At 36.7% G+C, this 72,089-nt stretch overlaps 2 protein-coding genes across 2 annotated transcripts; both read right to left on the bottom strand.

Annotated features, from left to right (window-relative positions):
- Nucleotides 1-8,639: 8,639 nt before the first annotated feature.
- Nucleotides 8,640-9,479, bottom strand: LOC120076258 (uncharacterized). The gene has a single exon (XM_039030027.2). It carries the CDS (start codon nt 9,477-9,479, stop codon nt 8,640-8,642), a length of 840 nt encoding a protein of 279 aa, XP_038885955.1.
- Nucleotides 9,480-16,064: 6,585 nt separating this feature from the next.
- Nucleotides 16,065-16,973, bottom strand: LOC120076259 (uncharacterized). The gene has a single exon (XM_039030028.1). It carries the CDS (start codon nt 16,971-16,973, stop codon nt 16,065-16,067), a length of 909 nt encoding a protein of 302 aa, XP_038885956.1.
- Between the last annotated feature and the right edge of the window lie 55,116 nt (nt 16,974-72,089).

Below are 72,089 nucleotides of genomic sequence, written 5' to 3' on the forward strand. Positions count from 1 at the left end.
ATATTTCTTTATTTATTTGCAATGATACTTTAGTGAGTCGGAATAAATTCTACCGAGGGGCAGTCAAATACTCCTTCACTAAAGTAAGACGATCTTGACCAAATACTATCTCCAAAATAACTCTTATTCCTACAGTCATTTAGTTACCATTTTCAGTCAAGGACTTACTAACACTTAGTAACTCTTGTAAGTAACTCTATTTTCATATGTCATAGAATGGTATGAATATGCCCCCTAAGTGGAAGACAATGTTCAATACGGAACTATGAAACCCTATTCATTTCTAAAGTTTGGATTGCTCTAAATCCTATGTTACAACCCTCCGAGGGGATCGCCATGGTTAACGACTAGCTAGTGTCACCTAAAAACGGCAGCAAGCACAACATAAGAATCTCACGGTTTAAACTAATGGAAGAGACCATAGGATATGTTGACACAATTCCTTCACCCATTTACTATGAACTACTTCCCCTGTTCACGTTGTTATTGACCGATGCAAATGAAAGGAAATTCAACATGAGGAGCTCCTTGAACGGAAGTGGATCGTCCAAATTCCATTGTGATTAAACGCATACATTTACAGTCATACAAAAAGATTATGCAATCAAAGTAAATTATAACATGCTTTTCAAATAAAATATAAAGGTTGAGAGATTATACCTTTGGAGAACTATTTTTCAAGTAATCCCTCGATCCAACTTGTTCACAAACGCTTCGAACAAGTCATGAACACTCCATTCGAACAAGCAGCAAACAACAACTTGATCCTCGAACCAACAGGGACACTACCATTCGGATTCCTCAATATGCTTAGGGTGAGAACCCAGGAGTGATGGGCTCTGACTATTTTAGTTAAGAGGATATTTATGAGTTTGGAGGAGGAAGACGATCGAAAAAGAAGCACTATCGCATAGAAAACTTCTCGATCGTTTAGGCTATCGCATAGCAAAACTTCCCATCACATAGGCTATCGCATAGACAAAAAGAGCCTATCGTATATGTTCTATGTTTGTCGTGTAGCTATCGTATAGTCTCTACTTTGTGATCTTGCTATTCTCTTTTGTGTATTAGCCTTCGAAATAAAATGAAAAAAAAAAAAACTTTTTCATTTTATTCCAATTGCCATAAAATTTCCATAACCACCCACTAAGGTAGTTTTGGAGATAAAAGGATTATTATTCAAAATAATAAATAATATAAATAAATATGATAACCAACTTATCATATTATATTTATAACCTATAGCTTTAATATTGCATCATATACAATATAAACTATAGTTCTTTTTCTTTATTTTATAGAATTTAATATAAATCATATTTATATTAAATTAACAACGACTTGAATCTCATTCAAATATTTATTCCTCCAATTAATGTATCAAATACATTATATCAATTATATCATATATAATTTAAATAATTTAATTATATCATATATAAATAAATTCCCTCTTATTAATTAGAATAATTCAAATTGACCAAAAATTGATTTTTAACATAATCCTTTTGAGCTACCAAGGGGACCTTATGGACCTGTAGCTTGTGTTGGGATTGATGTCCTAAAGTTTCGTGTCCTGTAGTTTGTAAACAGTTTGTACGAATGCTTGTCTTATATAATATATGATATTTTACTTCACATCTTGATTTTGCTCAGTTGTTTGTTTTATTTTCTTTACCATATACCTATAAACATAAAATCCTTGGTTATCAGTATATATCTTAAGCACATATGTGGTAACATACAAGTAGATCATGTCTTGAGTGATAACCAAAATGGTCTCTAGTATATGGATATAGGAGAAAAACCTTATCCTAGTAATGCTACGGATGTGGCCTGCTTTGTGGAATGGTCAGAAGTATGGTGACTTATTACAGATGGTCTGATCCTGATCATTCGTGTAGGGGACATGTGAGCGGAGGCATCCTATACAAAGAGTTTGTATAAGAGGTGACCACAAAGTGTTAACGTCTTGTAATATAACACCGTTCATGACAGAAACTTCACTTCACTAGGATGACCATAGGTAACATGACCTTACTCCTGAGTGAGTTGAGAACTCCTACCATTGAGGACGGTCCTTTGATTTGTATGGGTGCGAGTGGCCAGGTCGCCAACTCAAACCTACCATTTTAGGGATTCGTCTGATTTGGGAGCTGGGAACTCAGCTACACAAGATGGAGGGCAAGTAGATAGATAGCTCCCTTAAGGGCTGATTCCAGGTCTTGATCGATGTTGTGCCACACACCTTCTCTTAGCCCAAGAGGTGTTCATATATAGTTGGATATGTTGTATTGTTCATTAAAGGAATCAGTGGTACTTAAGGAGTGAGATATAACTACGGTAAATTGGCTCAGTTGTACTTACGAGGATCTATGAAGGGTCATCGTACTCATGATTGGTTATATTCGATAGACACATAAATATATCTGGGTAAGAAGAGTTCAGCTGTTGGTCTTTAGTGGAATGTCTGGCAGTTAATGGATGGTGAATCTCATGGCTAAAGAGTTTAGTGAACTATTCACGTACCGCTGGAGCTTTGAGCCACAAGTCCATAAGGTCCCCTAGGTAGCTTGGATAAAGTCGAGATTCAGTTTTTGGGTCAGTTTGAAATATTCAAATTGACAAAAGGGAGTTTGATTATATATGATATAATTGAACTGGTTAATTATATATGATATAATTGACTAAATGTATGAGATATATTATTTTGGAGGAAATTAGATATAAATATGATTTATATCAAGTGGGGAAGAAATTACTATAGTAGATATATGATATCAAACTATAGGTTAAGAATATAATGTGATTATATTCATTTAATAAATAATTGGTTAATTATGTGATAATTGGCGGAAACTTTCTCCTCAATCGTGCATTAGTGGAAAAATCTCATTCGATTATTGTAACTGAAGAATAAAATAAAAATTGGTTTCATTTTGCAAAGAGTTCTAAAAAATTGCTCAAGGTGTGAAAACATATCGATTGCTTAGCTGAGAGCCTATACGATAGTGCCTTATCGCCTAAAGGATTACATGTCTCACATAGTAAACGATCGCACACATTCTCTAAACAATCGCTTAGCTTTTCTAAATGATTGCTTAGCGTGCCAAGTTTTCTAAATGATTGCTTACCATTTACTAGACGATAACTTAGTAAAACCTACACGATCGTGTAGCTTTCTCTACACGATAAGCATTCTGCTATACGATAGCCTTTTCCACTTGCTTATCATTCTACACGATCATCCCTTTCCTCCTTCCTCTGCCAAATTCAACAAAGACCACTCTTTGGATTCTCACTCGAAGAATACCAAAGGCTATAAGTAGTGGTGTCGTCCCCGCTCCTACTTGTTTGTGCGCTGCCGTTCATGTAGACGATCGTGCTACTGGTAGCCGACTGTTTGTTGGGCGATAAAGAACGTAGGGGTTTGCTTCCGCTGGGTTGAGTTCGAAGTGAAGACGTTCTTCAACTGGTATGTGAACTCAATCTCTTGTATTTTACTTATCAAAGCATACCGTTAATTAGTGTTAAATTGCATACCTGTTTGTTAGAATGTGTGCGTGGTAATTCAGTCACAATGAAATAGAAAAGATCCGAACACATTCATGTATACTCTTGTTCAAGAGTTCTTTAAGCTTGAAACTCCAATGGTACATGAATAATTAATTAAACACTTTAATTACATTATCCACCATCCGTTAACTATCGGGCACTCCACTAAAGACCCACAATTGCACTCTTCGCACTACAGATATATTTTTGTATCCATTGGATATAACAAATCAACAGTTGGATGACCCTTCACAAATTGCTCGTAAGTACAACTAGGACAAATTACTGTTTTGCCCCTATAGTTACATCTAACTCCTTAAGTACCCCTAATTCCTTTAATGAACAATAAGTCATAGTCCCACTATGACTGCATCCTCTTTGGCCAAGAGAGCATATGGCCACTATGTTCAAGACCCATATTCAACCCTTAAGGGAGCAATTTATCTACTTGCCTCTGCATCATGGAAGAAGTGAATTCCGTCTTTTGTAGCTGAGTTCCTAGCTCCCCAATCAGACGAATCCTCAATATGGTAGGCTTGTTGAGTTGGCAATCTAGCCACCCTCACCCATACAAATTAAAGAACCACCTTCATGAGCAAAAGTTCACAAGTCACTCAGGATTTAGGTCATGTCACCTATAGTCATCCTAATGAAATGTAAGTCTCTATTATCAATGGTGTTATATAAAGAGACTAATCATTTTGTGGTCCGGTCTTATAAAAACTTTTTGTATAAGATACCTCCACTCGCATGTCTCCATATGAATGATCAGGATCATATCATTTGTAGCACTTTATAACATTTGTAACACCTACAAAGCGGGCCGTATCCGTAGTGTCACTAGGATAAGGTACCCAACCTTAACCAACTATTATAGACCATTTAGATTATTATTTAAATAAAATCCATCTGTATCTCTCTACATACTTGTTTATATTTACATAAAATAACCTCAAATCTTAATTTATTGGATTGAGTATATGCTTACAAAATAACATTTATTTTGTCAATAACAATATGTTTATACAGAGTTTACAAACTACGAGATTAAAAGAAGATTTAGGACACCATTCCCAATAGCAAACACTTTCCGAATGGAGCAGTCAAAAATAAAATCTACACAAAGCCAAGCATGGATCTCACGGTGTGAACCCTTAGGGACACGAGAGCTAAAAATAATATATCGTATATATTATTAATATTCCACTGAAGTGTTCTAACATATTGGGTATCTTTTATACTTAAGTATATTTCGGGTAATAAAGACCCTAAATCTATGTGATTTTCCAAACATAAGTCTTATATTTGGATTTAACCTATGATGTCTAGGTGATAAAACTATTTTATTACCTTACACTGCTCACGCAAGCTCATAAAACCGATTAACAGTGCTCAATTATCGGCTATAATCCCCAAGTAGGAGGTGTTCTGTAAACTGTCAACTTAAATATCTCCAGCCTTAGACAAAATTATATACTAGTTGAGTTTATAACGAGACCAGAAAAGAACCAAACCGGTCGAACTGGCTTCACCCACACAAACCGGCTCACGAACGCATGTGTCTTTCTGGGCTGGGATGACCAGTGTTGCAATGCTCCACCCCAGCGTTGCAACGCCATGGGTTTCATCAAAAGTAGTGTTGCAACGCTGCCTAACAATAGCTTCGAATTCAGTTTTCTATAGCTAACCTTGCTTGCTTCAATCTTCGATTACAACCTAATTTCAACTCTATTGACTCCAAATAAATTACGGATTCTAGAGCACACATATAAGCTCATCAATCAAGAGCCAAATATAAAATAAACATCATAATCAAAGAGAAATCTAATGTCAAAATTGAATTTCAACCATATCAGTCAACCAAATATGTATCTATAGAAATTTACCCATAAACTCAAATTAACGTTAATTGAGTGCTTAAATCATACTCTGATACCAATTGACAGAGTAACATACATGTAGCAGAAGAAATCTGAATCAATAAGCATTCTAATTACACTCAATTTGAGTTTAAAAGCATGTAAGAACACTATTTTCAAAGAAGATGGTTTCAAAAACATAATCCTTTTGTAGATCTATGCAATTCCAGCTCCTCTCCACGCATTTGGCCACCAAATCAACTGTTGATCACCAAAAGGGTCTTCTCTACTATCCTCTAACTTGGATTGTGAGGTGGAAACACTGAATTGAAGTCAATTTGGTAAAAGAAAGGAGAGGGTTTTGATAGAGGGTATGAAATTCTGAATTTCAAGTTGCATGAACCAATCTCACTCTAAAATTTAGAGTATTTATTCAAGTTCATCATGCAGGCACTTCAACATTCAGTACACATCAAAGAACAAAATAAAGTGGGCTTAGGTGTTCCTTTGTGGATAATTCCACTAATTAAGGTGAATTTGGGATAATCCCACTTTCACATTTAAAAACAATTTTTTTTTTTTAATTTTGTTTTCATTTTCAATTTAACTTAATTTTCACTAAAATTAAATTTAATCAAAATTTAAATCTAAATTTGAATTTCAAAGTTGAAAATGTTTTGTTTAAATAATTAACTAAAAAAAATTAAATAAATAAATAATTTAATATCAAATATCGAATTAATTAAACACCTAACTAATACATGAATCTAATTCATATTAATCAATATTTAAATATGTTAATCTCTCCGATTACGTTTAATTTCGATAAATTAAATATTTAATTATATCAAACATAATTAATCAAACCCTAAATTGAATTTGAACACTTCATATTCAAAACCCTAATATTGATTTTGAACATTTCAAAACCGCTCAATTCACTAATCCAAGATATAGTTTTACGAGCTAGTAGAGGGATCTTATAGACCTACATACAATAAGCTACATGTTGGAATTGATGTCCTAACTCTCCCGGAGTCTCGTAGTTTGTAAAATGTACACATTGTTATGAATAAAAGAAGAGTTATTTTATTTTTCATTTATAATTAATCAAACCCTAAATTAAATTTGAACACTTCAAATTCAAAACCCTAATATTGATTTTGAACATTTCAAAACCGCTCAATTCACTAATCCAAGATATAATTTTACGAGCTAGTAGAGGGATCTTATAGACCTACATATAATAAGCTCCATGTTGGGATTGGTGTCCTAATTCTCCCGGAGTCTCATAGTTTGTAAACTATACACATTGTTATGAATAAAATAAGAGTTATTTTATTTTGCATTTACTCATATCCAATAAACAAAGCTCCATGGTTATTGTATGAAAACTTAAGCATGTATATGAGATATACAAGTGGATCATGCCTTAAGTGATAACCTAAATAGGTCTATAGTATAAGGATTAAGGAGGGATACCTGATCCTGGTGATACAACGGATATGGCCCGCTTTGTAGAGGTTTGCAAGTGTTGTGAACTACTACAGATGGTAGATCCTGACCATTCATGTGGAGACATGCGAGCGGGGGTGTCCTATATAAAGAGTTTATATAAGACTGGACAACGAGGTGATTCGTCTCTTTATTTTCATTAATACTTGAGAATTACATCTCACCTAAATAACCATAGGTGACATAACTTCAATCCTGAGTGTTTTGGGAACTCCTGCCTTTGAGGGCGGTCCTATGTTTAGTATAGGTGAGAGTGACCAGATTGCTAACTCAACAAGCCTACCTTTTTGGGGATTTATCTGATTTGGGAGCTGAAAACTCAGTCATAGTAGGACTATGACTTATGTTCATTAGAGGAATTAGTGATACTTAAGGAGTGAGATGTAACTACAAGAGAAAAACGGTAAATTGACCCAGTTGTACTTACAAACGATATGTGAAGAGTTATCGCATTATTGATTGGTTGATATGGAAACAAAATATATTTGTAGACGGAGAGTGCAACTATCGATCTTTAGTGGAGTTTCCAGCAATAAACAGATGGTCGATCCCGTGACTAAAGGGTTTAGTTAGTTATTCAAGTATTATTGGAGCTTCAAGCTACATGTCCATAAGGTCCCCTTGGTAGCTCAATGGATTCAAGTTGAAAATCAATTCTTAGCATTGATTTGAAATGTTTAAATTGACAAGAGAAAATTCGATTATATATGATATAATCGGTGTGATGTATGAGATACATCAAGTGGAGGATTAATATAAATATGATTTATATTATATATCATAAAATAGAAAAAGAACTATGGTTTATATGTTTCACGAGATGAAATATTATAACTATATGTTATAAATATAGTATGGTAAGTTGGTTATCATATATATTTATAATAATATTAATTATTGGATAATTATCTCTTTTTCTCTAATAACCAATTGAGTGACATATTATTGGTGGTTTTATGGTAACCGTGAGATAAACTTCTACTATTACACAATAGACCATGATAGACTTTTATCACTAAGTGATAGAAGTTTATCGTGGTTTATCACGATCTCTGCTGATAGACAGTGATATTTTGCTATATTTATAAATAAGTTTGCTCATTTTCCTTTATTTGAGACAACCCTATATAAACTTAAATATTGAAAACTTTTAAAATTTAAAACTGTAAAATATAAATATAGTAAAAAAAATTAATCGAAAAATTAATAAAGAAAAGAAATAAAATATAAAATAAATATACAATTTTTTAAAAAATAAAAGTAATATAATATACCAATTTAAAAAAATAAAAGTGACATACTTGGGACAAACACGGCACTATGAAGAAGAATGCTTTGACTACACATGCCCAACAACAAGCCAAAGATAGAAGAAATAGAAGAAAAATAGAAGAGAAATAGAAGAAGGTTTCTCAAATTTGGTCCTATTTTTAAAAATGCAAGAAACATGATGGGTACAAGATGTTTCTCAAAAAATGAGAAATAAGAATAAGAAATAAAATGAGAACGCTATCAAACGGATCCTAAATTTAGGATTTATTGAGAGTGTAAGGATGAAAACTTAAAAATTAAAAATACAAGAACTAAAATCAAACAAACTTAAAAATACAAAGACCATAATGGTATTTAAACAAACCAATCGGAGATTAAGAAACGATTTGGAAGAGCTTTCAAAGTATGTAAAAAAAGTATTCTTAAGTACTTGAACTCTCAAACAATTTGTAATTTCTCAGCACGAACATCATCGTCAACCTTCAACGGGTCATAATCTGCGAGCAGATACCTTTGAAGATGAAGGTCCAAGAGAGACGACTTGTCAACATTCTCATGGTGGTATGATGTGCAGACGAAATATAGCACAGTTTGAGCCACGAGGGTGACCAAAAGGAAGAGTGAAAACAACAACATCCAAATAATTATCAGAACAACCTTCCCCACAATTCCAATGATTGTTGATTGAATGACCAAATGAGAAAACACAAGCTGAACCACTTCTATAGGAAAAGACAACACAATGAATAGTTTTATGACCATTCTCATCTTCCCCTTAACCAAAGCCTTACTTTTGGCCATTGCTTTAAACCCACAAAGCTCTTCCAAAACAGCCACAACCTTGGATAGTTGCCATATTAATAGCAAGTACGAAGTTCCCACAAAGAAAATTATCATGAATATGATAGCGATTGTCATGGTGTAGTTTCCAAAGCTCAAGCCATTTCTTGGTCCATTTATTGAAAAAAACATAAGAAAGAAGACCAAGAAGGCAACAAAGGTGAGGCCAAGCAAAGATATGGAAACACTTAGAGTGGTGAGGAGAAGCCGCTTCCAAACCTTAGGCACGATGCCGATCACGTATTTGAATGAAACGTCACGTCCTGCATAGACACATGCGACGGTGTAGACGATGGTGGCGGTGGATAGGAGAATAAGGACGGTGCAGAAGAGAGAAGAAACGATGTTGAAGACGAGATAGTAAATTGATGATTCTGAGAAGATGATGGTATTATTGAAAGGTTTGTTTTTATTAAGGAAGAAAATGGAGATTGCCATGTTGGCAAAGGTTAAGGTATAGGAAGGAAGAATGAAGGCAAGAGTGATTTGGGTGAAGATTTTTCTCCATTGGTATATCAATTTGATGGTTTCTTGAATTATCCCAAAGGTTCCCAAAAATTGAAGATTTTTGGGTTTTGAAGCCATGGTTGTGTTTTGGGGGTTGAGGATGAAGAGAAGAAAGAAAATAGAGGAAGAATATATAAGAAATGAAGAATGAAGTGATGGTTGAATATTTCTAAGTTCATTTAATGGTATTGTTGAACAATGAATTGATTTGAGGGAAAAAAAAAAGATAAAAGAAATAAATAATATTAGTAAAATCCAATTTAATATTGACCAGTAAACTACTAAATTCAAAGTTGATTATTATAACGTTTATTGATATTAGGAAACATCTTTGAAGACCCAAATAAGAGAGACCCAAAAGTCTTTTAAATTGTGTTTTCATGTCTCAATCCTCAGTGGGTCTTGGCAAACCATTTTTCTTTCTTGTAAAACAAGTTTATGAGAGGTTGTTGATTTCTTTTAAAGGGAGTACTGGTTCATGGGTGTGACAGCTAGAACGGTTCTACCTCTAGTGAAAGATAAGATAGACTGAGCATACTGTTTGGAGTAATCGATGAAAATTTTTTAATGCCTTGTTAAATGATAGAAAGTAGACCAAAAAATGGATTCTAGAAATTAATAAGAGTTTAATTGAGTTCAGGAGAGAATGTTTGATATTTTAATACATTATTGTTGCATATTCTTAAAATCTAATTAATGAAAATTACATCTAAAGCATGAGATTGATTTTTAACTTCTTTTTTTTTTTAATATGGTCTCCATGTAATTAGGAGTATAGCCTTCTTTAAAGTTTAACTTTACAGATAATATAAGGTAAAATTAGTGTTTGTACTTAACTAAAATATGAACGGTACTCAACCTCAATCACTATATTAAAATTTGACACCATCTGCTTGTGATTTTACATGATGTAAACCTTTTCCATTTTCCCTTAATGTCAACCTTGTCCAAGTATATATCTCCCAATCCCTCACCATTAAATGGTCACTCGATTGAGAAAACTGACGTAGAAAACTTACTAGTCTCGGCTTGAGAGAGAGATGATCTATTCCTCTCTTAACACATATTAAATGGATTTATTCCACTTGTGATGTAGAACTCATGAAAATGTAGAAATATCGATGGAAATATCAATATATCAATGAAAATTTAATACTATGATTGAATCTTATTCAATCAAATCTTGCTAATTTGAATGTTATACCAAAAAAAAAATTCATAGGATGGACAGTTCGACTCTGATGTTTGATATTCCTCACTAAATAATTGTTCTAGCTCCACTTTTGCACAACAATCAAGGTGAACGAGGGCGATTGCAACCATATATGGTTATTGTGAGTCCTGTAACAATCTCAAATTAACTTTATAAACACTACCTCTACTCATAAGTTTTCATGTTTTGTTGTCCAGTTTCTATTAACAATTTCAAAAACTAAACTAAGTTTAGCAAACTAAAGAAAGTGTTTCCAAAAACTTACTTTTGTTTTACCATTTTAGTAGAAGTTTAAGTGTTTCTTAAAGAAATGTGAAAATCATAAATGAAAAATTGAGAGAAAATAAACATAAATTTTATAAATAGAAAATAAAAACTGTTGTGAAATCGACATTAAATAACACAAAAAAGGAATGTAGAGATAGAGAAGATCGACACACAAATATACGTGGTTCACTAACAGTGTGTTAGCTATGTCCACGGGCAGAGAGAGAACAATATTATTTGAGAGAATGTTTTCAGAATTTCATCAAAAAACGGCGCCTCTAGGGTTAGAGAGTTTATATAGCGCACTACTCTAAACCTTGTCAAAATCGTAAATAACTGTAAATAAATAAATATGTTGAATACAAAATCTGAATAGGTTTTGGGGGCGTTGCCCCCGAATCCCCACTAGGGCGCGTCACCCCTAGACCCCCACCAACGAAACCCCGTATTAGGATGTTCGAAACGCCAACAAATAGATTCAAGGCATTTCAACAAAAACAAAATTGTTACTATTGAGACTTAGATTCTTAATTTGATAAATCAATCTAAACTTTAAAAAAAAAAATTGTAGCAATTAAGCTGTTAAAAATTAAAATTTTTAGTCAATTAACCTAATTCACAGTTAATAATTTGTAAATTTCCTAAGATATATATATAGTGAAATATTGAAGAAAAAAGATCATATTTTTGGATTTAATGGTATTGATTTTGTTTTCTCTTTCTTTCGGTATTATTCCTAAAAATATGGAAGTTGATTAACTTCTTCACTTTCATTCTTGTCGTGACAACAATCAATCCATGTTCCGGCCAGTATTCGTCAACTTCTGTTTGTTTTTTCTATTTTTCTATTCAAGGAATTAATACCTAAGTATTTGGTTATCATATAATGTTGTTATATTCATGAGATTTTAAGTATATATCGAATATGTTACTAATATAACGGAAAATATAAATATACATCACATATATATTGTGTGATAGGATTGAAGGATTGTCTTGTCCATGCACTTATCAAATATAAATTGGTTTATTTCTAGTAAATTCAAATCTATATCAAATATATTATTTTGTTATTATTAAATATACTTTATTTTTTCCTTCAAAACTTATCTCCAATTCTTGTTCTCATTTATGAGGAACGATTGTTAGATTCTTGGAGAAACTTATATTGTTTAATATTTGATGCACTTCATATGTTACTAATATACACTTGTTATACTTAATACTTTTGATGTCCTTGATGTTGAGTTTTATATCTTAAAACTCGTGGTATGTAAACAATGAAGTTTATTCTGAAAATTCAATAAAGGTGTTATTGAATAGATCTATTGCTTGAATAAAAATCCAATAAACTTAAAAGTCCCTTGACTATTGGATGAGTACTTGAACTTTATGTGGAGACATAAAGATTGATCAAGTTCGAGTCAAAATGATTTATAGTACCTGGATAAGGTTGGGTACCTTATTCTGGTAACACTATTGGATACAGCCTGCTGTAGTTGTTACAAAAAGTTATAAAGTGTTACAAACGAAGTGATCCTAATTCGTTCATGTTGGACATGAGGAGTGGGGGTGTCCTTGTGCAAAAGAGTTTGTACAAGATCGGACCACAAAATGAGTCACTCTTACTTTATAACGTTGTTTATTGTTTAAGACCTATTATTTCAAATTGATGACCTAGGTAACTTGACCTTAATCCTGAGCTAACTATGAATTCCTGTTTATTCGGGATTGCCCTTAGATTTGCATAGGTGAGGGTTGGCTCAACAACGTCAGTCAATATGACTGGCATTTCAAGGGTAAGACTGGATAAATAGCTGGGGACATAGGGTGCAAGAGGGAATTCACTCCTACCCGCTTTAGGGATAGTAGAGAGATTGTTCCTTTAACTGCTGATTCTGGGACTTGAACAAGAGATTCCGCCCTCTCATTTGGCATGAGAGAGACTCGGTTTTGTGATTGGATCACAAAACAATTGTTCATTAGGGGATCAGTGGAGACTTAAGAAACAAGATAATTTCGGGGGTAAAACAGAGATTTGACCCAACCGTTATTGCGAACAACCTGTGAATGGTTAACTTACTTATCATGGTTATATCGAGTGGACATAATATATCTACAGTGAGAGGAGTTTAACTATGGACTTTAGTAGAGTGACCCATTAGTTAAGAAATGGGGTTTAGATCAGTCTAATGAGTTTAGCCGATTAATCTTAGATCGTTGGAGCCCATGATCTGTAGGTCCATGAGGACCCCCTACTAGCTCTCTAGAGTAGCATGATAAGTTAATTTGAAACGTTCAAATTAGAATCAAATGAATTGGAGAAAATGTATTTAAATATGATTTAAATATATGAAGATGAATTTGTATAAAAATTAATTTAATATTAGATATTAAATTAATAAGAATTATTTAAATTGTTTAAATAATTATTTATTAATTTTATTAGAAAATTAATTTTTGAAATTAATTTGTAAAATTAATAAATTTTGATTTTAGAAATAAAATATTGGATTTTTGGAAAATGGAAAAATCACACAAAATTTGAAAATGGGTTTTCAAGTTCATCTTCAAAGTAGCTTACAAGGAACCCACTTTCTCCATTTACTCCAAGCATGAGCTGCATCTCATGCAGCACATCTCTTTGCATGATAGTCTGCAATATATTGAAGAGATTGGATGAAGAAAGAAAAAGAGAACCGACTGAATTTTTGTTGAAAAATTTGGATGAAGAAGGAGTTCTTCAATGGGTTCTGTCTAGTGAGTTTTCTCCATATTCTCTTTGATTCCAACTTATTTTGAGTCCCACACAGCACCAAGAGGATAGTAAAGAAGATCTTGTGCTGATCTACACAAAGATTCGGAGGATTTTGCAACTGAAAATGGAGATTTCGTTGGTTCGGCCAAGGTATAAAATTAATGAATTAGAGTGTTTATGGATCCTAATTTTTTTCGCTGTGTGATAGTGTCCATCCAACACTTACACTACGAATATATACTTTTACATTTAATACACTTGGTATTTGCAAATGTCGCTCAATATTTGTTTCTCTCCTATTTTTGAGCCAACAAAATTACAAAGTCAACACAATTTGGTTTAAAAAATCAATTTATTTGTGAATTACATTCTCTTTCTTCTAATCTTATCATATCCTCCTTTTCAATTTATTTATGTTTCGTTTTCTCACTTCAGCCCATGAGAGAGAAAATAAGAACTCATAGGAAAACTCCTGCGCAGAGTCATAAAATGAATAGAAAATAGAGAAATTCCAGTTTTGCAAACAAATATCCAATCTATTATACGAGTTCTGCATAGTTTATAGAGAGAAACAGATTGACGAAATAAAACGTAGATCTAAAGGAAAAATTCAGTGTCCATGGCAGCAAGACGAGGAAGAAGACGTAGAAAAAAAAAAGAAAAGAAAGAAATCGGAAAAAATAAAATCAGGGAAAGAAACTCGCATAACTGGGAAAATGTTTATAAAAAGTGTCAAATCTGCAAATTGGAAAAGTGTGTGACACATCTACCATATAGGCTACCCATTACAATTTTCCTAGATTACAACAATTCTTATAAGGGTAGTTGGTCCATTTCGCATTACTGAATAATTTAGGTACTGTTTTGTAACCAATTGACCTTTTATTTTTAGTTTTAGAAAATCAAACCTATAAACGTCATCCTATCTCTTAAATTCTTGCTTTATATTAACTACTTCTTGCAAATGTTTTCAAAAACCATGTCAAGTTTTGAAAACTAAGAAAATTAGCTTTTCAAAACTTGTTTTAGTTTTTGGAATTCAAATTAGAATTAAACTCTTATTTAAGAAAGATGAAACCATTGGAAAAATCAAGAGGAGATAGGTTTAATTATATTTCATAAATTTATGCCTGCTTTTTTCTTAATTTCTTATAATGGTTTGAATCTACTAGAGTAAAAGACCGAATTCTTAGCAAATTAAACAAAAACAAAAACACGTGTTTAAAAACTATTTTTTTTTTAGTTTTTAAGTTTTGGTTTGGTTTGGTATTTAAAAACATTGACAAAAATTATAGCAAAACAAAAAATTTAGAGTTGAAAGGGATTTTTATAGAAATATTTTTCAAAAACTGAAAATTAAAAATCAAATGACTACTAAAAGAGGCCTTAAAAAGAAGATCGATCAATTTGAAAGTTTGAAGGTATGATTGAGGTGATTCAGAACTTTATCCCAACTACTTTCCAAACAATGTAAATTCTAAATTGAAGTCTTTAAGATAATAATTTATATTCATACTCAACCTCAAATCAAATGGGAGAAATATTGAAAATTAAAAGGTACAATAAATAATATAAAAATTTGAAATCAAAATTTTTGTAACTGACAATTATGATTAAAATACAATCCTAAAAGAAGTTGGCATAAACAATTAGTCACCTTAAACACAATTTTTTTAAAAAAATAAAACTAAATAAGAACCCTAAATAATTATTTAAATAGAGACTAATTAACTATCCAAACTAAACAACTTTTGACTTAATAAATTCAATGTCCCAATCTCGACTAATGGGCATCCCATGTTACAACTAAAAGGAAAGGAAGAGAAAATATCTTTTTGTACCGATGACCAAGTCTCAACAACTTTAATGTTGAATGATCCGATTTTAAAAAGTGAATGAAAACTGACATTTTGCTTCCATCATAGAGCACTCTACCACTCAATTATCAAGTGAAGGATGTCTCACCCATCACGAAATCATCGGAATCATAAAAAGATTTTCATATTAAATCATCAATTAACCACTATTCATTTAAAATAAAATGATGGTTGATTTTTTTAAAAAAAAAATATTGCAATTGAAATAAATATCGTGTGAGCTACAATTATTTTGAAGTAGGAGAGAATCCCTTTCGAGTCCCTAACTCGATAGAAATCTATAATAGATTAGTTTTCATCTCTTTTCTAGAAAGAGTCGCTACGTCATATATATAAAATAAAACTAAAAACAAAAAAGAAAAGGAAAAAATTGTTCTTTAAACAAAACATAAAGTCCACTTTTAGACTACAAGGGATTTCTCATCTTCATCATCGTCTTCAACCTTGAACGATTCAGAGTGAATCGGCAAATAACCTTGAAGATGATCAGAAAGAGCCGATTCGTCGAAGCTCTCGCCGTGAAACAATTTGCACACAAAATACAACACAGTACCACTCAACAAGAACATCATAAACGAATACATCCAAATAATCCCCAAAATTCCCACTCTCACCAACTCCGATTCAACAACAACCACGTAACGAAGCACAAACACAATCCCTCCGAAAGGGAAACCAATCAGAATCAGAAGAATCGAAGCCATCGCCATTTTCCCCTTCACCACTTCCTTACTTCTAGCAATCGCCTCGAATCCATACGAATCCGCTTCGAGAACAGAGACAACGCTCGAGATTTGCCAAATTAGGGCAAAATAGAACGCCTCAACAGAAAGAAACAGAATCAGCAACTGAGTGAGGAATTCGACCGATCCGTAGTTGAGAAGGAGAAAAATTGCGATGTCGATCAGCGTAATTGCCAAAAGAGCGAAGAAATTGAAGGCGAGGAAATCGACGATTAAACAGAGGAATGTGATGAGAAGTTGCTTACAGACTTTAGGCGCGATGAGGATCAAGTGGTAGAACGTAATTTCGCGGTCGGTGAAAGTGGAGGCAGCGGAGAAGACGGCGGTCGAAGTGGAGAGGAAGAAGAAGACGGCGGAGAAGAAGAAGAGAGTGAAATTGAAGGGCAAAGAATGGATACTCCATAGATTAGAAGTCTGAGAGAGGGCGAAGATTAGGAGAGAAAGAGGGAGAATGAAAGCGAGAGTGATTTGAGAGAAGATTGTTGTAGCTGTGAAGATTAATCTGAAGGTTTCTCTGAAAATTCCACAGACTCCCAGGAATTGCAGCTTTTTCTGATTTAGAATCATGATTGGTTTTGGTTTGGAGGAAGAAGGAGTTGAAAAGTGAAGGATTTGAATAAGGTTTTTTTATTAAATAGGAATGACGTGGGGGAAAATTGGGTCTACTAACGTGTGTTTTAAGTTTGAAAAAGCCTTTGTTTGAGAATATCTATGAAACACATATTTCATGTGACACAAAGAATCAGTATCAGACATGTATCTGTATCGGGTACTGACACTTGATTTGACGTATCTATTTTTATATGTACTTTTTTTTAAGAAAAAAATACAAGCAACTCATATAATCTTTCTCAATCTAAAATTAGATAACTTATTTAAAAAACTCATTACTTGAGTTTAAAAGATGAAACCTTAGTCTAGAATCATCTGATCTCCATCTACACATTTGAATCCCCAACTAAAATATAAACCATTTGGATATCTTCAACCATAAGTTCTTCGTTTATCTTCATACTTCTCTCTCTAATCTTCATCTTCTTTGCAATATGAATCACTTTTCTATTGCTTATTAACTATTGTACTTCAACACACTATAAGAATTTTGGGCTTTAATGTCGATTGGAAAAAGTAAAACTGGATGTATAATGTTGGTTTTGTTTTTTTTAAAAAGCGGATCTTTAATGTCGGTTTTAAACCGACATTATAGGTATACATTTAATGTCGGTTTAAAACCGACATTAAAGATTCGATTTTTTTTCTTAAAAAAAAAACCCATTCCCACACCCCCCCCGCCCCCCACTTTTTTTTCATTTCCCGCTTCTATCCTTATCTATTCTATCTATCCCTTTTCTAAACCCTATTTTTCCCACCAGCCACCTCCTCCCCAGTCCCCCCCCATTTTTGTTTCTTACGAAAATGATATTAGGTTACATTTTGTTTCTCTCCTTTCTCTCTCAGATTTCAGAAAACCTTCGTAGACGGTGAAGAGAACTGAAATCGAAAGCTATAAAAAATGGCGATCAAAAATGCCAAAAAAGCCAATCTCTTGGATCATCACTCCCTCAAACACCTACTTGATGAATCTGTTTCTGAGGTAGAGAAGCAAGAGATATGTGGAACCAACGAGAAATGGCAGAACCCGTAGATAGATCGGCAATGCCGGTCCATGTAGTACCGATTTGAAATCGATTTTGCATCTTTTCGTACTCCCGATGCCATTGATAAACAAGCAACGAGAGTCATAGTCGATGCTTTGAGAATATTCCAACGACGATTGAAAAAATAAATTGAAGAAAGAATAGAGAGATCGGTAGAGATATGAAGGATTTGAATATGTTTCTGAGGTAATTCAATCTGCAATTTCATTCCCCCTTTTTTAGATCTTTTTCGCGTTAATTTTAATCTAGGTTTGAGCTTTTTCCTTGCAGATTGTCACCAGTCGTAATGAAGGATTTGAATATGAAGGATTTGGATCTGTTTCTGAGGTAATGCTATTTGGCTACATTTTAGTGTTTCTGAATATAAACCAGCTAAAAAAACCACAAAGTTCTAAGAATTTTGGTAATGCGATACATTTTTTGTTTCGTCATTCATCTGTACTTCTTAGGGGAGAGAGGAATACAAGAGCATTAGAGATTTGGAGAAAGACTTTATTGATGTTTGATTCGTTGTTAGTTCATGTCTCTTTGGAAAGTGTTAAGCTGAAGAAAAAGAAGAAATACAAGAGAATAGAAAGGCCTAGATTGGTAATTCTTTTGACATTTTTTTCTAGCACCATTTGTTACATAAGTGTGCCATATTCAGATATTTCAATCCTGCAGATGGTAGCAAAACTGCATGGAATACTGAGACCATTTGTACTTCGGAGAATGAAATCTGATGTCGAGCTAATGCTCCCTCGAAAGAAAGAAATCATAATATATTGGTTATGATTGAAGGTAGCACTGCTTTTAATTTAATTGTTATAGATAGATTCTATAACCTGTGCATCAACTTCTCTTGTTTTCATAAATATTATTTAGATATTTAGATATATATCTCCGCCCAAATCCCTCTCGCTATCGCTCATAAAGGCCAAATCCCTCCCAAATCCCTTTTGTTCATAAAGTCCCTCGCTCTCGCTCTTGCTAATCTCCTCTCGCTAATCTCGCTCTTGCTCATACCTCCACTCTCGCTACTCTCGCTCTCGCACATAAAGTCCCCTCTCATTTTATGTTTATTGTGTGGTGGTTTAATATTTGGTGATTGATCCTTGTTAACAAGAATTATTGGTACAGGAAGTTCACTTTGGGAAATTGATAGTCTTCGACACCATTATTGTCCTCCTGTTTCAAGGTATGCAGTATATTGATCCAGAAAATTTTGTTGCTTTGGATTTCATACTGAAAACTATTCCTTATGTTCTTATAGGTTAGTTTTATGCCTAGTATCCCCATACAATCAAGGGTGTGAAGTGTTTAAGAGAGAGCTTGGCATGACATCGGATAAGGTATATTTACTTGGCTAAACCTGTTTCATATAATCAGATTATGCATTCATTCTGTTGAATGGAGATTACTTTTGCAATCTGACAGAAGCTGGTTATCTTGATTGTGTTACCGTTACATATGAGTTGGCACTTCTGTTTTTTGTATTCTGATCACATTATAGCACATTTGAATGTGCGTGACAGATTGAAGTTTCATTAACATTTGGCCTTTCATATGATAATATAAATGTAATAGATTTACAATCCATACATGAATAATATCATAGCCATAGTGTTCGATGATGATGTGTCATGTTATACTTTTTTACCGAAAAAATGGATTTGCCAAGGGAACTTTAAAAAACGGACAATAATTGATAAAACGGACAGATTCGGGCGTCGATGTCGGTTAAGAATCCAAAAAAGAAAATGCTTTAATGTCGGTTGCAACCGACAAGCTTTAATCACTAAAGACCTTCAATGTCGGTTGCAACCGACATTAAAGGCTGTGTTATTGGTATTATTGAAGCTCTTTAATGTCGGTTTAAAACTGGCATTAAAGGAAACCGACATTAAAGGACTTTAATAGTACTGTCTTTAATATCGGTTGCCAACCAACATTAAAGCCCGGATTTCTTCTAGTGACATCTTATATGTTGCTGTATTGTATTTCAGTGTTTGTATTCTATTTTGTACTATTATTATTAACTTGTATGCTATATTTATCTATATCCTAGATTTTTTTTAAGGAAAAAAAAATGTTGCGTTGTGTAGAGTTTATCACATAGTCAATAGCTAAATTATCGCATAGCTAATGTTACGCGATTGTGTAGAGTTTGTTACGTGATCATGTTGCGTTGGCTGCATGATCGCATATGCACTCGATGGGTAGACGACGTGCGGTATATGATACTCGACGCAAGACTTGCGTGTAAACGATTGTGTAGATTATCATGCTCATTGCATAGTCAATAGCTACATGATTGCATAGTATACGATACTCGATGCTTGCTGCACGATCATGTAGACTATCATGCTCATCGCATAATCAATAGCTACATGATCATATGGTATGTGATACTCGTTGCACGTTGCACGATCGCGTAGACTTTCATGCTGAGCGCATTTTTCCTTTATCTTCTTGGCCCTTTCCAGGATACCTTAATGATTAATGATTCATTCATAAAAATGGATGAAATTATTAAAGATAACCATGTCTATTGTAGACCGGATGTGATTAGTATCTATCATGATCTTCATTTCTTCTTATTTTGTTGTGTTTTTCTTAGCTATATTGTGGTAAAATGAAGAAGGTAAAGATCGTGATAGAGATGAATATTATGTTAGGGCTACTATAAACATGGTCATGTTCATGTATTTAAAAATACTTTTCAATAATTATTAACTATTGAAATGTATTTTAATTTTTACTTGAAATAAATAATTCTTAATTGATTATTAAAGTTTACAGTAAAAGTACATGTATTTGGAAAAAAAAACATAAAAATTATTGTATTTCTCCTCATGATTCTATTTAAAATTATGTTAAAATGAAACTTGAGACTTTATAACATAAATTTCCACATCCTAATACTAGTAATACTAATTACTTAAAATTAAAGTCTATATAAATTAAATTGGACGAGCACAACTCAACTAACAATAAATTATGTATTCTCGATCAAGTAGTAAGAAGTTCAAATCTCTTGCACACATTTGTTTGAACTAAAAGAAACATCTCCATGCCAGTTAAGCATAAAAAAGGCACAAAAGTTGCATGGCAAACAAAACACAATGCCAAAAAAACACAAAAATGTGATAGTAGAAGTCGTTCCAAAGCCTCGAGCATAACCGGTCACGTGCTCGAAAGAAACATCACATGTTGTGTAGATACAAGTAACGATATAGATGATAGTGACGGTAGAGTGGAGAGATAAGATAAAATGAAACAATGTAAAAGGAGAGGTAATAGAATATTTGAGAGGAGATGACAATATTATTGAAAAGTCCGATGATTGAGAAAGAGAAATTGGATCTTTCCATTTTAGAAAAATTTAAAATAGAGAGAAGAACGATAAAAGCAAGAGCGATATGGGTGAAAAATCTTCCCCATTGGTATATGAACATGAAGGTTATTTGGAGTTGCAAATCCATGTTTTTCTTTTGGGAGAAGAGAGAAAAAAATGGTTCAAAAGTGAGATGAATGACTTTAGGAATTAGTGAAGGAGGAATATATGGAAGAAATTATGGATGAATATTCCAAGACTTTTACACAAATGCACATTGAGAAAAAATATCAAGAATTTATAGTAGTTCATTTGAATAATAACTTATAATTAACTCCCCAATTCAAAAATTTCTATTTATTTATTATAAAGACTTTGACCATAATGCAAATTAGAAGTAGTCAAGTCAACGTCCCCAATATATATATATATATATGTGGGAACCATTCATTTATATTGCCAATATAATGATCATCGTTCCAATCCAATGAAGTAATATATACTTTTTTTTTTCTTTCAATATATATACCATTGACTCGGGAAAAAAATGCCTTTTTAGTTTCGGAGTATTTAACGATATGTTTGTTTGGTTTTTAAATTTTCAAAATATATTTTTTCGTTGATAGACTCTTATTAGAGATATGGTCTATTACTGAGAAGACTCCAAGAACTAAATATCTATTTTGCTATATTTGTAAATTCTTTTACATTATATTATATCGATCATTATTTTGAGCTAATTGTTATATTTTGCAACAGCTGCCTTTGAAAGGGATAATCAGTCATATAACACAAATTACATTATTATTTGGAGAAATAGTAAAATACGAGATGTTTTTGAATTATAGCAAAACCCATGAATGACACGTGAGTCCAATTTCAAGAAATCCTTAAATATCCTCATCATTCTTTTTAGTTGTATTGTAATTAATTCAACATCTTTACTAATTAGACAATAATTAATTGTTCAAATATATTTTCATGACTTTTGATTTATTGAAGTTTCTGTTATTTCAAACACATCTTTTAATCATTTTGTCTATTTAATCCAATCTAAGGTTTTTCCAACTTTTGAATATATTATTTCTTAGTTAACAATATATTGTGATGACTACAACAATCCTAACACTATTAGAATTGTGGAGGATAAAAATGTATTGTGGTTATTATCCTTTATTTCAGATTCCTCCTTTAATAATATTTGTGTTGTAGTTAACCATTTTCCATCGTGTCAACCAAATCCTCCAATTACGCTGCATATTGGGTATAGTAAGAATGAAATAGGTTCTTAGTCCAAAACCTCCCATGATACATATGATATCATTGATCTACTATATTTGGATTCTTGTGCTGTAGACTTCACCATAAAAGAAGATTCTGTTTTTAACAGCAATGATGCATTAAAGAAAGCTATGTACATGCTTACTATTAAAATTCTTCTTAACAGCTTCTTTAATTGCATTGTAATTAATCCAACAATTTCATTAATTATACTGTGATTAATTCATCAAATACACAAATCTGGTTGTTTTAGTTTGCTTTAGATATTCAACATGGATGAACTTCCTCTTTGCATGTAAATATTTTTGTATTAATTTTCGTTTTTTGTTTGAAAATCCTCCAAGTTCATATCTAAAGAATTTTGTATCCTCAAATTTTGATATGAATTTTAAAATCTCATATTATTTTACCTTTTATAAATCTCTATTCTATTATCCTTATTAAATCATATGATTTTAAGATTTTTTTTAATTAATATCTATATTATAATCTTATTTTAAACGAATTATAGATTGTTTTTATCATTATCTTCAATAAAATTTCATTTTAAACAAGATAGATCTATCTCATTTCTCAGGAATTCTTCTTATTTTTTAAATTTCGCTTTATCATTATATTTATTATAACTTTGCTTTAAACAATTTAGTATTGAGTTTTAAATTTGAAAATTCTTCAAATTTGTATCTAAAGAATTTTCAATCTTCAAATGTTGATTTGAATTTTTAAATCTCATATTATATTACTTTTTCTAAATTTAACTTTTTAATTTAACTTTGTTTGATTTGATTTAAGAAATTCTTTAAAATATTTGAATCGAGGAAGGGGAGAAGAAAACTTTGACTTTGACTACGTCAAATTTAAACTTAGCTTAAGAATTGATGTGTCTATTTATTTGAGGTAAAAAAAAAAAAATTATTATTTTAGCCTAAGAGCACCGCCCGCCCCCTCTCACATCTTCTCCTTCGTACAAACCACTTTGAACGCAAATCCCATATTTTCCTTCTTCGTGTGAGACCCATAAACTCTATAACCTACAACCAGTCGCCGTCAGCTGCTACCCATTGACGACCGTCGTTTGTGGTTAACCATTGCATATCGCAGACTACTAGCCCCGATGGGTAATTTGCTTTCCATCAATCTCTCTCACTCTACCTATCATATTTCATTGATTAACATCGCTCATTTTAATCAACCTCCGCAGGCTTGTCGCCTTTTGTCAACATCTGCAGATTGTCTCTAGAATGTCATCATTGTCGATCATGATTGTTGTCACTGGGTACTATTGTTGCTCATTTCATTTAAAGTTAGAAGTGACCGATGAAAAAATGGTTTTTACTTTTGTTGAAGATGACTTCCGGATTTCACATTTCTTAGCCCATTCAAAAGTTAGGTCGTTAATTTTGGTTGATTTTAATTAAAGTGGAATTAATAATTTTTCTTAATGAGGATTTTTAACATCTCATTTGCATGCTTGGGGTACTTTGAATTTTTACTGAATTTATTATTATGTTAATTCACTTTAACATTTTTACAAAAGAAAAGTTGGTTTGTTATTTTTTCTAATGAAAAGTTAAAATCCGTTATTTCTCTTGTTAATCTTTTTTGAAATAATACTAAATAGACACTGATCGAGACTATGACCCGTTGGGAGTGATCTTAAAATATGCTAAGTGATTTCGAAACAATTCTAACCACTCTTACCATTTAATAATACTATTAAACAAGAGTGATTTGAGAGAAGATTATTCTTGATGTGATGATTATAGATACATAGATTCCGTTAAACTTATATTTTAATTTTATATTATAATTGAAGTTTCAAGCTTTATATAACTAATGTATATACATATTTGAAATTAGTTATTTATAACAATATTTTTGTTTATTTAATTTTATTATCTTAATGTTAATTAATTTCATTTTTATGATCTTCCAAAAACCTATCTGACCTTTGCACTCTTCAAGATGATTGGGAAAATTGCCATTATAATTGTTTTTACTTTAATTATAATTTAAAATGAACAATTTAATAACAAATTACTAAAGTTAATAATTAAATAGATATATAATAAAATAAAGGACAATTTTGAAATATAGTAAAATGAGGTAACTTATTAATAAATATAACAATATGATATTGTTTTAGTGATAGATACTGATAGACATCTATCGCTGACAGACAATAATATTTGACTATATTTAAATATATTTCTAGTAGTTTTGTTATTTAAAATAATTACTCTAAACGAAGTTTTAGGTAAGTAAAAATCTCTCTCATAGCCATTTTATATATTTTAAGATTGTCATGTACTTCAATTTTAAATTATATATCTATTAATACAAATTAAACTGATTTTTTTTTTAAAAAAAAATTAAGGGACATGTATTACTTTGTTTTTGTTTTATTTTTTTTTATAATTAGAGAAAAAAAAATTCAAATCCAACAAGACTTCATGGTCAATAACACACAGTTATATGACGGTTGAACTATACTTATTTTAGTCTTGATTACTTTATTCAACAATCTATTGTATTTTGTTTTTTTTTTTTTTTTTGAGCCAACTGTTATCATGTTAGCTCTAACTAAATATATCCAATGAATATAACCTGTCATTATTGATACTAAGACTATAAAATAAGAACGTTTTCTAAAATATGTGGAATTTTTGGAACTTTAAAAAATAAATAGAAAATATTAAAATTTTGAGAAAGTTAATATTTATTATCATTGTTATTTTTCTGCATTGACCTTTTTTTTAAGAAAAAAAGAAAAAGTCAAGAGTCCATCTAATGGCAATATGTCTCTATCCCGTGGAATCCCAAGTTCGGCTGAGTCAACACGTTCATTACATTATCTCATCCAATGAAATAGACTTTTAAATTGATCAATGACGTAAAAAGTGGGATACAATAAGGAGATAAATTTCTCCTTCCCAGGGATAAGTAGATAAATTACTTCATTAAGGGTTGATTTCGGGTCTTGAGCAATGTGGTGTCACATCCTCTCCTGACCCGAGAGGAGTTTAGTCATAGTAAGACTATGATCTATTGTTCATTAGAGGGATCAGTGCTACTTAAGAAGTTAGATGTAACTACAGGGGCAAAATGATAATTTGACCCAACTGTACTTATGAGCAATTTGTGAAGGGTCATTGGTTATATCCAATAGACACAAAAATATATCTGTAGTGCGAAGAGTGCAGCTGTCGGTCTTTAGTAGAGTGCCCGACAGTTAACGGATGGTAGATAATGTAATTAAAAAGTTCAATTAATTATTCACGTACAGTTGAAGCTTCAAGCTACATGTCTATAAGATCTCCTTGGTAGCTCAAAAGGATTTAGTTGAGAATAAGTTTTTAGGTTAATTTGAATTGTTCAAATTAATAAGAGAGAATATATAATTAAATTCATTCAATTATATATGATATAATTTACATAATGTATTTGATACGTTATAGTTTAATTGGAGGAATAAATATTTAAATGTGATTCAAATATATTTTCTATGAATGAGATTCATAGTTGTTAAATTTAATATAAATATGATTTATATTAAATGCCATAGAATATAAAAAGAATTATTGTTTATATTTTATATGATACAATATTAAAACTATAGTTTATAAATATAATATGACAAGTTAGTTATCATATTTATTTATATTATTTATTATTTTGGATTATGAATCCCTTTTTCTCTCAAACCACCTTAGTGGGTAGTTAAACAGTTTTTTATGGCATATAGAATAAATAAAATATGATTTTATTTTTTCCATAACTAATATACACGAAAAAGGACAGAGCCTATACGATAGACTACACGATTGAGAATCTTGGTATGTGATAGTCATCTTCCTCAATCTTCTTCCTCCTTCAAACTCACAAGCTCTCCTAACCAATATAGTCAGAGCCCACAACTCTTGGGTTTTCACCCCGAGCATGCCGAGGAATTCGAGTGGTTGTGTCTCTTTTTTGGTTCGTGAGATTCTTGAAGAAAGTCTTCAAGATTACTGTGTTCAAGTTTGTTGTTGTTCGAAGAGTTCGTGACAGTTCGATGATTGTACAAGAAGAAGTATTCTTCAAAGGTATAATCATTTGATCTCTATTTCTTGTTTTAAAAATGCATGATGTAATCTACTTAGAATGCATAATCTATTTGTTTCACTGTAAATATATGTTTTCAATCAAAATGGGATTTGGACAATCCACTTCCGCTCATGGATCTCTTTAAAACGAGTTCCTTCAATTGGTATCAGAGCCAGGTTAGCATTCTGATTTCAACTTCCATTTTTGTATTGAAATTGTTTATAGTTTTGGTGGGTTTTAAGTTCTACTTGTATTTAATTGTTAAATGTATGTGGATGGTTGTTGATGAATGTTTTTGGAATAGTAATCTCTGTCTTAGCTTTCTGTTTAAATTACAAAAGTTAATTTATAAGGGCCCTACGTTTTTGGACATTAAACTTGCAATCGAGTCTGTATTTGTTTGGTTTTTGAGTCGTTCGTGAAGCTTTAGAAGAAAGATTGTAGTGCGTTTTGATGGAGAAGACGAAACAATGGCCGCATCATGTAGCTAGAGCTAAACGATCATTTAGATTTTGCTACACATTCGTGTAGAATTTTCTATATGATTGTGTAGCATCTGCTAAATTATCGCATAGCTAATGTTACGCGATCGTGTAAAGCTTACTACGTGATCGTGTTGCGTTGGCTGCATTGTATAGGTGCTCGATGGGTAGACGATCGCGCGGTATATGATACTCGACGTAAGGCTTGCATGCTAAACGATCGTGTAGATTATTAGCTCATCACATAGTCAGTAGCTATGCGATTGCATAATATACGATACTCGATGCTCGCTACATGATCGTGTAGACTATCATGTTCATCGCATGGTCAATAGCTACATGATTGCATGGTATGTGATACTCGTTGCACGTTGCACGATCGTGTAGACTTTCATGCTCATCGCATAGTCAAAAGCTACATGATCGCTTATATACAATCGTTTATACTCGACGCCTCATTACTCGACTATTAGGAGATTTGCTACACAATCAAGCTACAAGGGTTCTTGGTGGAGCGGTCAAAGGTGAGCTGTTCAAGACCTGGTTCACTTGTTTCGAACCGGTAGACTCAAATTTTTTAATAGTTTAGTTTTTTAATTTTCGATTTTGAGATTAACTATCTCAGTCCATCAATTTTAATTAAATATGCATGTGATGTATGTTTATTTTATTTGCTATAATGTATGTCATATAGTTTTAAAACCCACCATAGATTATGCACTTCTTTTCATGCATCATTTAATATTATAAGTGTTATAATATATTAATATGCATGATTAAATTACATAAAGCATGCTCATGCATCATATAATATAAGAGTTATAATATATGTATGCATGCATTATAACATATCCATGCACCATTTATATTATAAATGTTATAATATACGGTTGAATGTTTGTATGGAATGTATGCTATAGTTTGGTTCATTACTTGTTTATATAAAAGTTATATATTAGTAATGAATGAACATTGTATGAAGCATGACACTACTTTAGGTTAATTTATAATTGTTATAAATAACTTATGTATGTCTAGCTTGCAATGTTAGTTCATTTTTATTGTTTCATTTCTTATAAGTGTTATAATTAATGAAATTAGAATTAAAATCAATAACAAAGAGTTGCATGCAAACCTTAGGCTTTAATCATTTTTTGAAGTGTTTTAAAATTTAATTAAGATAGACCTAAGATCACGTTTCTAATAATATTAGAAATCTAAGTTTAATCTTTTAAATCGGTTTAATAGGATTAAATTGATTCATAATAAAAGATTAAATACGTAACAAATGTATCTATAAGGGACCTCTTGTCTAAGGTTGGTTCTGGCTAGGCTGGGGTACTTAAGTCGATGGAAACGTTACAACCCTACCTAGGAACCTACCTAGAAAGGTAAATTAGATAGATTTGTTACATGCATGCAAATTAGATGAAAGTCTGTTAAAAAGTTTAATAAGACTTGAATCAAAGTTGTTTAATCATCAAAAGTAAATATTTTTTTTAGCAAATTAAATAAATCACTTGGTTAAAATTAGTAGCCAATTTTCTAAGTTAATGAACCTTAGGTAGAGCATTTAGTGGGAGGAAAATGAAGTATATGATACTTCACTTTAACCTCTACACGTTTTTTCCTAATAGTTCACATCATGAGATCTATCCTCAGCCTCGAGGCTCCATGGGTGTCCCCCTACGGGTGGTATTTGAGTAGGTCAATACCAAGGTGAATGGAGAGAGTGTTCATAGTAAATAGGAGTGGAAAATGTGACAACATATCCCTCGGTCACTCTCATTAGATGAAATAAAGTTTTATGCATCGCCACGTGGCATCGTGGGTGTCCCCCTAAAGGATGGCAGTTTTGCATAACTTTTTATTTGATCTTTAGAAATGGATAGGGTTACTTTAGTCTCTTGTCCTAATCGGTTTTTCCCTAAGGTTGGCTTATTAGGGCAGGACTCTAGTTAAGGAACTCTTATTCAAGAGTACCTACGAGCGGAAGTGGATCATTCCAATTAATTGTGACAGAATTACCACATATACATTTAAACATACTAAAATGCATTCATAATGCTAAAGAGATCAAGAGATCATACCAGTTGAAGATTCTTCTTCATAGCAAATCTAAAACCCAATCGTCTACCTCAAACAATTACCACATGAACACGAACAGAAGGAAATGGAGATGACACCACCACTCAGAGCCCTTAGTATTCTTGGAGTGAGAATCCAAAGGGTGGGCTTTGTTCAGATTTGGTAGAGGAAAGAGGAAGAGAGATCGTATACAACGATCAAGCAAGTGGGAGATGAGCTTGTCTATCGTATAGACAAAATGCTCGATCATTTAGGTGAAGTATACGATCGTGTAGGAAAAAGGTAAGTGATCGACTAAATGATCGTGTAGGAAAACGGGCAAGCGATTGTCTAAACGATCAAGTAGGAAAAACTAAACGATCGTCTATATGATCGTTTAGTAAATATCGGTAGCTAAACGATCACTTAGAAAAAGGTAAACAATCATTTAGTAAATAGCGCGTGAGGGTATAATCGGTAAGCGATCGCTTAGCACTACCGTATAGGTAAGCGATCGTGCAGTCACTATCGTATATGCAAAGATTTTCTAAGCGATGACATACTGTTTAACACAATGTTCGTGCATCTCATGCATAACACACCGTGACCTATTTATGCGTCTCAAAGTGATCTTTCAACTCACTCATCCGTTATTAAAACAGAAGAGATGCCGTTCCATTTCCCTTTTAACTGTCCAATGAATATGATCACATCATATTCATAACTTACAAATTAATATCATATATTAATTATAATATTTTTTCTCCACTAGATATAAATCATATTTATATCCAATTTCCTCCAAATTAATGTATCTCATACATAAATTTAATTATATCATATACAATTAACTAGTTCAATTATATGATATACAATCGATCTCCCTCTTGTCAATTTGAACATTTCAAACTGACCCAAAAACTGACTCTCAACTTGTATCCAAGCTATCAAGGGGACCTTATGGACCTATGGCTCGAAGCTACAATGGTACATGAATAGCTGACTAAACTCTTTAGTCACGATATCGACCATCCGTTAACTGCTAGACATTCCACTAAAGACCGACAATTGAACTCTTCTTGCCATAGATATATTTCTATGTCCATTGGATATAACCAATCATTAGTATGATGACCCTTCACAGATGCTCGTAATTATAGCAGGCCAATTTATCATTATGCCCCTGTAACTACATCTTCCTCCTTAAGTACCATTGATCCCTCTGATGAAAAAGACAACATAATCCTACTATATGTGAACACCTTTCGACCCATGAGAAGATGCATGGCGCCACATTATTCAAGCCCCAGGATTAGCCCTTAAGAGAGTAATATATCTACTTATCCCTGCTCTGGGGAAGAAGTGAACTCCATCTTGTGAAGCTGAGTTCCCAACTCTCAAATCAGACGAATCCCTAAAGTGGTAGGTTTGAGTCGGCGCTCTGGCCACTCGCACCCATGCAAATCAAAGGACCTCCCTCAATGGCAAAAGTTCCCAACTCACTCAGGATTGAGGTCATGTTACCTATGGTCACCCTAGTGAAGTGAAGTCTTAGTCATGAATGGAGTTATATGACGAAACATTAACACTTCGAGATCAGGTCTTATACAAACTCTTTGTATAGGATGCCACTGCTCGTATGTTCACTATACGAATGATCAGGATTAGATCATCTGTGACAAGTCACAACACTTGTAAGAATTCCATAAAGCTGGCCACATCTGTATGGTTACCAGGATAAGGTTTCCCTTCTATATCCATATACTACAGACTATTATGGTTGTCACTTAAGATATGATCCACTTGTATGTCACTACATACATGCTTAAGTTACATAAAGACAACCAGGGATATTAAGTTTATTGGTTTGTGGTAAAATAAAAAACATCTAAATATGCAAAGTCAAGAAGTGAGGTAAATATCATATATATTATACATCACAAGTGTTCTTACAAAGTTATTTACAAACTATAGGACATAGACTTTAGGGCACAAACCCCAACAATATCCCACTTGTCCTAAAGCAAAGTGGGGAGTACAAACAAACAGGTACAAAACAATAAACTACGGATAAAAACCCAGTGCAACAAAAGCTCACATTTGCTCTAGTATAGCCGCGGGCGGTCCCGTAAACCCATGATCTGAATGTGACCCTCAAACACTGTAGCCGTGAGAGCCTTCGTAAACGGATCAACAATGTTTTGCTTCGAGGCGATCTTCGTGACAATCACGTCTCTTCGATGCACAATCTTGCAGATCAGATGATACTTTTGCTATATGTTTTTATCGTGCCTTTTGACTCTTGGGCTCCTTAGAGTTCTCCACAGCACAATAGAGGGTGATGAGCCTGGACATATCTGGAACAACTTCCAGCTCTGTCAAGAACTTTTTGAGCCAAACGGCCTATTTAGCGGCTTCACAAGCCGCTACATACTCGGCCTCCATCGTGGAGTCGACGATACACCCTGCTTAGTGCTTCGCCACACTACAGCTCCTCCGTTAAGAGTAAATACTGACCCTGAAGTGGACTTTCGAGAGTCCTTATTAGTCTGAAAGTTAGAATCCGTGTATCCAGTAAGGATCAAATCCCTAGACCCATACACGAGCATGTAGTCCCTTGTTCTTCTAAGATAATTGAGGATGTTCTTAACTGCGGTCCAATACCCTGGCCTGGGTTAGACTGATACCTACTGACTATTCCCACAACATAGTAGATGTCTGGCCTAGTGCAGAGCATTGCATACATTAAACTGGAAATGACAGATGCATATTGGACCCATCTCATGTCCTCAACCTCTTGAGGCGTCTTAGGACACATGTCCTTAGACAAAGTGACTCCATGCCTTAATGGTAGTAGGCCCCTTTTGAAGTTCTGCATCGAGTACTTAAGCAAGATTTTGTCAATATAAATCTAGCACTTTGTTGTTACGATCCCGAAAGATCTGTATACCTAGAACAAACTGAGCCTCTCTCAAATCTTTCATTTGGAACTGGGTCGCTGGCCAGTTCTTAACTGCAGTCAGTAGACCTGCATCATTCCCAATGAGTAGTATATCGTCTACATACAATACTAAGAAAGTTACTGAAAAGTTAACTATCTTCTTGTAAACACAATGTTTATCAATGGTTTAGTCAACATCCTCCATTGCCTTTCGATAGGACAACAGATCCTCAACGTCGCCATCTGCCACCATAGCTAGGATTTATGTGAAACCCAGATAGCAATCAGACGAGTTCGTAACCCTCCCACTGCATCGAGGTTCCCACAACTCTTGAGGTGGAACTGACCTACCAGATGAACTATCATCAACAACTCTAGTTAATGAAGCAGGTTCTTCAATAATTCTTGTTGAAGTTTCAGTAGTTTCTTTGGAAAGCTCACTTAACATGACTTTACTACGTGGACTGTGCTCCCTGATATGATCTTCCTCCAGGAAAGTAGCGTTCATGGAAACAAACACCTTGTTTTCAGATGGATCATAAATGTAACCTCCTCGGTACCTTTGAGGCAGCCTACAAAGAGGCACAACCTCGATCATGATTCCAACTTCTTGGGATTTTCCTCAGGCACATGTGCTGAGCAACCCCATATACGAAAGTGACGTAAACTAGCTTTACGCCCGTTCCACAACTTCAAAAGTGTTCTCGCAACATTCTTAGAAGCAACACAGTTGAGAATGTATACCACAGTTTCCACTATGAAACCCCCAAACGAGTCCGATAAGGAAGCGTATCATCGAACGAACTGTGTCTAACAAGGTTATGTTTCTCTTCTCCGCTACACCATTTTGTTGAGGTGTACCCAGTGCTGAGAGTTGGGTTCCGTGTTCCAATAAATAGTTCTGGAACTCAGATCCAAAAAATCTCCAACTCGATCTAATCGAAGTGTTTCAATTCGTCTATCCAAAGCATTCTCAACTTCGGCCTTAAACAATTTGAACTTTTCAAAAGATTCAGACTTTCGTTGCATCTGATAGACATACCCATATCTCGAGTAATCATCAGTAAAACTGATAAAGTACTCATAGCCTCCTCGAGCTCGTACATTCATAGGACCACAAAGGTCAGAATGTACTAATTCAAGAAGCTCTTTCGCTCGATAACCTTTTTCAGTAAAAGGTCTTTTAGTCATCTTACCCTCAAGGCAAGATTCGCACACTGGTAAAGAATTTTCCTCTAACTCGCTTAAAAGCTGATTCTTCACCAATCTCTCAGTCTTATTGAGATTTAGGTGCCCTAATCAAATGTGCCAAAGATGGGAATTTTCTTTTGGAGAAACTCATTGGCGTTTAGATTGAGTTACGACAGATTTAAACATCTCTATGTTATGGAGGGAACTTAAGGCTAACGGTCTTAACACATACAAGTTATTTTCTAGTTTGGCTGTACAAATTTCAACACCATTCTTATGAATAAACGCTTTATTCAATTTAAAAGAAAGAGTGTAATTGCATTGTAGCAGACACTTTACAGAAATAAGGTTCCTTTTCAGTTTCAGTGTCTACTCACAACGTCATCTCACAAGCCTCTAGCTGTCGCTAGGATCTAATCCCCTGAAAAGAAGAACATACATGATTAGTAGCGCCCGAATCTATTATCCAAGCAAAATCATCATTCTCCACTAAACAAGTTTCTAACACAAGTAAATCACATTTACCTTTGTCTGACTTGGCCTTAGCCTGTTTTGCTTTCTTTTCCTTTAGATAATGAGGACAATTCCTCTTCCAGTGTCTGTTCTGGTTACAGTGGAAACATTTTCCTTTTTCAATTGGTAGTGGACGTTTCTTCTGGGCGACATGTGGTGGGTTAGCAGACGCATTCTCTTTCCCTTTACCACCCTTCTTCTTCTTCCCCTTTCCAGAGTTAGAAGTTGAAGGTGCAGACTTTGTTCCTAAGGTCGAACCTGAAGGAACTTTTAACGAAGAGCATCCATGAGCGTGTTCGGATCTTTCTGACTTTATTGTGATCAAAATTACCACACACACATTCTATCAAACAGTTATGAAATTTAACATTAATTAACGACATGCTTTGATAAATAAAATACAAGGGATTGAGTTCACATACCAGTTGAAGACTTTCTTCACTTCGAACTTAACGTAGCGGAAAAACCTCTACATTTTCTATCGCCTAACAAAACAGTCGACTACGACAGCACGATCGTCTACACGAACGACAGCAACACGAACAAGCACAAGAAAGCAGAAGTGGGGATGACACCACCACTTGGAGCCCTTGATATTCTCGGAGTGAGAATCCAAAGTGTGATCTTTGGTGAATTTTGGCCACTAACACACGATCGAGGAGAAGATTTTGGCCAATTATCATATTTTTGGCCAGTTATCATATAATTAACCAATTTAATTAATTAATAAATATAATCATATTATATTCTTACCCTATAGTTTGATATCATATATCTACTATAGTAATTTCTCCTCAACTTGATATAAATCATATTTATATCTAATTTCCTCCATAATAATGTATCTCATACATTTAGCCAATTATATCATATATAATTAACCAGTTCAATTATATCATATATAATCGAACTCCCTCTTGTCAATTTGAACATTTCAAACTGACCCAAAAACTGATTCTCGACTTTATCCAAGCTACCTAGGGTACTTATGGACTTATGGCTCGAAGCTCCAATGGTACATGAATAGTTGACTAAACTCTTTAGCCACGAGATCCACCATCCGTTAACTGCTAGGCATTCCACTAAAGACCAACAACTAAACTCTTTTTACCACAGATATATTTCGGTCTCCATCGGATATAACCAATCATGAGTATGATGACCCTTCACAGATGTTTGTAAGTACAGTTGGGCCAATTTACCATTTTGCCCCTGTAGTTACATCTCACTCCTTAAGTACCACTGATTCCTCTAATGAACAATCAACATAGTCCAACTATATGTGAATACCTCACGGGCTAGGAGAAGGTGTGTAACATCGCATTGTTCAAGCCGTGGAATCAGCCTTTAAGGGAGCTATCTATCTACTGGCTCCTACCTCAGGAAAGAAGTGAATTTCATCTTGTACAGTTGAGTTCCCAGCTTCTAAATCAGACAAATCCCCAAAATGGTAGGTTTGAATCAGTGACCTGACCACTCGCACCCATACAAATCAAAGGACCGCCTTCAATGGCAGATATTCCCAACTCACTCAGGATTGAGGTCATGTTACCTATGGTCATCCCAGTGAAGTGAAGTCTCAATCATGAACGGTGTTATATAACGAGATGTTAACACTTCATGGTTAGGTCTTATACAAACTTTTTGTATAGGACGCCCCCGCTTGCATGTCCTCTACACGAATGATCAGAATCAGACCATCTGTGATAGGTTACAACACTTATGACCATTCCACAAAGAGGGCCGCATCCGTAGCATTACCAGGATCAGGTTTCCCTTTTATATCCATATATTACAAACCATTTTGGTTATCACTTAAGACATGATCCACTTGTATGTCACCACATAATGCTTAAGTTACATATAGATAACTAGGGATTTTATGTTTATTGGTTTGTGGTAAAGCAAATAAAACAAACTGAGCAAAATCAAGACGTGTGGTAAAATATCATATACTATACAACACAAGCGTTCGTAAAAACTGTTTACAAACTATAGGACACGAGACTTTAGGGCATCAACCCCAACAGAACCTTGATAGAACCTTTTAGAAGATGAGACAACATTTGCCTCACCTTCCTTTTTCTCATTACTTTTCAGCAAGGATTGGTAAGTCTGCAACTCGTTGAGGAGAGTTGTAAGGGAGTAGTTCACTTTGTTAAGAATCGTATTACTAATAAAGTAGAGGAAGCTCTCCGAAAATGAATGCAGGATAATGCTATCCTAACTACCCTCATCGATTTTAGACCCATTCATCTTCGCCACGTTAAAGTGGACCATCATATTCAACACATGTTCATGAACAGAGGTGCCTTCCTCCATTTTGGAGCTGAAGATGTGTTTCAGAGCCTCATGCTTGAGCTAGCCAGATGGTTGTCCGAATATTCCCCGCAGGGACTCCATAATCTCACGTGCTGAGACCATGGACTCGTGTTTCTTGGCTAACACGTCACTAAAACTGGCCAAGATATAGACTTGGGCCTTCTCGTTTGCCCGTGTCCAACGCTCGCCCAAACATTTCGAGTAGCGTCTTGAGGTGGAATAGGAGGACATTCCTTCATAAGGACAAACTTCAGATCCTCGATGATGAGTATCATCGTGAGCATATGTTTCCAACTTGAATAGTTTTGGCCATTCAGTTTTTCGGCGCTAAGTAAACTGATAGTGGTTGTAGCCTTTAAAAACCGTTGCTGAAAAAAACGAATAATTTTTTATAAGATTTTGCAAAAACCACATTTTTTTAACCAATTAGATCAAAACAAATTCCAAGTACCCTAAGTGATAAGACTTCTATTTTGTAGTGATGTCCTAGCGAGGTAAGACAAATGTCACCGGTGGGGTGATCAGATGTCCCTTCACTGGGATAAGACATTCTCAACCATTAGGCAAAACCAACTCTTGGAACTGAACCTAATAGCCACCATTTGTTTGGTCTAAAACTGTTAACCTTTAACAATTCTGCGTAAGTGTAACCCCTCGTTTTTGGCCCCATAGTCCCGCCCTAATGTGCCCACCGTAGGAAAAAAGCAGATTAGAACAAGAGACTGAGTAACCTTATCCTCTTACAAGAGATCAAATAAAGAAATGCACAAAATAGCCATCCTATAGAGGGACACACCTAGGGTGCCACGAGGCTATGTGTAAAAGCTTTATTTAATCTAACGAGAGAGACTGTGGGATATGTTGTCGCACTTCCTGCTCCCACTTACTATGAACATTCTCTCCATCCACCTTGATATTGATCTACCCAAACACCATTCTTTCGGGGGAGACTCCCATGGTGTCACGAGGCTGAGGATTGATCTCACGGTGTGGACTATGAGGGAGAAAGGTGAGAGGTGTAAATGAAGCATAAAATGCCCCAAGTACCTCCCACTAGATGTTCTACCAAGGGGTTTATTAACTAGACAATCCGACTACTGACTATAATCTAAGTCATTTATTAAATTTGCTCAAAAAACAACATTTGTCTTTGAAATAAAAAAGAAGTCCAAGTAGTCACATTAAACTCTTTAATGGACTGACCTTAACTTGCATGCATGCATCAAATCTTTCTAAATCACTTTTCTAGGTAGGTTCCCTGGTAGAGGTGTTCTGTTGCCATCACCTTAAATACCCCGATCTAGACAGAACCCGCCTTAGACAAAAGGTCTATTATAGATAGATTTGCAGCATATTAATCGTTTACTAATTATTTTAGTTCTAATTTCATTTTATAACCATTTATAAAATAAAAAACTAAAACACACATGCCACATAACGAAGTATTTATAATGCTTATAAATATTACGTTAAATAAATAATGCATACATAAATATAACCCTTATATTATATGATGCATTTGCATGCATTTACGTAAATTAAATCATGCTTCACTAAATCATAACACTTATAATAAAGAGAATATGCATGACCTAAGGTGGGATATATCTATATATGCATACCATATGACATAAAAAAACATACATCACATGTATAAAACCATGGATTAATGGACTGGGATGAACCAAAACAAAAACAGAATGAGAAAACAATCTATTTACATAATTCTGCTGAGCAAATTGGTTCGCAAGTGAACTGAGTCTTGAACCACCGGGCGAAGCTCCCGTGGTTTAGTAAATGCCTCCAGGTAAACGATCATGTAGCGCACACTAGATGATAGCGTAAAAACTAAACGATCGCATAGACAACAATAAGGCCACGAAGCCTGATCGTCTAGACGATTGCTTAGCATGTGAAAAGGTAAACGATTTACCATGCAATTACTCCACGATCATATAGTCAGTAACTAAGCGATGAGGCTTGTTGAGCTATACGATCATCTAGTGCGCGCGCGTGTTAAACAACAGCCGAGCATTCGATACACAACGATCGTCTACCTCATCATCTACACGACACAACCAACACTTGATCGTCTTCTTCCACGAAGAACGACAACCCTTGCTCCGAACTTCATCACAGACGACTCAAGACTCAAACTAACTTAAGTAATTAATTGTGCCCAAAAACGCAGGGGCCTTTACAATTAACTTAAGAATTCAACAAACCAAGGTTACATCCCAGAAAACTCCATTAATCCACACATCCATAAACGAATTAACAATTAAAACAGAGACTAGACATGCTGCACGCACCGTGAATGTAAACGCAATTCTTTTGCAGAAATCGAGTTCTCTGATACCAATTGAAGAAACTCTTATTCAAGAGTACCTATGAGTGGAAGCGGATAATTCCAATTCATTGTGACAAAATTACCACATATACATTCAAACATACGAAAATGCATTCATAATGCTAAAGAGATCAAGAGATCATACCAAAGTTGAAGACTTTTTCTTCACAGCAAATCTAAAACCCAATCGTCTACCTCAAATAGTCACCACATGAACACGAACAGAAGGAAATGGAGATCATACCACCATTCAGAGCCCTCCGTATTCTTGGAGTGAGAATCCAAAGGGTGGGCTTTGTTCGGATTTGGTAGAGGGAAAGAGGAAGAGAGATCGTATACTACAATCAAGCAAGTGGGAGATGAGCTTGTCTATCGTATTGACAAAATGCTTGATCGTTTTGGTGAAGTATAGGATCGTGTAGGAAAAAGGTAATCGATCGACTAAACGATCGTGTAGGAAAACGAGCGAGCGATCGTCTAAACAATCGTGTAGGAAAAATTAAGCGATCGTCTATACAATCATTTAGTAAATATCGGGAGCTAAACGATTGCTTAGAAAAAGGTAAACGATCATTTAATAAATAGCGCGCGAGGGTGTAATCGGTAAGTAATCGCTTAGCACTATTGTATAGGTAAGCGATCGTGCAGTCACTATCATATACGCACAGATTTTCTAAGCGATGACACATTGTTTAACACAATGTCCACGCATCTCATGCATAACACACCGTGAGCTATTTATGCATCTCAAAGTGATCTTTCAACTCACTCATTCGTTATTAAAACAGAAGAGACGCCGTCCCATTTCCCTTTTAACCGTCCAATGAATGTGATCACATCATATTCATAACTTACAAATTAATATCATATATTAATTATAATATTTTTCCTCCACTAGATATAAATCATATTTATATCCAATTTCCTCCAAATTAATGTATCTCATACATAAATTTAATTATATCATATACAATTAACTAGTTCAATTATATGATATATAATCGATCTCCCTCTTGTCAATTTGAACACAAACTGACCCAAAAACTGACTCTCAACTTGTATCCAAGCTACCATGGGGACCTTATGGACCTATGGCTCGAAGCTTCAACAGTACGTGAATAGCTAACTAAACTCTTTAGTCATGATATCCACCATCTGTTAACTGCCAGGCATTCCATTAAAGACCGTCAGTTGAACTCTTTTTGCCATAGATATATTTCTATGTCCATTAGATATAACCAATCATTAGTATGATGACCCTTCACAGATGCTCGTAATTATAGCAGGTTAATTTACCATTTTTCCCCTATAATTACATCTTCCTCCTTAAGTACCATTGATCCCTCTAATGAACAATATAACATAATCCTACTATGTGTGAACTGAAGGAAATCGATCACGAGGATTTTCCATGAGCAACGGAAAAGATCATTTGAAATTACAATCACGTATAACATTATAATTGCAGTCATAAAACGAAACAAGCAGTTATGCATTCATTACAAAAATTATGACATGAATATATAGATGATCAAGAAGAAATCTACACACTTTTGTAGACTCATCTCCATGCTTCTTGATCACGAATGCTCGAACACAACAACCTCGAACGCTCGAACAAAACGACCACTACATAGCACGAACATCGCAAACTCGAATTCAGCGATCGCCGCGGTCACGAACAACCCAATAGCATGAACGACCTCCACAGCACCTCGACGGCGTCGAATTGAGTATGACACCATCAAGAAGGCTACCTTGGTATTCTCGGTCTAAGAATCCAGAGTGTGGGCTCTGTCGGGACTTGGTATGAGGCAGAAGAAGGAAGATTCAATAATCGTGTAAACGATTGAGCAAGTGGGAGATGCATGAAACCTATTGTATAGGTCGATGCCCAATCGTTAAGAAAAAGCTAAACGATTGTTTAGCTCATCGCTTAGTTTTATGTTTGTCGCTTACACAACACTACACGATCGTTTACATTGTCAAGCTATCGCTTAGTAAATCGTATTTACTTGACAACTTCCGTGAGATTCTTTTTTTTTCGAGAAAAAATCTCAAAATCAATTTTTTCCACATCTTACTAAAATTAGGAAAATAAATTTTCTTTTATTTCACGGTTACCTTCAAACCACCAATAACCTCCCGCTCAATTGGTTATTAAAAAAAAAGAATTAATTATCCAATAATTAATATTATTATAAATATAAATGATAACCAACTTATCATACTATATTTATAACCTATAGTTTTAATATTTCATCTCATGAAACATATAAACCATAGTTCTTTTTCTATTCCATGGTACTTAATGTAAATCTCATTTACATTAATACTCCACTAGATGTATCTCATACATTATACCAATCATATCATATATAATTGAATTACCTCTTATCAATTTGAACATTTCCAACCAACACCAAGAACTGATCCTCAATTGAATCCATTGAGCTACCGAGGGGACCTTATGGACCTATAGCTCGAAGCTCCACCAGTACGTGAATAACTGACTAAACTCTTTAGTCACGGGATCCACCATCTGTTAACTGCCAGGCACTTCACTAAAAATCGATAGCTAAACTCTCTTTGCCACAGATATATTATGTGTTCATCTTAACCAATCAGAAGTGCGACAACACTTCACAAATCACTCGTAAGTATAGCTGGGCCAATAACTGCTATACCCCTGTAGTTATATATAACTCCTTAAGTATCATTGATCCCTCGAATGAACATAAGTCATAGTCCTTCTATGACTGAGTCATTTCTTCCAAAGAGAAGCTGTGGCCATTATATTCAAGCCCTAGAATCAGCCCTTAAGGGAGCAATCTCTCTACTTATCCCTGCTACGGGAAAGGAGTGAATTCCATCTTGTGGATTCAGTTCCCAACTCCCAGATTAGACAAGTCCCCAAAAAGGTAGGCATGTTGAGTTGGCAATCTTGTTACTCTCATCCATACTAATCAAAGGACCGCCCTCAAAGGCAGAAGTTCGTAAAACACTCAGGATTGAGATTGTGTCACCTATGGTCGTTTACGTGAGATGTAAGTCTCTAGTATCAACAACGTTATATACAGAGTCTTGTCATCTCTTGGTCCGATCTTATACAAACTCTTTGTATAGGACACCCTCACTCGTACGTCTCCACATGAATGGTTAGAATCTACCATCTGTAGCAGTTTACAACACTTAGAAACCTCTACAAAGTGGGTCGTATCCGTAGTGTCACCAGGATCAGGTGTCCCACTTTAATCCTTACACTACAGACCTATTTAGGTTATCACTTAAGGCATGATCCACTTGTATACCACATATACATGCTTAAGTTCATATAAGATAACCAAGGAGCTTTAGTGAAGAATGGACTTCTAAGCGAGTTAGAAGAAAATTCTTTACCTGTGTGTGAGTCATGCCTTGAAGGCAAAATGAGAAAAAGGCCTTTTACTAGAAAAAGTCATAGGGCCAAAGAGCCTCTAGAGCTAGTGCATTCATACCTTTGTGGTTTGATGAATGTAAGAGCTAGAGAAGGTTATGAATATTTCATCACTTTCATTGATGATTATTTGAGGTATGGGTATGTTTATTTAATGCAACAAAAATCTAAGTCCTTTTAAAAGTTCAAAGAATTCAAGGCTGAAGTTGAAAATGCATTAAATAGAACGATTAAACACTTCGATCTGATCGAAGTGAAGAGTTTTTGGATTCGACTTTCCAGAACTATTTGAAAGAACATGGAATAGTATCCCAACTCTCAGTACCAGGTACACCTCAGTAGAATGGTATATCAGAGAGGATAAATTGAACCTTGATGGATATGGTTCGGTCTATGATGAGTTACGCTTCCTTACCTAACTCGTTTTGGGGTTATGTAGTGGAGACTGCGACTTATATCCTGAACTGCGTTCCCTCTGAGAGTGTTGCTAAAACACCTCTAGAGTTATAGAATGGTTGTAAAGCTAGTTTACGTCATTTTAGAATTTGGGGCTACTCAACACACGTGCTTGAGGCCAACCCTAAGAATGGAATCGCGTTCAAGGTTATGCCTATTTGTAGGCTACCTCAAGGGAACAAAAGGTGGTTATTTCTATGATCCCAAAGAAAACAAAGTATTTGTATCGATAAATGCTACTTTTCTTGAGGAGGACCACATAAGGAAGCATAGACTTAGAAGTAAAATCGTGTTGAATGAGCTTTCCAAAGAAACTACTGAATCTTCAACAAGAGTTGTTGAAAAGCCTATTACCTCAACAAGAGTTGTTGAAGTAGGTTCATCTAATATGTCAAATCCACCTCAAGTATTGAGGGAACCTTGACATAATGGGAGGGTTGAGAACCCACATATTCGCTATATGGGTTTAACTGAAATCCTAGCTATGGTAGCTGATGGTGAGGTTGAGGATCCATTGTCTTATAAGAAGGTAATGGAGGATGTTGAAGAGATGAATAGATCAAAGCCATGGATCTCGAAATGGAGGCTATGTACGTCAATTCAGTTTGGGTTATTGTAGATCAACTTGATGGGATTAAACCTATAGGTTGTAAATGGGATTAAACCTACAAGAGGAAATAGGGTACTGATGGGAAGGTGTTAACCTTCAAGGCTAGACTGGTGGCAAAGGGTTATACTAAGGTAGAGGGAGTCGACTATGAGGAGACTTTCTCGCCTGTTGCCATGCTGAAGTCTATCCGGATCCTCCTATCCATTGCCTCATATTATGACTATGAAATATGACAAATGGATGTCAAGATTGCCTTTCTGAATGGCAATCTTGAGGAGACCATTTATATGGTGCAATTCGAGGGATTCATAGTCCACAGTCAAGAGCAAAAGGTTTGCAGGCTTAATCGATTCATTTATAGACTGAAACAAGCATCTCGATCTTGGAATATAAGGTTTGATATTGCAAACAAATCTTATGGCTTTGATCAAAATGTTGATGAGCCTTGTGTTTACAAGAAGATCATCAATAGTTCAGTGGTTTTCCTAGTGTTGTATGTAGATGATATCCTACTCATTGAGAATGATGTAGGTTTACTGACTACAGTTAAGAACTGGCTAGCGAGCCAATTCCAAATAAAAGATTTGGGAGAGACTCAGTTTGTTCTTGGTATTCAGATCTTGCGAGATCGAAGGAACAAAATGCTAGCACTATCTCAGACATCGTATATTGACAAGATGTTGATCAAGTATTCGATGCAGAACTTCAAGAAGGGCCTATTGCCTTTCAGACACGGAGTTACTTTGTCTAAGGAATAGTGTCCTAAGACACCTTAAGATGTTGAGGATATGAGATGGGTCCCCTATGCATCTTCCTTGGGCAGTTTGATACATGCGACGTTATGTACTAGACTTGACATCTGCTATGCAGTGGGGATAGTAAGTAGATATCAATCTTGAAGGAACTCTTATCAAAGAGTACCTATGACCGGAAGTAAGATCATTGCAAACTCATTGTGACAGAATTGTCGCATTAACAATCAAACAGGCTAGATATGCATTAACAACAAATTACAGGCATGCTTTGAAACTTCAACAAGAAAGAGATAAGATACATACCAGTTGAAGAACCCTTCTTCACTGAAATCTCCCTCTCGTCAAATAGACTGTTCTTCTTGCTCTCGCTGAGATCGTCCAAGCAATCATCCGCTAAATCACGGTCGTCTACCTACGAACGGACTCCACATGAACTCGACAGCAAGGAAGGCATCACCACTTGAAACCCTCAGTATTCTCGATGTTAGAATCCAGAAGGTGTGGGCTCTGTTGGATTTGGTAGAGGGAAGGAGGAAAGCACAATCGTATACCACGACCAAGCAAGTGGGAGAAGTTGGGTGTCTATCGTATAGAGATGCTTGATCGTTAAGGTAGAGGTACACGATCATTTAGTAAAAGGGCCGCGATCGTATAGACGATCGTTTAGTAAACACTCGGACGCGCGATCGTTTAGAAACAGTTAGACGATCGTTTAGCAAATCCTATGCGATTGTTTAGTAAACCGCGTGCGTGTATACGATTGTTTAGAATCTTTGAGTTATTGTGTAGGCTCTCGGTTTACTATACGATAATCAGTATACTCCACTTGTAAGCGAATGTCTGATCTCTTTGCAAAATGAAAACAATTTTCATTTTATCCTTTAGTTACGAAAACTGAATGCAACCTCCCACTATCATTCAGTTATGGAGAAAAAACCGGCACAATTATTAAATAATAAATATAATCATATTATATTCATTAAGCTATGGTTGAATATCAAATCAAATGCAACATATGAACCATAGTCTTTTCTCCTCCACTGGATATAAATCATATTTATATCAATTTCCTCTAAATAATGTATCTCATATATAATGTCAATCATATCATATATAATTGAACTCCTTTTTGTCAAATTGAACACTTCAAACTAACCCAAAAACTGATTCTCAACTTAAATCTATTGAGCTACCAAGGGGACCTTATGGACCTATGGCTCGAAACTCCAATGGTATGTGAATAGCTGACTAAACTCTTTAGCCACGAGATCCACCATCTGTTAACTACTAGGCATTCCACTAAAGACCGGCAGCTGCACTCTTCTCACTAGAGATATATTTATGTGTCCATCGGATATAACCAATCATCAGTATGATAACCCTTCACAGATGCTCGTAAGTACAGCTGGGCAAATTTACCGTTTTTCCCTTGTAGTTATATTTGACTCCTTATGTATCATTGATCCTTCTAATGAACAATACAACATAGTTCTACTATGTGTTGACACCTCTCGGGCCATGAGAAGATGTGTGGCACAACATCGTTCAAGTCCCAGAATTAGCCCTTAAGGGAGCAATCTATCTACTTACCCTTGCTTCAGGATTGAGGTCATGTTACCTATGGTCATCTTAGTGAAGTGAAGTCTCTGTCATGAATGGCATTCTATAACGAGACTATAACACTTCGTGGTCCGGTCTTATACAAACTCTTTATATAGGATGCCTCCGCTCGCATGTCTCCATATGAATGATTAGGGTCAAACCATCTGTAGTAAGTCATAATACTTGTAACTTTTCTACAAAGCGGGTCGCATCCAAAGCATTACCAGGATAAGATTTCTCTCCTTTATCCATATACTACAGACCATTTTGGTTATCAATTAAGACATGATCCATTTGTATGTCTCCACATACATGCTTAAGTTACAAACAACAACCAGGGATCTTTGTTTATTTGTTTGTGGTAAAGAAAATAAAACATCCAATGTTCATAGACAAAAGTGAAGAAAATATCGTATATTATTACATCACAAGCGTTTGTTCAAAAACTGTGTTTACAAACTACAGAACCCAACAAGTGTTTCGGGCATCATCCCTAATAATAATCCAGGATATGATCACTGGACAGCCGTTAAGAACATCCTCAAGTATCTAAGGAGAACGAGAGACTACATGCTCATGTATGGTTCTAAGGATTTGATCCTTACAGGATACACGGACTCTGATTTTTCAGACTGATAAGGATTCTCGAAGCACCAAGCAGGGGTGCATCGCAGACTCCACCATGGAGACTGAGTATGTAGTGGCTTGTGAAGCTACTAAGGAGACTGTTTTGCTTAGGAAATTCCTGATTGATCTGGAAGTTATTTCAGACATGTCAAAGCCCATCACACTTTATTGTGATAATAGTGGTGCTATGGTTAATTCCTGTAAGCCTAGGAGTCATAAGTGAGACAAACACATAGAGCGGAAGTATCATCTCATCTGAGAGATTGTGCATCGAGGGGATGTGATTGTCACAAACATAGCTTCGAAGCACAACATTGCTGATCTGTTTACAAAGGCCATCACGGCTATAGTGTTTGAGGGTCACCTTTAGAGTATGGGTTTATGGGACAGACCACGGCTGAACTAGGGCAAATATGAGATCTTTTACCAGGCGTGTTGTGCCCTAGTTTATTGTTTTGTGTACTTATATTTTATTATCTTGTACACCCCACTAGCTTTAGGACAAGTGGGAGATTGTTGGGGTTGATGTCGTAAATCTCGTAGGGTTCTATAGTTTCTAAACCTTGTATAAACAAACTACTATGTGATTAATACTATTTGATATTTTATTCACTTTGTCAATAAAATATGTGATATTTTAGTTGCATTAACCACAAACAAATAAACTAACATCCAAGGTTATCGTTGTAACTTAAACATGTATGTGGAGACATACAGGTGGATCATGTTTAAGTGATAACCAAAATGGTCTGTAGTATATGGATAAGGCTGGGTACTTTATCTTGGTGACACTATGAGTATGGCCTGCTTTGTAGGTATTACAAATGTTGTAAAGTGCTACAAATGGTCTGATTCTGATCATTCATGTATTAGATATGTGAGTGGGGATATTCTATATAAAGAAGTTTGTATAAGACCAGACCATGAAATGCTTAGTCTCATTATATAACACCGTTCATAATAGAGATGTTCATTTCACAAGGATGACCATAGGTAACATGACCTTAACCTTGAGTAAGTTGTGAACTCCTGCCTATGAGGGCGGTCCTTTGATTTGTATGGGTGAGAATGGCCAGATTGTTGACTCAACAAACCTACAATTTTGGGGATTTGTCTGATTAAGGAGTTGGGAACTCAGCTACACAAGATGGAATTCACTCTTTCTCCATGCAGGGGTAAGTGGATAAATTGATCCCTTAAGGGCTGATTTTAGGTCTTGAATAATGTGTCACCACACCCTCTCCTGGCCCGAGAAGAGTTTAAGCATAGTAGGACTATGATCTATTGTTCATTAGAGGAAACAGTGGTACTTAAGAAGTTAGATGTAACTACAGGGCAAAACAATAATTTGACCCAACTGTACTTACAAGCAATTTGTAAAGGGTCATCGTACTGTTGATTGGTTATATCCAATGGACACAGAAATATATCTATAGTGCGAAGAGTGCAACTGTCGGCTTTTAGTGGATTGCCCGACAGTTAACGAATGGTGGATAATATAATTAAAGAGGTTAATTAATTATTCACGTACCGTTGGAGCTTCAAGCTACAGGTCCATAAGATCTCCTTGGTAGATTAAAAGGATTTAGTTGAGAATAAGTTTTCGGGTTAATTTGAATTGTTCAAATTAATAAGAGGGAATTTAATTATATATGATATAATTGACATAATGTATTTGATATATTATAGTTTAATTGGAGGAATAAATATTTGAATGTGATTCACATATATTTTTCTATGAATGAGATTCATAGTTGTTAAATTTAATATAAATATGATTTATATTAAATGCCATAGAATAGAGAAAAAGAATTATTGTTTATATTGTCTGTGATGCAATATTAAAACTATAGGTTATAAATATAATGTGATAAGTTGGTTATCATATTTATTTATATTATTTATTATTTTGGATTATTAATCCCTTTTGCTATCAAACCACCTTAGTGGGTAGTTAAACAGTTTTTTTTATGGTAAATAGAATAAATAAAATATAATTTTATTTTTTCCATAACTAATCTACATGAAAAAGGATAGAGCCTATATAATATACTACACAATTGAGAAACTTGGTATGAGATAGTCATCTTCCTCAATGTTCTTCCTCCTTCAAACTCACAAACTCCCTCCTAACCAAAATAATCAAAGCCCACAACTCTCGGGTTCTCATCCCGAGTATATTGAGGAATCCGAGTGGTTGTGTCTCGTTTTTTGTTCGTGAAATTCATGAAGAAAGTCTTCAAGGTTGTAGTTTGAGTTTTGTATCTATTCGAAGAGTTCGTGACAGTTCGAGGGTTGTACAAGAAGAAGTGTTCTTCAAAGGTATAATCACTTGATTCCTATTTCTTGTTTTAAAAAAAGCATGATGTAATCTACATAGAATGCATAATCTGTTTGTTTTACTGTAAATGTATGTCTTCAATCAAAATTGGATTTGGACGATCCATTTCTGCTCATGAATCTCTTTAAAATGAGTTCCTTCATTCAATGACTTCAAATGAATGACCTTACTCAATTGCATTACTCATTAGTTGAATATGCAGAAATATAGAAAAAAATAAAGGAAATGGAGCCATGCATTGGAGCCAAAGACAAGCCATGCACTGGTGCCAAAGATAAGCATGCGTTGGAACCAAAGAGAACCATGCGACTAGTGGTTCATGAAGAAAAGGAACATAAGAACAATCCATGTGGCGAAGCATCCTAAGCAGCAAGCATGAGAACCAAACGCATATGAGGGGACCAAAGACGACTGTTAGAAGGAACGTGCACATTCCTCGACGTGCCTACCACAGTACTGTGTAGACGCGACTTGATGCATTTTCCACTGTCCTGTATGGTAGAAGTGGTCCCACGCCCAATCCTATATATGCATCTCAACTTCAAAGAAGAAGGTATCATTCAATTATTTCAAATTGTAGTCAGAGTTCTACTCAAGAGGAAGAGCCCATTGGAATTCTCAGGGAAAGTTGAATCTACCTTCCATTGCCGCTAGAGAGGATAACTCGAGAGAGGATCTTCTCCATCCCTTATTCGCCATAGAGCATAAATCAATATTCATCTAAAAAATCACCGACGACCATCATCTCCTCCATTCATCTCCTTACTCTATCTATTTACCATTTTGTATTTTGTTTCTATTTCTATTCCATCAATTTACATTGTAAGAAATTCTTCCTATTTTAATACTTATATCATGACTTCATATTTATCTTCTTTTTCTACCACTTTTAAGTATTTTTCCACAAATCACTAATTCATTAGTGAGTTGGGATGAGTTAATCTTCATTCCGAGAGTTTAATGATAAGTAAAGGTTCATTTGATTTAGTGTGAACATATTTAATTGCTTGCATCCATTTGGCCAATCGGTGTAAGTAGAAACAGTCAACTATTCGAGAGAGCAAGTGGTTGTGGATCTCATTAAATCAAGTAAAAGATGTATTTCCACTCGAGAGAGCAAGGAAATGCATCCTTACGTTCCAAGGTTACCTAGGCATGCATCATTAGGTTCAAAGGTTTGAGATTGCTTATTCCAACTCTACTTTCTCACTTGTTTCTTCCCCTAACTCACTTCTGTGCTACATGTTCACTACCTCACGTCTACCATTGCACATGCATCTTTGCACTCCGATTATTTCATTTGCTTTACTTTATTTTTATGTTTTTCACTACACCAACACACCCATTCATCGATACCTTCACCCCTGCATTCTTTAGTAGAAAATCACTCACTAAGATTGGTTCGACCTCGGTCCTTACCGAGACTACCTTCTAATTAGTTTATACTTAAGCTATTAGAAGTAAAACTTGTGCGAATTATTAGGAAAATATTATGAATCATGAAACACGATTAAGCATATTTATCCAATTCAACTTATATTTAAATTTTCTTTGAAAGGGTCCAAAAGAATAAGACTAAAGTTGAAAATCAATTAGGTAAGTCTATCAATACATTATGATTCGGTTATAATGGAAAGTACAAAAATCTTAAGAACTAAACCTAACTGATATAAAATGGGATTACATCCCAACTTAAAGAAAATTGGGTGAAATTGTACTTCAAAAGGAGAAAGATGACCTTATATAAACTTGGTCATATCAATGATAGGTGCCTCACTATGGATATGACCCACTTCGTAATTATTACAAATGATGTGATCCAGATTCACTCATGTGGAGGCATGCGAGTGGAGATATCCTATACAAAGAGTTTGTATAACACTGGATCGCAAAATAATTCATCTTTCATTATAACACCATTGACTGAAGAGATTAATATTTCACAGGATTACCATATGTAACTCGATCTCAATCCTGAGTAGTTCAATTAAGTGCCAATTTTGGTTCATGAACAAAGGGTATTCACCTTCTCATTGGCCCAAGAGGGACTTGGTAAATGGTAAAACTATAAACAAATTGTTCATTAGAGGGATCGGTGCACTTAGAGAGTAAGATGTGATTATAAGGGTAAAAAGATAATTTGACCTAGTTGTAATTACGAACAACTCATGACGGATCGACTTACTTGTAATTGTTAAATCCACGGACGCAACATATTCCACAGTACTAAGAGTGCAATTATTAAGGGTGTTCAAAAAACTCGGTAACCCGACCAATCCGGACTGCCCAACCCAAACCGCTTGGGTTGGGTTAGATTTTATTTTGGATTGGGTTGGGTTAAAAATGTTAAAAGATATTAAATTCGGGTTGGGTCAAGGGTTACCCAATTTCAGGGTCGGGTCGACCCGACCCAACTCGAATATATATATATATATATATATATACAAGTAACGAAAAAAATAGTCAAATTAAAAAAAAAAAAAAACCAATGACCCAACCCGGCCCAACCCGAAAATTTTGGGTTGGGTTGACTCTCCAAAAAATAACTAATAGTGTTCATTATTAGCCAACCCGAATTTTTGGGTTGGTCCACAAAAATCTTCCAACCCGGCTCAACCTGGACTATGTACACCCCTAACAACTATGGATCTTTGGTAGGTGACCCATAGTTAATGAATACTAGGTTAATTTAATTAAGGAATTTTATTAATTAACCTCAAATCTTTGAAACTTATAATCTGTAGGTCTATTAGGCCCCTCTGCTAGCTCACAACAGGCAAACAAGAACCAATATTTCGAAAGAATCTGAATTGTTCAAATTAATTTAGGGAATAATATTAATTATATATGATAATACAATCAATATAATATATATAAATATATTAGTACATAAGTTGGTTTTGAATAAGATTCAAAATTAAATTACATAATAAAAGAAGATTTATATGAATTAGATTCATATTAAAATAATATACATTAAATTCATATTAAAACTATAGATTAAAAATATTAAAAACTATAAGTTACGAGAAAAATATAATTTGAATAAGATTCAAATATTTAATTAAAAGACTTTCTATACTAATAGCCTATTTAAATAGGCCTAATTTCACTAATAGCCTAAAGCCACCATTTTTTTCATTAATAGCCTATGAGCTACGATACTCAATAAAAATCAAGCTCAAATTTCATATATATCCCTTCATAAGTTTGACAGTTTTTTTAAATATAAAATGCCACATATGGAAACAAAATTGAAACATTAAAAAATAAAAAAAAATCATAAAAGGAAACTAAAGTGTCCTCTTCTATAAATTTAATAATAAAAAACAAAAAAAAAATCTATTTTTCTCTCGCCCTTACACAATTTTTTTCACTCCCTCTTCCACCACCTATAACACATTCTCCATCTTCTCTCCCACTCTCCATTTTTTTCTGCAACTCTTAGTGATGACCTCTTACCAGCAGTGACTCTCAAAGCGAGATCAAACACAGATGACGCCAGATCTGAGGTTACAATAGCAAATCTGAAGTCGGGTTTTAGATTGCATAGCTCCATGATGGATATGGGTTTTGTCGACACCAGATCTAAGGTTACAATAGCAAATCTGAAGTCGGGTTTTAGATTGCATAGCTCCATGATGGATATGGGTTTTGTCGACACCAGATCTGGGCTGGCCGACACTAGATGGTGGGCAGGTTGGATCTAAGGTGACAGAGCTCCTAGGATGGATGATGTATATGAGCGGTAACAAGTTCAAATAATCTGAGAATGTCATCTATCTTAATATAATATATATGAGTATATATGATATATATGTGAAATATATATCTTAATTTCAAATATATACCAGTGTATATATGACAAAATATGTGAAATATATATCTTAATAGAAACATTAAAATATGCATTATATATATGATATAACAACCTTAAATTTTTACTAATTCTAAATATATTTGGAGTTTAACCTCGTATATCTTTAAAATAACATTATATACATTTGAAATAAACCTCGTATCTATACATAAAAAGTGAAATGCATATAAAAACGAATATCTGTAATAATAATTCTGCTTTAATTAATACAAGCTACTGAAATTAGGAATTCTTAATTTTAAGTTAAAATATGAAATATGTAATCAAGGAAAATTTGTGACAAATTTGAAAGTAATTGAAAAAATATTGTTCAAAAGCAAAAACTCCTAAAATCATGAAATTATGTCCTTACAAATCTTACATTAAAGAAATATAAACCGAATTTATTAAAAAATGATACAAATATTTTCTTAAATTTAAGAGATATATACCATATATATTTTTTAGAATAGGTGATATTATTATATAACAACAAGGGGGATCCCACAGCCCGGAATCAAGGCATCAAAGCAACAAAGCATAAGCACGATTGAAATAAAGCAAAAAAAAAAAAAACGCAAACAACACCATCCATCTGGGAGAAAAATAGAGAAAAGGAAACAAAACCCCACAACCTGAAGCCAATAGCAAAACAAAGAATAACGACAAGTACAAAAGGAGGAAAACCATCTGTAAACGCACTAGATAAGACCAAGAGGATCAACTCGTTAAGAAGCAGCACGAGCACGAACCGTAGAGACCATAAGGTGAAACAGAGCAGACACCGTCCTCGGATTACCCCCATGAAGTCGCCGATTACGCTCCCTGCCAAATATAGTAGATAGAAGCACACCAGAAGACACGGAACAACTTACTACGCACCCCCTTACCCGACCCCATTTGACCCACCAAAGTCAACTCAACATCCTAACCCGCCACCCGATGAGACGAACCCAACTGATACAACACACCTGACCACACCTCTCTTCAAAACTCACACTAAAAAAATAGATGATCCCGCAACTCCACACCTCCCCCACACAGAAGACACCCCTCTCTAACAACACACCCTAACTCCTCAACTAATCCCGTGTACCCAACCTGTCCCTCACAGCTAACCACGCATAGAAAGAGTGACGCGGAATACCACCCCCATACCACAAAATACTTGTCCAAGACACCTTAGGACGACGAGGGCGCAAACTTTCCCACGCACTAGCGATAGAAAACCGACCACTAGCATCCGACACTCAAACTCAATAATCCTCCCTCCCACCCTAGGCCCCACTGCCTGAATAAGTCCCCAGATCTCAAGCAATTTCCATGACACTGTAGGCCAACTCCAACCTCCTTGACCATCCATAAAATCCAAGATCTGCCCCTCCATACTACTCTCTGCATCATAGACCACTGTAGACCCATATGAATCCATAATTGCATCCCTGGATAACCCAGGATCCCAAAGACCTCCCAACCTCACACCGAACAACCCACAAAGACCGCCCACACAAAACATATGCCTCCACCCACACCATCCATAATAAGCTCGATTTAATTAAAAGAAGCCACTTCATAATAGCAACCATATTCCATGAAGCCATATGTTTCACACCTAACCCTCCCTCACACTTAGGCAAGCACAGCTCATCCCACGGCACCCGCGCACCACCCTGATTCTTCGCACTGCCCTTCCATAAATAACTATGTAACAGATGATCAACCTCATGAGTTACACCGTAGGTAGGACGAAAATGCTACACCAAAACACTTGAAAGGACTGTATGACAGACCTACAAGTTGCAACTTCCTAGCAAATGAGAGGGACCGAGCCACCCAACTTCTAATACGGGCTGAAATCCTCTGTATCAAAGGTGCACAATCCACAACCCTCAATCGACCAGCGAATAAAGGTAACCTCAAATACCTAACAGGCAGCGACCTAAGAGAGAAACCCATAAAAGCAGCAAGCTCCTCCGCCTCACTAGATTCCACACTCGCAACAAACATGAGCCTCTTCCCAACATTCGCAACTAATCCAGACAGCTCTGCAAACTTTGCCAGAACCTGCCTCATAAACTATAAAAAACCCCTCTCAGCTACATAAAAAATCATCAAATCATTTGCAAAAACCAAATGAGTCAGGCCCACATGCTCACACCGATCATGGAACCTAAATCACACAAGAGGCTTATTCAACGAATTGGACAGGACCTCCATCAACACCACAAACAAAAGAGGAGACAACGCATCCCCCTGCCTCAACCCCTTTCTACTAGGGAAAACCCCTCAAGGGAACCATTAATTATCACAGAGGACATAGGCGAAGTAACACAAGCCCTTACCCAACTAACAAACTGAAGGGGCGTACCTATAGAAAGCAACACACCTAATAGAAAATCCCAATTGACCGAATCATACGCCTTCTGAAGATCAACCTTTAACAAAAAAAGTGACTTCCCTCTGCCCACCGTATATTCCCCTACAAGCTCCTGATATAATAAAATGTTATAAAAAATCGACCTACCAGGAACAAAGGAAGACTGGTTATCACTAATGAAAGAAGGCAACCATAACCACAATCTCTCAGCCAGGACCCTCGAGATACACTTATACATAACATTGCAACAAGAAATAGGATGAAAGTCCTCCATACGTTCAGCTCCCTGCCTCTTTGGGATAAGAGTAATAGTAGTAGAGTTAACTCCACTCGACAGATAAAATGACTAAAAAAAAACCAGAACAACGTCACAGAAATCATCCCTAACCACACTTTAAAAAGCTCTGTAAAAATCCACCGAAAACCCATCAGGCCCAGGAGCCTTCTCAGACTTCAACGAGAATAAAGCCTTCTGAATCTCATCCTGATTCACTAGGCGACCAAGCGCTTCTAACCCCTTTGTGAACCAGTTAAATTGCACAATATCCCCAATCTGGGCAGTAAGATCCCTATATCTCACACGCTGAGACCCCAAACTACCATAAAAGAAATCCACTGCCACCCCTAACACCCTGTCATGTACCGTCTGGCGAGTCCCCCCAGCATCCACAACTGAGAATAAACCACTGCAACCGTGGCGAGAGTGAACACATGATGAAAAATCGTCGTGTTCATATCACCTAACTCTAGCCACCTCACCCTAGCCTTCTGCCGGAGCGACGTCTCCTCCAATCTAGCCACTAACTAAAACACCTTAGTGGCCTGAGCCGCCTCCGCACACACCGTCTCTAAAACACCTTAGCTTGACAAGATGTATGAGATACATTAATTGGAGGAAAAGGATAAATATGATTTATATCTATTGGAGAAGAAAAGAACTATGATTCATATGTTTCATATGATGTGATATTAAACCATATGTAATAAATATAATATGATTATATTTATTTTTTAATTTAACAAATATGGATAATTGTTGGTGGTTTTTTCTCCGTAACCGAATGAGATAGTGGGAGGTTGTATTTAGTTTTCGTAACTGAAGGATAAAATGAAAATGGTTTTCATTTTGCAAAAGAGATCAGATATTCGCTCCCTGAGTTGATACATTACCTACTAGCAAACCAAGAGCATACACGACAGCTCAAAGTTTACTAAACGATAGTGTACACACGCGCATTTCCTAAACGATCGCATAGAATTACCTAAACAATCATCTAGCTTTTTCTAAACGATCGCGCGCCCCAGTGTTTTACTAAAAAATCGTCTATACGATCAGCTCTAGTTTACTACACGATCGTGTACCTCTACCTAAATGATCAAGCATCCATCTATACTATAAACTTTTGATATCTCCCACTTGCTTGGTCATGGTAAACGATCGTTCCTTCCTCCTTCCCTCTACCAAATCCAACAGAGCCCACACCTCCTGGATTCTAACTCTAAGAATACCGAGGTTTACGAGTGGTTGTGTTCTTCATTGTTTCCTTGTTCATGAGGAGTCCGTTCGTGGGTAGATGACAACGAGATTTGGTGCATGATTGGTTTGGCTTGCACAACGAAAATGAGAGGTGTAGTCCTTTGATGAGAGCGAGATCTAAAGCGAAGAAGAGTTATTCAACTGGTATGTATCTCGTTCCTTTTGTTGTTCAAAGCATGTCGTAATTTGTTGTTAAATGCATAACTTGTATGTTTGATTGTAAATCTGGTATTTCTGTTACAATGAGTTTGGAATGATCTTGCTTCCACTCAGAGATACTCTTTGATAAGAGTTCCTTCACATACCGTCTCTGTATAAAACACCTTAGTGGCCTGAGCCGCCTACACCTCCTCCAATTAATGTATCCTTTTCCCGAGCAGCCTCCATAACCTGCCTAGCAACCCGCACCTCATCAGATAACACTGAGATACGCCTACCAAACGAGGCACGTAAAACTCACTTCACTTCTTCAAATTTCGCACAAAGCTAACCATATGGGACACAACCTTAGACCTTTTCCACACTGACCTAATAGTATCAATAAAACCATCTGCCTTCGCCAATGAGAAAAATAGCGGAACGTAGAAGGCAGCTTAATCCTCGTCTCCCATGTAGAAACCAGAAGAGGGCTATGATTAGTAGAGTAAAAGGAAATAGAAATGATAATGGATCTAAAGAGGTAGAATGGAGTTCATGAATTGAAGTTTTCAAAGGATACTTTCACAAAAATTTCGTCCCTGATGAATTTGAATCGCATGATTATGCAGGGACTGCTCACTTTTTCTTTGGTCAGAATTCTTCAGGTACATGGAGGTGTTCTCGCGATGCAAGTCTTCTCCATGATATATTTTGACTCTTTGCCCGTTGACTTTGAATGTGTTGGTCCCATCCACAATGGATAACTCAACCGCTCCATGCGGGAATACCTCTCTGATTATGAAAGGACTAGACCATCGTGACTTTAATTTCCTAGGAAAGAGTCATAGCCGAAGGACGGACCGGACACCGCAAACCGGTCGTTAATAAGACCATTTGTTCGACTTGGAGATTCTTCTCACATAATTATTTGTCATGCAAACGTTTTGCACGCTCCTTGTAGATTTTGGCATTCTCGTCTGCGTAAGTTCTCCATTCATCAAGCTTGACCAGCTGAAGTTTCCTTGCTTCCCCTGCAGCCTTTAAGTCAAAATTGAGTTTTTTCACTGCCCACAGTGCTTTATACTCCAACTCAAGCGGTAAATGACATGCCTTTCTGAACACCGGCACATACGAGGACATGCCTATAGGTGTCTTATAGGCGGTCATGTATGCTCACAAGGCATCGTCCAACTTCATTGCCCAATCTTTTCGTGAAGGTTTTACCACATTCTCTAATAGTAGCTTGATTTCCTTGTTGGACACTTCAGCTTGACCATTTGTTTGTGGATGGTATGTGGTGGCTACCTTATGAAGGATATTATACTTGAGCAGCAATTTTTTGATGATGTGATTAACAAAGTGAGAGCCTTCGTCACTTATTATGGCACGTGGAGTGCCAAAACGAGTGAAAACATTCTTCCTTAAGAACTTGGAGACTACCGCTACATCGTTTGTGACACATGATACCACTTCTACCCATTTGGAAACATAGTCGACGGCTAATAGAATGTATTTGTGACCATTAGATATGGTCCCATAAAGTCTATGCCCCAGACGTTGAATAGTTCCAATTCTAAGATGATGTTCATGGGCATCGCATTCTTCCATAAAATGTTTCCCGTACATTGACACCGGTCACATTTCATTGCATAGTCTCTTGCATCCTTCAATAAAGTTGGCCAAAAATAACCACTTTGCAACACCTTTGCTGCTGTTCGTTCGCCTCCAAAGTGTCCTCAATATGGCAAGTCGTGGCATTGTGATAGTATGCGCTTGTGAGCAGCATCTAGTACGCATAGGCTAAGAATCTGGTCTGATCCCGTCTTATAAAGATTTGGCTCATCCCAATAGTATGATTTACATTCATGTCTGAGCCGTCTCTTCTGGTGGGCTGTATAGTCTTCGGAAAATTGTTCGCAAACCAGAAAGTTGACCACGTCTGTATACCATGGTAATTCTTCAATTTTAAATAGCTACTCATCTGGGAAAGTTGCGTTCACCTCTGACTGGTTGCGATCGACTTCTGGATTTTCTAATCTTGACAAATGGTCTGCAACCTGTTCTCCGTCACCTTGCGATCAATTATTTTCATGTTGAATTCTTGTAGGAGGAGAACCCATCGAATCAATCTCGCTTTGCATCTTTCTTTGTCATTAAGTACTTGATTATCGAGTGGTCAGTGTGAACAATCACCTGGATCCCAGTAGGTAAGCTCTGAATTTTTCCAACGCAAATATCACCGCAAGCAATTCTCTTTCTATGGTAGTATAATTTGTTTGAGCAGGGTTCAAGGTTTTACTCGCATATGCAATTGGGTGTAGCATTGTTTTTTTCTTTTGCGCCAGCACCGCTCCCATTGCATAACCGCTTGCGTCGCACATTAGTTCAAAAGGTTGTGTCCAGTCAGTGCGATTAACACAGGTGCAGTTATTAATTCGTTCTTCAGTATTTTGAATGCATTGAGGCATTGGTCATCAAAGTCAAACTTTCTTTCTGCCTCCATTAACGCACTCAATGGTCGTGCAATCTTTGAAAAGTCTTTCACAAAATGTCGATAAAAGCCAGCATGTCCTAAGAAGCTCCTGACAGCCTTCAGATTCGCTGGAGGTGGGAGCTTTTTAATTGCCTCAATCTTCGCCTCGTCCACCTCCAACCCATCCTTAGAGACTTTGTGCCTGAGCACAATACCTTCCTTCACTATGAAGTGGCATTTCTCCTGGTTTAGAAGAAGATTCGTCTCTTCACATCTCTTCAGTATCTTCTCTAGATTGTTGAGACAGACTTCGTATGTTTGTCCATACACCAAGAAGTCGTCCATGAAAGTTTCTACAAAATCTTCAAGATACTCTGAAAAGATGGCCATCATACACCTATGGCAAGTGCTCGGCGCATTGCGTAGGCCAAACGGCATGCGTCGAAACGCAAATTTTCCATAGGGGCAAGTGAATGTGGTTTTCTCTTGATCTTCAGGAGCAATCAAGATTTTATTATAGCCAGCATATCCATCCAAGAAGCAGTAATGGTCATTTTCTGCTAGGCGGTCTAGCATCTGGTCGATAAAAGGGAAAGGGAAATGATCCTTCTTTGTCACCGCATTCAGTTTATGGTAGTCCATCCAGATTCGCCAGCCAGTGACGATCATCATCGGTATTAGTTCATTATTTGCATGTGGGACCACCGTCATCCCTCTTTTTTTGGTACACATTGCACGAGGCTAACCCACATGCTATTGGTGGTTGGATAGATAATCCCTATATCCAACCACTTGATTATCTCCTTCTTCATGACCTCCTTCATCGCAGGATTGAGTCTACATTGATGTTCGATCGATCCTTTTTTATTGTCTTTGAGACAGATCCTATGCATGCAATATGCGAGGCTGATTCCTCTAATGTCTGCTAGCGTCTAACCAATTGCTTTTATATACTTTTTTAGGATGCTCAGCAGCGCATTTTCTTGACCTTCTTGAAGTGTAGAGGAAATTATTACTGGTAACGTTTCATTCTGTCAGAAAAGCATACTTCAGGTGGTTTGGAAGGGGCTTCAGCTCTACTGTCGATGGTTGTTATAACGATGGGTTGTGTGTTTTCCTTTCTTCATTCATTGTCAGATTCTCTTCTTTGGTTGTTGTTTCTGCGATCACATTGCAGGTTACTATAGATGCGGTCGCATCCTCTCTTTCATCTTCATCTTCAGACTTTTCTTCTTCCTATAAACTGGGTTCATCATCAGATTCAATGAGTTTTTCTTCTTCCGGGTACTTCATGGCTCTGATAATATCAAACCTGATCTTCCGTCCATTCACGCTCAATGTGATCTCTCCCTTGTACACATCAATCTGAGCGCGACCAGTGGATAAAAATGGTCATCCCAGGATGATGGGTACATCCTTGTCCGCTTCATATTCAAGGATGATGAAGTCTGCCAGTAGGATAAATTTGTCAATCGTGACAAGGACATCCTTCACCTTCCCTTCTGGATGCACAAGGGACCTGTCAGCTTATTGGAGAGTCTTCGTCGTGGGTACCAACTACCTCACATTTAGCTGCTTAAAAATTAAGAGGGCAATAAGTTGATGCTGACCCTAAGATCGCAAAGCGTTTGACTAATATATAACCCTCCGATCGAGCAGGGCATTGTGAAACTTCAAGGGTCGCTCATTTTCGATGGAATAATGGTTTTTTCTCTTTGCGTCAATGCCACCGTTGGGAACTTACCAGTGTTTCTTTTCTTTGTCACCATATCCTTCAGAAAATTCGCATACTTTGGCATCTGTTCAATCGCTTCAGTGAAAGGAATGTTGATATGCAACTGTGTCAGCATATCCATGAAGCGTTGATACTGCACTTCATCATTTTTCTTCTTTTTAAGTCTCTGGGGGGATGGTGGTAGGTTAATTTTCATGGTTCCCTGTTCTTTCGGCTTTGAAGTGGACGCAATCTCTAGTTCCATCATCTCTTGTTCTTCTGTTTCTTAATGAGTCAACGGGGTCTATGGTTCCATCGCAATTGGAGCAGTCCTACTCGGCTCCTTCTTCTCCTCCGTCACTGTCTTTCTGCTTCGCAAAGTCACAACTTGCATTGCTTTTTTCCCGTACTCCCTGGGTTGCGCAGGAGTTCTGTTGAAATCGGCAATGCCCTTTGCAGTCTACTTTTGAGTTCGCCCGCAATCTGTCCTATCTGTTTTCAAGATCGCGAAGAAACGTCGCTCAATTATGAAGCACCGTTTCATTCTTTTCAATATACTGCTTTAGTAGGTTCTCCAAAGATGAAGATTACAGCATCTGCGAACTACTTGCTTGATTTTGCGTTTGACCATTTGTCCGTGGGAAAAATCCTTGCGACCCTTCTTTTTGCGCCATTGGTTGAAAATTTTGTTGTTGATTTTTCCATGCGAAGTTAGGGTGGTTTCTCCACCCAGGGTTGTAAGTACTGGAAAACAGATTATTCTTCACGAAATAGACAGACTGTGGGTTTCTCGAACACTCTTCCATTGGATGGCCTACAATGCAAGTAGCACAACTTGCACTCGTTTGGTCGATTGCATTGACCTGCCCCCTATGCGTTCCTGGGCTGCTGATTGTGATTCCTTGTATCAAATTCATCATTGCAGCCATTTTGTTTTGCAGGGATGCGATGGCCCCATTATTTGCGTCGCTGTCTTTAATTCACATTCTTTTATCGCTTTCTCTCCATTCTTCATGGTTCTTCGAAATGCGATTAAGTATGTTCTTGGCCTCGTCGTATGTCTTGTCAAGCAGACCTCCAGCTGTTGCCACATTGGTAACCGTCTTCGATGCAGGGTTTAAACCGTGGTAGAAAATTTCCATCTGTAGACGATCTGGTAAGGCGTTATGCGGGCAATCTCTCGCCAGTCTTTTAAACCTCAGCTAGGCATCACTGAGCGATTCGTCTATATCTTGTTCAAAATTAGTAATCAACTTCCTCCTTCCGGCGTTCTCTGTTTGGGGGAAGTACTTCTTCATGAACTTTTCCACTACCTGTTCCCACGATGTAATCTCTCCTGGTTCGAGAGAATAAGCCCATTTCTGTTCTTGGTCATATAATAAAAATGGGAACAATATTAATCGAACCTCCTCAGCGAAGATATTTTGGAAAACAAACGTATTGTATATTTCAATAAAACTTCGGAGGTGGGCATGTGGATCCTCGCCACGCCTACCGCCAAACTCTTCGTAGTTTGAAACATCTGCAGCATCATCTATTTCATCTCGAACCTCGATCCGTCAAGAGCTAGCCTCATGATTCCTGGTGAGTGATAACTTGTAGAAATACAAGTTATTTATGCCACCTTATCTAGATATTGCGGCCAAAAGTTAGTAATTATTCACCAACTGTATGAAAATTAGCCTAGTATTACAATAATTATAAATGTTTGCGATTACACCTACTAACACCAAAAAGATGGAAGATAAGCCGAACTTGACTCTGTTTTGCAGGAGACCAAATCATCGCTTGCGCTCAAGGCTCATGAGAGACTAATCAATGCATCTCTGTCACATTGCGCTCGTCAATCAACCATGAAGAGACGATTACCACAGTGACGGCACAATGCGACAGTCGGTCCAAAGATATGCTTCAACCGTATGCGGTAATAAAAACAAACACCGCATGTGAATCTATGATCGAAAGATGCAGCTGAGCAATGCAAGAGCAGAAGATTGAGACACGTGTACAACTAACGTTGTGCAGAGTTGATGGTCTGATTGCATAATAGAAGGAATAGTATCCCTCCATCTTCGGAATTATCATAACAATCAAGTGGGGACCACAAGGCCAAAGTCACAGATCTGCACCTATAAATACCCCATTGATTTCAGAGAAAAATATGCTACTGGATACTGGGCTAAGTGCTGCGAGATTGTAGAGAGAAAAGGTTGAGCTGAGTGCTTAAGAGAAGAAATCCAGGAAGATGACGAGATAAGGCCGAGAGGTGAATCTTAGATCTAAGCTGCCAAACACCCGATCAGAAGCTTTGTGCAAAGATCCCTGCTACAGGTGGAGCAAGCCTGAGAGGGAAGCTCTTCCTACCATCGAATCCATCCTATCCGGCAAGCAGATCTCCATCAAATCTGTGCCAAGACATTAGCACTTGTTTGTATCTGTTCTATCTCTTTCTCCATTGTATCTCACCATTTCTTTATCTCTTCATTCACACACCATGTACCATATGCTTAATAGAGATATTAAATGTTTCGATAGATTTGATTTACCATTCTCTGTCTATTTCCGTTCACCCATCAATCACTTTCTCCACGATGTCTTTTTAATTATTTGATAAGGAATATGAATTAGTCAAGCGCTTAATCTGTATTAAAGTTATAAAATACGTTTAGCTAAGGCATGCTAGACGACATCCTCATCTGTGAGAGAAAAAGTGAGGATGCCATTCTGATCTATCGAGAGAAGGTCAGGAGAATGCGTTAACTAAAGCGAGTAGTACTTCTAAACATGGAAGCAACCTTGCGTTCATTACGTTAGTCTCTGTTTCACCACAAACATGTGGAAGCGTGGCCGATCATCGAGAGGTGTACGCCAAGAGAAGAGTGGAACAGTTTTGTACCTTCAATGCAATTAAAAATTTGTGCTATCTGTATTATTTGTCTTTCTTTCTATTCTATTCATAAGACTTGCCGACGCATCCCACGTCTTTGCACAACTTTCACAGCCAGCCTAGATCCATGTACCTTGTACATGAAGCCTGTATCTTGTAACATCTAGCTTAGGTTTACTGTATTTTTATGTTTCGATCGCATCTTTACTACTTTCCTTTACTTTATTGCAATTTCTATACTTGTACAAACTCATTTTTAAAGATTGAAAACATGGTCGCATATACCATGAACGTACCACAATAACCCAAACCATTCCCTGTGTTTGATCTCAGATCACACCGAGAAACTTGCAGTGAAATTACACTTGGTTCCATCATAAGGAAACTTGTGACAACGCATGGCATACTACATGAACACCCATAATTAATGCATAACTAGAAGTAGTATCACATCATTGTGAGCACTTTATATCATACATCCAAATGAGTTACAAGTTTATGGCGTCGTTGTCGGGGAACTAGTTAACGGTTTATTGTTTGAGTGGTTTTTGGTATTTTGCAGGACAGATCTCATTGTACTGGCTGTTCAATGTGGAGAGCAGCCTGACGATTTATGAGTCCTGGTGTTGAACCGTAATTCGTAGCTGACCTTGAGATCGAGCGAACTTTCCGCACAAGGGTACATCAGAACCGCATTCGGCGAAAAAAGGCAGCCAGTGTGGAAGATAATAACGATAATGCGGTGCCAGTGGTAAACCAAGAGGCTGTTTGACCGACTCAGGATCCTGTATTCCTAGCGGCCGATCGCAATATCTCGATGCGAAATTATGCGGCACCTAACCTGTATGATTTTTTTCCTGGAATCTCGAGGCCAACTGTGGAGGAGAATGCGTGCTTTGAGATCAAGCCGGTCATGTTGCAGATGATTCAAAACGCCAGTCAGTTTGGGGGTCTGTAAGGTGAAGACCCATATGCCCACCTGACCAGCTTTGTCGAGATGTGCAGTAATTTCTCCTTATCTGGCATGACCCAAGAGAATATAAGATTATATCTGTTCCCTTACACCTTGAGGGATGAGGCTAAGAAATGGGCTTATTCACTGGAGCCCAACGAGATCACTTCCTAGGAGCAATTGGTTGAGTGGTTTATGAAGAAGCTCTTCCCACCTGCTGTCAATGCAAGGCGACGAAAGGATGTGTTGAACTTTGAGCAGAAGGAGAATGATACCCTGAGCACCGCCTGGGTGCGATTCAGGAGGTTGGTGAAAAACTGCCCGCATATCGGGATCCCCGATTGTGTCTTGATGGAAACATTCTACAATGGCCTGACCAAAGCAACGCAGGCTGTTGCTGATGCCTCCACGACATGAGGTTTTATGGATAAGATATACACCAAGGCCAAAGTCATCCTCGACCGCATCTTGCGGAATATAGATGACTGGATAGATGATGGGTATGGAGCCCGATGTTCCGATAGAAGGAAAACTGAAACAACCATTGTCCCTACAGAGACAATGACCACGTTGGCCGCCCAGATGACCACGGTGACCTCGATCCTTCAATCAATGGCAATTAATCAAGAAGCCATTGCTCCACAATCAGTGCAACCCGCTACGCTATCTCAAGTAGCCGCAATTAGTTGCGTCAACTGTGGAGGGGCTCACGGAGCTGATGGATGTCCATTGAATCTTCAACAAATGTCTGCTATCTAGAACAACCCCTTCAACAACACCTACAATCCGGGCTGGAGGAACCATCCTAACTTTGGTTGGGTTGGCAATCCCAACCTAAGAAGGCCAATGAACCATTAATGGGGCAGCAGAGGAAATCCTCTGTTTCACCACAATCTGGGGCAATCAAGACCGCATAACCAGCAACCATCATCATCATCTAATGCCTCGAGAGGCTCGCTAGAGACGCTACTGAAGCAATATATTGATAAGAATGATGTAGTGATGCAAGCACAAGCGTCCTTTATAAGGAATCTGGAGATCCAAATGGGCCAGCCTGGCCTCTGAGCTAAGAAGTCGAACACCTGGAACACTGCCCAACAATTCTAAAAACCTGGGGTCTACAGGGAAGGAGCAATATCCTTAGAGACATTGAGCAGGCAAGCCTGACCACCTACGGAGATGTGGATTGCGATCACCAAGGACTACACAATTTTGGGTCCATATCTCAATACTATGTTTAAATTGCTTTATTGAATTTTTTCTCTTCATATTCTGAATCCTGTTTAAATTCTTCATTTAATTCAAATTTGACTTTATGAATTTATTTCTTCGTTTACTTCTGTGCATTTAATTTGGTCCTGTCTTTAATTCTTTGACTTTTTGTAATCAGTACGTGTGCTTTAAATTGTGAATGATTGAGTAATAAAGAAAAATGTATCGCCGCAAGTCACAGCACTTGTGCTGATGAAAAATGTAAAATAAAGATGATAAAACAATTAACAACAAGAAAGCAAGACGATAATGGACGCATCCCAAACTAATTAGGAATACCTTGCATTCAGCTAACTCAACTGTATTGAGTTTAGGGGTGTGTTGCGCTCGCATGTGTCCTTTGCCTGTCCTTAGCCAAATGCACTATGTTGAGGCATCCTCCAGAAATGCATTGGTTAGCGGGTGTGTTGCGGGGATATATGCGCTGTTGCCCATCCTCTGCAAAGATACAGTTGCGCTAGTGAACACAATGCATTGTGCCTTATCATACGTCCATTCAAATAAAATATTAAAGAAAAAAAATTTGTTTGGCAATGTGGGAAGAAGTCCAATCGATTCGTATCCCCAAGAAATTATGACTTCACAAACGAAAGGACGCTTTATATGAAAATTCCATGAATGAGGGAGGTACAACGACGCGTCTGTTAAGCTGCTCGAGGCTAGTCACCGTGAAAATCGCGTGGGCCCCACCACGACCCAACCTATAAATACGGGCTCCCCCTTCGTTGGAAATCCTTGACCCTACATTGGCAACCCAGAACCTTAGTGTCTTGCATTCTGAATCGTTTTTTCTCCCCAGAAACCCAAAATCTCACCAGACCTTTCCATGCTCGATTCCATGGCTGACCAAACCCCAAACCCATCCGCTTCACCTTCTACCCCTGACCAAGCAGCCATGCGAGAGGCAGCATTTCTGGTTGCCAGTTGCCAGCTTGTTGCCCAAGCCCCCACTGGATCAAGACTTGCAGAAAGAACCCAGGGAAACCCTTTGGCCGTTAGGCCTTCTGTGTTCAAAAGAAGAGGAAGCACCAAAAGCATGCCTACGCCAACACCTTCCGTCTCCACTGAAAACAAAAGGAAGAGACGAGATGATACAGAGGTGTTTGGCAACATCCTCATTACTTTGGAGCAAGAAGGTGGATTGCCCGAGGCAGAGGTTGTAATCCAACCATTGCCTACAAAGGAGGAGGCGACGGTAGTGGCAAATGAAATAGTAAAGGATGGAGTAGTGGTGGTGGAAGAAGTTGTGGTTGAAAAAGAAGAAAAGGAAAATGATATCTTAGTCCCGGAGACACAAGAGGCTATTTTCATCGCAGAAAATTATGAAGAGCCTCCAAAATAAGAAGACGAGGAAATTGCGATCAAGCAAAGAGAAGAGGAAGAGATCGCAATCGAGGATGCCAGGGAAGAGAAGGTTGCATTAGTAACCCCTGACATTGTGATGGAGGAGGTTACAGGGGGTGTGCTACCAGAAGAGGCCGAGAAGGAAGATATGAAGAAGGCAGCACAGTCTAAGAAGGAAGAGAAGAAGAAGAAGAAGAAGAAGAAGAAGAAGAAGAAGAAGAAGAGCAAAGGAAAGAAGGCTGGAGAGGCGGAGTCTTCACGTCATCGCAAGGCAAGAAAGAACAAAGAGCAAAATGATAATGATGAAGATGAAGAGACCAAGAAGGAGAGGAAGAAGAAGGAGAAAGAGAAGAAAAGATTGCGCCGACGGGAGAAGAGGCACCTAAGAAAAGATGAAATGGCAAGGCAGAGAGCTGCAAGACCTGAGAAGGATGGAGAATCAACCTTCGTAAGGGAGGATAGGGGGAAACGATGCAACTGATGGAACCGCCGCATCCTGAAGCAACATAATTGGTTGCGACGGACGAAGGAGAAGAAACAGAGGGAACCCCCCTAATGCGGCATCGTAGAGAGAATGCGCCGCAAGGGTCAAACGTCGACCCTTAAAAGTTTAATTTTAGCTTTGGAAGAGGAGGAGAGAAAAAGAAAAGAAGAAGAAGAGAAGCAAGAAAAGATGGAGAGGGGCAAGCTTATCATCGCAGAGGGGAATAGAAGAAGAAGATTGGAGTTTGAGGAGATGCGAAGCAATAACAAGCTTGCCTGACTTGAAGGGATCCAAAAGCGTGAGGAGGAACTGCGCCTATTGCTGGGCTCTGAGCAGTTTGAAGAAGAGTTTGAGAGAGAAGAGAGAGAGGACGAAGAAGAAGAAAGGAGGAAGAAGGAAGAAGAGGAGAGACTGTTTTTTGAGGAGAAGCGGAGGAAGCGCGAAGGTAACAAGAAGCGCTTTTATAAAAGCAAGGGCAAGGAACTCGCTGAATGCGAGAAAGAAGAACAACGCATGGAGTGGGAAAAGAGACTAAGGAAAGCATCCCACCTTGCACAGGCAAAAGGCAAGGACGTAGCAGGCAGCGCACCCACATCGGCTAAGAAACGGTCATCAAAAAGAAAAGAAAATGATGACATGTTGATCGAGATGGGCTTCTAGCCTACGTCGACCCCACTACCTAACCTCATCACGAGCGTCATTGTGGAGCATGGGTGGGACATGTTCTGTCAGTGTCCATCCACCATCGTGCCTCAGGTAATGCGGGACTCCTACCGCGGACGTCTGCACGGAAATAGGGATGCGGTGACTTTAAGGGAGAGACTGTATACTTCAGTGCAAAGGACATCAATGAGCTTTATCAAATGAAGGACAACCTTGATGCACCACGGAACAAGATTATTGATGATCCTACAGAAGAACTGATGAAGATGCACTAAGGGTACTAACGCAAACGGGCACAGGATGGACAGTCTCACCTAAAGGCATCCGCACCGTGGAGTCCAAGTCTTATCTACCGAAGGGAAGGCTCTGGGTTTATCTGGTCAAGAAGTGGCTGATCCCAACAACGCACGACAGAACTGTATCAAGGGATTGGGTGATGGTCGTTTACTGTATTGCTCGCGGCATTCCTATCGACGTGGGATGGTTGATCGCAAGGCAGATCAGAGCATTGGTGGGGCATATACAGGGGCAGTACTTCTTCCCGTGGATCGTCTCAAGTTTATGCCTAACTGTGGATGTAGGCATTGATGAGGAGCCCATGCCAGAAGTCCACGACTTCATCAACATCGAAATTCTGAGGATGCTCCTCAAGGATTCCCCGCATTGCCCCAAGCTGCCAGTAAAGAGACCTGCGATCGATTTGAATGCGCTGCAGAAACCCAGGCCAAAAAGAAGACGAAGAGAAGAGAAGGGAAAAAAAAGGGTTCATGAGTCACCAGTGCAAGATCCAGAGCCCATAAACCCTTTTCTCTTAGTTATTCGATCTCCAAGCCCTCCGAGCCCACCAGGCAACCTTCTTCCCCTTTACATGAACCTTTTACAAACCTTCCTCTTGTCCCCAACTCTCTTGTTATTCAACCAGTAGCCCCACCTTCACCAATAACTTCATCACCACACCCCACCATCCCACCGTCGCAAGTTGATGACCCACATGATTTCGGTGAAGGCACATTTGCCCAACCCCAAATGGTGCTGGCGAGACATCACAAGCACAACCATCCTCCACCTCCCTGGCTGCTGAGTTAGCTGAAATGAGAACCCTCTTCTCTCAACAGCAAGAACTTGTCTCTCAGTAGCATCATTTCTTCAATCATCAATTTGAGGTAGCAATGGAGCTCATTAATGAGATTCAACACAGTGGTGTGACTTCAAGGGAAGCACTCATCAATATCTAGTGCAGTATGCATAGGATCTTCCTACACCAAAGACAAATAGCGGAGCGCAATCAAGAGTATTTCAACTTTCTTACCGCCTATCTGCATGGTTTGATGGTGCCTCTGCATCTAAGGCAGCACTTACTATTTGATGATGCCTCTGTTGCACTGCCTCAACATCCTCCACCGGATCCCCCATCTTCTCAGCTTTAATGTTTATTCTTTCTTCCAATTTGAGTTTTTTTGTTTTATGCAGCCATTCTTTATTTGTATTCAATTATTTTGTTATTTGTAAGTTAATCAAATTCTTTGACTCTTGTACAGGCAATAGAATTTTTTTTATAATTCGTTCATTTGTAATATATTTGTATACTTTGTTAATAGTCAATACAATCAAAGTACATAATTCATTCTACTCTTTGCCTATGCCTCTTTCTTTATCTTCCTTTGTTAATTTTTGTGACATTCTTAATCTTTTATTTTTATGATCTTCATTGCGTTGCTATGATGTATTATTTGTTTACACTTAGAAACATTTCCCATACTTAGTAAATTATGACTAACACTTAATTAACTCTTAGTTTAGCAGTACTTTACCTTTTATCTTTCAAAGTTCTGCTCAAACCTTCTTTTTGAAATTTTCTTCTAAGTGTTTGTCTAGTCTATCCAAACAATGCAATGAGAACCTTGCTCATCTTTAAATTTGGGGGTGGGGAAGGTCTGAGCAGATGAAATCAAGAATATGCAGTATTTAAGAAAATGCGTTCATTTTTCAGTACCAATTAAAAAAAATAAAAAATAAAATAAAAAGTAAGTTATGTAAAACTCTAATGTCAGCGCAAGGGAAAATTTCAAAACTGTTCCCAACCTGATAAGAGTTTAGTTGTGAAAGGAGCCTGCTCATAGTTGGATGTTCATATGACACCCATAGGAGCAAGCCAAAACGAAGGTGGGTTTCCAAGAACAACGTAGTATAAACAAAAAAAGAGAAAAATTAAAAAATGCAAGGGACAACTCCTCTGATTATCATGAGTTAAAGTTGAAACTAGCACACAACCGTAGTTGGATGTTCGCATGACACCTGTAGGGACAAGCCAAAATGAAAAGTGTAGCCATGATCAATAGTCTCTAAGTAAAGAAATGACGCAAAGTTTTGCTCACCGCATATAGATACATCAAGTTGTTTTGATAAAGAAGAGATAAACATTCTATTTTGAAAACTAGAAAAGTGTCTTTGAGCAGAATTTTGTTACATAGAAGAATAAAGTAGGGCTTCCTAAGAATTAACAAGGATAAAAGGAAAGTGTGATGTCAGGTAATGTGCCTAAGTGTAACATTCGGAGCAACCAATCATCGTAGAAATATAGGATGGGATTGGAGCATGATTGCCTTAGTAAAAGATATGCTAGAGGACAAGCATATATCTAAATTTGGGTGTGTGATAACTTGTAGAAATATAAGTTATTTAAGCCACTTTATCTAGATATTGCGGCCAAAAGTTAGTAATTATGCATCATTGTATGAAAATTAGCCTAGTATTATAATAGTTATAAATGTTTGCGATTACACCCACTAACACCAAAAAGATGGAAGACAAGTCGAACTTTACTCTGTTTTGCAGGAGACCAAGCCACCGCTTCCGCTTAAGGCTAATGAGAGACTAATCAATGCATTTCTGTCACATTGCACCCGTCAATCAACCATGAAGAGACGATTACCACAGTGAGGCACAATGCGACGGTCAGTCCAGAGCTATGCTTCAACCGCATGCAGTAATAAAAATAAACACTGCATGCGAATCTATTATCGAAAGATGCAGCTGAGCAATGCAAGAGCGGAGGATTGAGACATGTGTACAACTAACGGTTGTGCATAATTGATGGTCTGATTGCATAACAGAAGGAATAATATCCCTCCATCTTCGAAATTACCATAACAATCAAGTGGGGACCACAATGCCGGAGTCAAAGATCTTCACCTATAAATACCTCATTGATTTCAGAGAAAAATATGCTACTGGATACGGGGCTAAGTGCTGCGAGATTGTAGAGAGAAAAGGCTGAGCTGAGTGCTTCAGAGAAGAAATCTGGGAAGAAGACGAGATAAGGCCGAGAGGAGAATCTTAGATCCAACCTGCCAAACACCCGATCGGAAGCTCTGTGCAAAGATCCCTGCTACTGGTGGAGCAAGCCTGAGAGGGAAGCTCTTCCTACCATCGAATCCATCCTATCCAACAAGCAAATCTCCATCAAATCTATGCCAAGACATTGGCACTTGTTTGTATCTGTTCTATCTCTTTCTCCATTGTATCTCACTGTTTCTTTATCTCTTCATTCACACACCATGTATCAAACACTTAATAGAGATATTAAATGTTTCGATAGATTTGATTTACCATTCTCTGTCTATTTCCGTTCACCCATCAATCACATTCTCCACGATGTCTTCTTAATTCTTTGATAAGCAATATGAATTAGTCAAGTGCTTAATCTGTATTAAAGTTATAAAATACGTTTAGCTAAGGCATGCTAGATGGCATCCTCACCTATGAAAACAAAAGTGAAGATGCCATTCTGATCTATTGAAAGAAGGTCAGAAGAATGCGTTAACTAAAACGAGTAGTACTTCCAGACATGGAAGCAACTTTGCGTTCTTTACGTTAGTCTCTGTTTCACCACAGACATGTGGGAGCGTGGCCGATCACTGAGAGGTGTATGCCAAGAGAAGAGTGGAAC

The sequence above is a fragment of the Benincasa hispida genome, chromosome 4 (genome assembly GCF_027475165.1).
Source record: "Benincasa hispida cultivar pf3 chromosome 4, pf3_genome.v1.1, whole genome shotgun sequence".
Taxonomy (NCBI): domain Eukaryota; kingdom Viridiplantae; phylum Streptophyta; class Magnoliopsida; order Cucurbitales; family Cucurbitaceae; genus Benincasa; species Benincasa hispida.

What these genes read in the sequence shown, in the direction of transcription:
- LOC120076258 (XM_039030027.2), bottom strand. Translation starts at nt 9,479, where the DNA reads ATGGCAATCTCCATTTTCTTCCTTAATAAAAACAAACCTTTCAATAAT.
- LOC120076259 (XM_039030028.1), bottom strand. Translation starts at nt 16,973, where the DNA reads ATGATTCTAAATCAGAAAAAGCTGCAATTCCTGGGAGTCTGTGGAATT.